Source organism: Pan paniscus, chromosome 11, assembly GCF_029289425.2.
Source record: "Pan paniscus chromosome 11, NHGRI_mPanPan1-v2.0_pri, whole genome shotgun sequence".
Lineage (NCBI taxonomy): Eukaryota > Metazoa > Chordata > Mammalia > Primates > Hominidae > Pan > Pan paniscus.
The window spans coordinates 119,212,567-119,284,655 of NC_073260.2; the positions used below are offsets into that span (position 1 = coordinate 119,212,567).

The following is a 72,089-nucleotide window of genomic DNA, read 5'->3' on the forward strand; positions in this document are numbered from 1 at the left end:
GTATGTAAAAAGAAAGCCTTCATATCTAAAATAACTTTACCTAAGTATACAAAGTTGCTTCAGGGTAACAAAAGAGCGAAAAACAAAACTGTAAAAGGACCAAGGACAGAGGAATGGGCAAATGAAGGAAGGGCGGAGAGGCAGAACAAGAGCTGAAGGAGAAAATTCTGTGGAGGGGTGTGGGAAAGGGGTGGAGCTGGCACTCTTGCCTTAAAAGCTGAGTGATAGCCCAAGGGATACAAAAGACCCCTTGAGCCCGGTAGGGAAAGCAGCCTAAAGCCCGGGACAGGCACACAGGCCCAGGTCTGTAGGCCACAGCAGCTGCAGTCCTGAAAGGCTGCAACACCCAGACCTCCAGGAGAGACCAGGCCCAGGATGCCTCGCCTGTTTTTTTTCCACCTGCTAGGAGTCTGTTTACTACTGAACCAATTTCCCAGAGCAGTCGCGGACTCATGGATGGACGAAGTTATTAAATTATGCGGCCGCGAATTAGTTCGCGCGCAGATTGCCATTTGCGGCATGAGCACCTGGAGCAAAAGGTCTCTGAGCCAGGAAGATGCTCCTCAGACACCTAGACCAGTGGCAGGTGAGAGCTCCCGCCCCCTCCCGGCCTTCCCGCACTTCCCATTGGTTACTCTGGGGCGGCCGCCCAATTGGAACGGCGGCCTGCACGTCCGACTCGAGATCTCATTGGCTGCCACCGCTCAGCTCCTGCTCAGCCGTGGCCGGTCCCTAAAGTTTGGGCTTTTCCTTTGCCAGGTGATTTTATTCAAACAGTCTCACTGGGAATCTCACCGGACGGAGGGAAAGCGCTGAGAACAGGAAGCTGCTTCCCCCGAGAGTTCCTTGGTGCCCTTTCCGTAAGGCAGTCAGAGCGACGGGGTGGAAAGGGAGGGGAAGCCTCAGAGGAGGTGACGCTGCCCGGAGACCCGCAGGAGGCCGGGCGCACTCCTGCACCCCACAGGAAGGCCAGGCGGCCAGACAGCGGGCGTGCTGGTGGGGGCACCTGAACAGGGCTTCTCGGATAGAGAGGAAAGGGGACACTGAGGCGGTGCGCTAGTTATCAAGCCTGTTTGCGCGCCTGTAGGACGGGGCAACGCTCTGAGGTCTCTGTGAGGGTCCCGTGATGGGAAGACAGGAAGGGCCTTACACTTAATGACTCTCCTAGTCCGGAAGTTGGGCTGTGGCCTTTGCCATTGGAAACGTTCTTTAAAATAAACAAACAGAAAATCCCAAAGGAAAGAGTCTGACCTCCCACTTCTTTGATCTGGGTATTGAAGTTCATCTCTGAGACAGGGGATGGAAGAGAAAGGAAAGGCTTGAATGCCTTTAGGAGAAACTCAAGAGGACCAGAGACAAGGAAAGCAGGCCGTTCAGACCATCATAGCTGAAGACCCTACTGATGCTTTCAAGCATTTGGAAGCTGCAGTGGGTTTGCTTTAAAAGCAAGCTCTTAGAGTTGAGTACAGCTCAATCTGAAATGGCTTTTAAAAATATTTTTGTATTTATAAAGTAGCAGTGGAAACTCATGGAGGTATATACTAGTCTAAGAAGTGTAACGGATCATATTAAATTCAGAGAAAGTAACCGCAGTTGCAAATACTGTTTTGTATTAATATAACAAGTAATTTATGATAAACCACAGCTAAATTTTATAGGCTATATGCATATACTATATATAAATGACTCTAACAGAAATACATTTACTTCTCTTTTATGAGATTTAAAATATGCTTCTAAAGTTATTTACTTTTCTACATTGTTAGAGTTTATTTAATGGCAGTTTTTACATGACTTTTGTATAACATTAGTACAAAAATACCACAACGTCTAGGAATTTAGTGATTAAAAGTAGAGAAGACCAGATTGCATTGCATTTGCTTTATTATTCCACATTTTCTGACTATAAAAATAGTAATGCTCATATTAAAGACAAATGTACATTAATGCAGGGTGAAAAATGAGAAGCACTCGTAGATATTAAGGACTTGGAAAAGTATATGTGAATTTTATGAGAAAATGAAATTATATTAAACAAGTAAGTGGAAAGAAATGTTAACATTTGGATAGGTATATGTATATATCTTTTGCATTTTCACTCACCATTATACTTTGAGCAGTTTCTCACATTGTTATTATCCCAAAACACAATTTGAAATTCCTGTGTAGTATTTTTGTCATAAATCTGCCACATAAACTTAAAGATTCTTTGGTGGATATTTAGTTTATTTCTAAATTGTTGCTGAAAATCATTAAGCACATTTGTATATAGATATTTAGCTACACTTTTATTTCTTTAGAAGAGACATGAGATTTCAAAGTATTTTTAAAGAATTTTCTTTATTGCTATGCAGTATAATTTAACTGAAAGTAACCTAAGAAAACATTGCCTGCATGTGGGGATTAAGATAAATGTTTACCGTTACTAGGTAGGAATCGCTTTGGAAGTACATGTCAGTAATTTGTGATTAATATGAGTTTTCAGACTTATACTGTTAGGTAATTGCTACTTGCTTTCACATTATTACATTGTTAGATAACCATTTTATCTTACAATGTGTGCCAAAATCATATTCACTGCATCCCTTTTAAAAATAAGATACGCTTTAAACCAGAGATCTATTTCAGTAAGATTTGCATCCCAAATACAGTGAATTAAGGGTATTTGTATGAATTCAGACAGAATATTTTCTCTGAGCCTAGGTTCCATAGCTAAAAGTGTTATGGATTATGAAATATTTCAAAACAGGTTTAAAAATATAATTTTAATAAAAGTTCAAAACACACAGCCTATGAATAAACTGAATACGATCTATAACTGTTTTGGCTGATTCATTTAACTGGCTTTAAGTATATAGAAAATTACCATCAGCTTTTTTCAGCATTTAATAAGACTGCAACTACAGACAGTTTAGGTTGGAGCACAGAGACGTTTTTATGAGGAAATTGAATTAAACTTAGGATGTCTTAATGAGGGAAAATGCCAAAACCTGTCATTTAACCAAAAATGATATAAATTCTCATCTGTCATTTCCAGTTTAGAATGTGGAAGAGCGAGAGTGTTAGGGGCAAAGACAAAATACTACAGGTTTTTTGTTTTGTTTTGTTTTGTTTTTTATTCCTCTGTCAAACTCCAACTGTTGAAGTTTGTTGTTGGTAAAAGGAGAACAACTGAGTCTCTTGCCACAAAACTCAGGAAATGATCAGCCCCAGAACTACCGCTGTCTAGGTGAAGGGTCGTGGTTTCCTCTGATCAGCAGGCATCAGTGGTTAACCAGGTGTCTGCCTCCCGCACTTAGATTTACTCCTCTCTTCTCTTTCTTTTCATTATTTCAAGAGTAATGCCTTGGTATTGGATAGTTTTCCTGTCCAAGAAGAAGAGCAGCAAGACCTGATCTGAGTTTACACTATAACTTAAACATTGTCAGTGTTTCTTATTTCTCTGTGAAATAAAACTCTTAAATTGTATAATTAGGATAATTAAGGTTAGGAGAGAGTTTAGCTCACTGTAAGTTTTTTGAGAGCAAGAAACATTTTTAAAAATTTATATCTTTTAACTGGCAGTGCCAGAGACACAAAAACAGGTAATGAATGTTCAACTGAGCTGAATGGGTACAAAGATGGAGGAAGATGTCAGCTGGGTGTCCAGCAGGTTCCCAGCCCAAGTCCCAGCCTTCACATTTGGCCAGCCTGGGTTGCTGTGTAAGAACAGGCCCTTCCTAGGAATCACACAGATCTTGCATAGTGCATGATCTGCAGCCTTGGAACAAACATCAGACAGAAAACATTAGTCAGTACACATACTCCACAGCAGATACGAGTCTCTTCTTAAATCAGTGATTTTTGGTTAGTGATCTTTTAACCCACTTCTCTCTTTCATATAAAATACTATTGATTTGGAGTAATTACTCTGGGGAAGACAAATTGTTAAATAGATGGTTAAGGAACATCAGAGATTTCCTTCTCCTGCTGATTAGATTACAGGTGTTGGAAATGCTGCCTCTTTAACTTTATCCTCCAGGAGTAAATTCCCACCATGAAACATTCAGTAGCTTAAAATAATATCTTTTTCAAGCGTTGTTATTACATCTCATAATATCAGAAATCATAGCTTAGCAATGGAAGAAAACGAGTTAAGTAAGAAGAATCCAAGAAAATGACCACTATCTGTGGCCAAACTGTTTTCAGTGACTTACATGACTTCAGAAAGATGACAGAGTAATGTCAGGGAGAGTCAAAAGTACTATGATAAAAGCACTGAGGGGATCATGAAGAGAGACGAGAGAGGACCAATGGGGTAAAGCAGAGCCTTGGTAAAATTATGGTACTTTAAGGTGTCCAACTGTAAGAAAGCTAAGTGTTTAGATATTAGGATGCTTTTGTGTTTCAATGTTTAATTTATATTGAGGCAATGCTTTCTTTTCTTTGTGTATGCAAACATTCACAGTTTTTCTGAATGCTCTTTGACATGAATACGCCTTCATATACACTTTTTTTTTTTAAACTTAACAGAAATTGTACCATCCTTCATCAACAAAGATACAGAAACTATAATTATCATGTTGGAATTCATTGCTAATTTGCCACCGGAGCTGAAGGCAGCCCTATCTGAGAGGCAACCATCGTTACCAGAGCTACAACAGTATGTACCTGCATTAAAGGATTCCAATCTTAGCTTTGAAGAATTTAAGAAACTTATTCGCAATAGGCAAAGTGAAGCCGCAGACAGCAATCCTTCAGAATTAAAATACTTAGGCTTGGATACTCATTCTCAAAAAAAGAGACAACCCTACGTGGCACTGTTTGAGAAATGTTGCCTAATTGGTTGTACCAAAAGATCTCTTGCTAACTATTGCTGAGATGAAGCTAATTGTGCACATCTCGTCTAATTTTCACACATAGTCTTGATGACATTTCACTGATGCTTCTGTCAGGTCCCACTAATTATTAGAATATAAGAAACCTTTATTAATGTTTAGATTTTTCATTTGGTGTGTAAGAAAATATTCTTTGTATGATTGTAGTTTCTGTAAATGACACTTTCTATGCTGAAGTCTTTTTGTCTTTTTATTAACAGTATAATTGTGTTGATTCTTTTTAATGCTGTTAACTTAAAATTACAATAAAACCTTTGCCTCTTTAACCATACATAATAACAATACAGCACCTAACAACAGTTACATGAAATGGACCAAAATGTTTTTATTGATATTAACTCTTAGATTGGATATACATAAAGCCATACAACTTGAACTTTCCTAATAGATTTCAAAAGGTTTTTGTTTCATATTGAACTACTCATTGCAAACCATCAGTTTGGACACTAAACCAATTTAATTTAGTTGAAGTCATATAAACTCAAGTATTTTTTTTCCTTTTTAATTTCTTTTTTTCCTAGCAGAGTCTGAAGGGAACTCAAGTACTTTTCAGTCTCTGGTTCTGATCTCAGTTCTAGTGGCCATAAAACTTAAGTTACTTTTTAAGGAGAAAAACGTATAGACATAATGTAGGAGAGAACAAACATCCATATCATATATTACAGAAGAAATAGTATAATGAGGGAACATACCTTATGTTCACTTCTTTAGAATTTACTATTTCTATAAGCAAAATTACTGAAATAGTATGAACACTTGTTAGAAAAGTAAATTGACATAGCTATCAACTTGCTATTTTACTGGTTCCATCTATGTATATACACATGCATTTTACCCAGCATTTATAGAAGAAATACAGTTGAATGACAAGTTAATCTCCTCCATCAAATGTCTGTAAATTTGATTTTGTATTCTGAGATTTTGCTGAAGTTGCTTATCAACTTAAGAAGCTTTTGGGCCGAGTCAATGGGGTTTTCTAGAAATAGGACCATGTCATCTGCAAACAAACACAATTTGACCTTTCTTCCTATTCAAATACCCTTTATTTCTTTCTCTTGCCTGACTGACCTGGCTAGAACTTCCAACACTATGTTGAACAGGAGTGGTGAGAGAGGGCATCCTTGTCTTGTGCTGGTTTTCAAGGGGAATGCTTCCAGCTTTTGCCCATTCAGTATGCTATTGGCTGTGGGTTTGTCATAAATGGCTCTTATTATTTTGAAGTGTGTTCCTTCAATACTTAGTTTATTGAGAGTTTTTAACATGAAGCGATGTTGAATTTTATCAAAGGTGTTTTGTGCATCTATTAAGATAATCATATGGTTTTTGTCGTTAGTTCTGTTTGTGCGATGAATCACGTTTATTGATTTGTGTATGTTGTACCAACCTTGCATCCTGGGGATAAAGCTGTCTTGATTGGGGTGGATAAGCTTTTTGATGTGCTGCTGGACTTTGCTTGCCAGTGTTTATTGAGGATTTTTGCATCGATGTTCATCAGGGATATTGGCCTGAAGTTTTCTTTTTTTTGTTGTATCTCTGCCAGGTTTTGGTATCAGGATGATGCTGTCCTCATAGAATGAGTTAGGGAGAGGTCCCTCCTTTTCAGTTGTTTCGAATCATTTCAGAAGAAATGGTACCAGCTCTTCTTTGTACTTCTGGTAGAATTCAGCTGTAAATCCATCAGGACCTGGGCTGTTTTTGGTTAGTAGGCTGTTCATTACTGCCTCAATTTCAGAACTCATTGTCTATTCAGGGATTCAGCTTCTTCCTGGTTCAGTCTTGAGAGGGTGTATGTGTCCAGGAATGTACCCATTTCTTCTAGATTTTCCAGTTTATTTGCATAGAGGTGTTTGTAGTATTCTCTGATGGTTGTTTGTATTTCTGTGGGTTCAGTGGTAGTATCCCCCTTATCATTTGGATTGTGTTTATTTGAATCTTCTCCTTTTTCTTCTTTATTAGTGTTGTAGGATGAGGCGGAACCTATGAACAGGCAGAGGCCAGAGAAATGGTATTTCCTTCTCTCATCTTATGTGAAGAAAAGTGCATGAGCGCATTTTCTCATGGGTTGATTTATCTGTAACCATTAATAAGAAGTCCGCCATTTTGTTTTGTAGTCCTCCGCTTCATATGCATCACTAAAATATTTGCTTCCAGGATAGAAGTTTACTCAATAGAGAACATAGAATGAGATTAAATTTTAAGCTTCTGGTTAATACTGTGATCTTGTTTTCTTGTGTTTTAGTAGAAGAATATTATCATTGCCTTTATCCTTACTGTGACGTATGAATCACTTCAAAGTGTACAACATTAAGAATGAGAATCATGGCCGGGCGCGGTGGCTCATGCCTGAAATCTCAGTACTTTGGGAGGCCGAGGCAGGTGGATCACCTGAGGTCAGGAGTTCGAGACCAGCCTGGCTAACATGGTGAAACCCCGTTTCTACTAAAAATACAGAAAATTAGCCAGGAGTGGCGGTGTGCGCCTGTAATCCCAGCTACTCGGGAGGCTGAGGCAGGAGAATCGCTTGAACCTGGGAGTTGCAGTAAGCTGAGATTGCACCATTGCACTGCAGCTTAGGCATCAAGAGTGAAACACTGTATCACATTAAAAAAAAAAAAAAGCACATTCAGTGACCCCTCAACTTGCTCCATAACAAAGCATCAAGTATTGGTGAAATAAATTGTTCCAATCTGCTGTCTGTTTAAAATTATCTAATGCCACCTTCCATGTGTTACATTGAGACCAATAATGATGTAAATTCAACAAAATAAACCTTATTTCTAGCCAGGCTTCCAGCACCAATTATCCAGGGGACAATACTATTTTTTCTGCTAGGGTTTGGTCTGTCCTATAAATTTCTTTATTCAATTTTTAAAAATCTTTTATTGATTAGATTTTTTATTGAAAAAGTAATACATGCACTTCATACAGAAAGCTTCAGAGTACAAAAGCGTATAAAAATGAAAGCCAGTCTACTTCTGCACATACAAACATATGTACATATATGCATCTTTCCTTATAAAAAAGGGAGTACACCTGCACACCACTGTGAGTCTTACTTTTAAAAATTTCAACAAATTAAATTGGGAAATAATTTCATTTCCACACATGTAGATCAGTTTTGTTTTTTTAATTGACTTAATCTTATTTCAATATATGAATATACACTAAATTTTTTATCCTATCTCTTATAATAGACATTTGCCTTCATCCCATTTTTTTCATTAACGCAAATAATACTACAATGGACACCCTTATACTTGTATACATTTGCATACTGTGCAAGTATTTTCATAATACACATTTCTAGAATGGGAATTACTTAGTCAAGGATAAATACATTTTTCATATTAATAGATACTGCAAAATTGTGCCCTCCAAAGAGGTCGCACCAGTTTATTTATTTATTTTTCTTTGTTTATTATACTTTAAGTTCTAGGGTACATGTGCACAACGTGCAGGTTTCTTACACAGGTATATATGTGCCATGTTGGTTTGCTGCACCCATCAACTCATCATTTGTATTAGGTATTTCTCCTAATGCTATCCCTCCCACAGTCCCCCACCCCCCAGAGGCCCCTGTGTGTGATGTTCCCCACCCTGTGTCCATGTGTTCTCATTGTTCAATTCCCACCTATGGGTGAGAACATGCAGTGTTTGGTTTTCTGTTCTTGTGAGAGTTTGCTTAGAATGATGGTTTCCAACTTCATCCATGTCCTTGCAAAGGACATGAACTCGTCCTTTTTTATGGCTGCATAGTATTCCATGGTGTATATGTGTCACGTTTTCTTAATCCAGTCTATCATTGATGGACATTTGGGTTGGTCTTTGCTATTGTGAATAGTGCCACAATAAACATATGTGTGCATGTGTCTTTATAGTAGCATGATTTATTGAGGATTTTCTCATCGATGTTCATCAGGGTATTGGCCTAAAATCTCTTTTTTTATTGTGTCTCTACCAGGCTTTCAGGATGATGCTAGCCCCATAAAATGAGTTAGGGAGGATTCCCTCTTTTTCTATTGATGGAAATAGTTTCAGAAGGAATGGTACCAGCTCCTTTTTGTACCTCTGGTAGAATTTGGCTGTGAATCCATCTGGTCCTGGACATTTTTTGGTTGGTAGGCTATTAATTATTGCCTCAATTTCAGAACCTGTTATTGGTCTATTCAGAGATTCAACTTCTTCCTGGTTTAGTCTTGGGAGGGTATACATGTCCAGGAATTTATCCATTTCTTCTAGATTTTCTAGTTTATTTGCGTAGAGGTGTTCATAGTATTCTCTGATGGTAGTTTGCATTTCTGTGGGATCAGTGGTGATATCCCCTTTATCATTTTTCATTGCATCTCTTTGATTCTTCTCTCTTTTCTTCTTAATTAGTGTTGCTAGTGGTCTATCTATTTTGTTGATCTTTTCAAAAAACCAGCTCCTGGATTCATTGATTTTTTGAAGGTTTTTTTTTTTTTTTTGTCTCTCTATCTCCTTCAGTTCTGCTCTGATCTTAGTTATTTCTTGCCTTCTGCTAGCTAGCTTTTGAATTTGTTTGCTCTTGCCTCTCTAATTCTTCTTCCTTTTTTTTTTTTTTTTTTTGAGATGGAGTCTTGCTCTGTCGCCCAGGCTGGAGTGCAGTGGTGTGATCTTGGCTCACTGCAAGCTCTGCCTCGCCAGTTCATGCCATTCTCCCGCCTCAGCCTCCAGAGTAGCTGGGACTACAGGCCCCCGCCACCATGCCTGGCTAATTTTTTGTATTTTTAGTAGAGATGGGGTTTCACTGTGTCAGGCAGGATGGTCTCGATCTCCTGACTTCGTGATCTGCCCGCCTCGGCCTCCCAAAGGGCTGGGATGACAGGCGTGAGCCACCACACCCGGCCTCTCTAATTCTTTTAATTGTGATGTTAGAGTGTCAATTTTAGATCCCTCCTGCTTTCTTTTATGGGCATTTAGTGCTATAAATTTTCTTCTACACACTGCTTTAAAATGTCCCAGAGATTCTGGTACATTGTGTCTTTGTTCTCATTGGTTTCAAAGAACATCTTTATTTCTGCCCTCATTTCGTTACTTACCCAGTAGTCATTCAGGAGCAGGTTGTTCAGTTTCCATGTAGTTGTGCAGTTTTGAGTGAGTTTCTTAATCCTGAGTTCTAATTTGATTGCACTGTGGTCTGAGAGACAGTTTGTTGTGATATCTGTTCTTTTGCATTTGCTGAGGAGTGTTTTACTACAAATTATGTGGTCAATTTTATAATAAATGCAATGAGGTGCTGAGAAGAATGTATATTCTGTTGATTTGGGGTGTACAATTTTGTAGATGTCTATTAGGTCTGCTTGGTGCAGAGCTGAGTTCAAGTCCTGGATATCCTTGTTAACCTTCTGTCTCATTGATCTGTCTATTATTGACAGTGGGGTGTTAAAGTCTCCCATTATTATTGTGTGGGAGTCTAAGTCTCTTTATATGTCTCTAAGGACTTGTTTTATGAATCTGGGTGCTCCTGTATTGGGTACATATATATTTAGGATAGTGAGCTCTTCTTGGTGAATTGATCCCTTTACCATTATGTAGTGGCCTTCTTTGTCTCTTTTGATCTTTGTTGGTTTAAAGTCTGTTTTATCAGAGACTAGGATTGCAACTCCTGCATTTTTTTTTTTTTTTTTTTTTTTTTTGCTCTCCATTTCCTTGGTAGATCTTCCTCCATCCCTTTGTTTTGAGCCTATGTGTGTCTTTGCACATGAGATGGGTCTCCTGAATACAGCACACCAAGGGGTCTTGACTCTTTATCCAGTTTGCCAGTCTGTCTCTTTTAGTTGGGGTATTTAGCTCATTTACATTTAAGGTTAATATTGTTATGTTTAAATTTGATCCCATCATTATGATGTTAGCTGGTTATTTTGCCTGTTAATTGATGCAGTTTCTTCATAGCGTTGATGGTCTTTACCATTTGGCACGTTTTTGCAGTGGCTGGTACTGGTTGTTCCTTTCCATGTTTAGTGCTTCCTTCAGGAAATCTTGTAAGGCAGCCCTGATGGTGACAAAATCTCTCAGCATTTTCTTGTCTGTAAAGGATTTTATTTCTCCTTCACTTATGAAGCTTAGTTTGGCTGGATATGAGATTCTGATTGTTGAAAATTCTATCTGATGGTTGAAAATTCTTTTCTTTAAGAATGTTGAATATTGGCCCCCACTCTCCTCTGGCTTGTAGGGTTTCTGCCGAGAGATCCGCTGTTAGTCTGATGGGCTTCCCTTTGTTGGTAACCTGACCTTTCTCTCCGGCTGCCCTTAACATTTTTTCCTTCATTTCAACCTTGGTGAATCTGACAATTATGTGTCTTGGGGTTGCTCTTCTCGAGGAGTATCTTTGTGGTGGTCTCTGTATTTCCTGAATTTGAATGTTGGCCTGCCTTGCTAGATTAGGGAAGTTCTCGTGGATAATATCCTGTAGAGTGTTTTCTAACTTGGTTCCATTCTCCCCGTCACTTCCAGTACACCAATCTAACGTATATTTGTTCTTTTCACGTAGTCCCATATTTCTTGGAGGCTTTGTTCATTTCTTTTCACTCTTTTTTCTCTAATCTTGTCTTCTCGCTTTATTTCATTAATTTGATCTTCAATCACTGATATCCTTTCTTCCACTTGATCGAATCAGCAATTGAAGCTTGTGCATGCGTCACAAAGTTCTCATGGCATGGTTTTCAGCTCCATCAGGTCATTTAAGATCTTCTCTACACTGTTTATTCTAGTTAGCCACTCGTCTAACTTTTTTTCAAGGTTTTTAACTTACTTGGGATGGGTTAGAACATGCTCCTTTAGCTCGGAGAAGTTTGTTATTACCAACCTTCTGAAGCCTACTTCTATCAACTTGTCAAACTCATTCTCTGTCCAGTTTTGTTCCCTTGCTGCTGAGAAGGTGTGATCCTTTGGAGAAGTGGCGCTCTGTTTTTTGGAATTTTCAGCTTTTCTGCTCTGGTTTCTCCCTATCTTTGCGGTTTTATATACTTTTGGTCTTTGATGTTGGTGACCTACAAATGGGGTTTCGGTGTGGATGTCCTTTTTGTTGATGTTGATGCTATTCATTTCTGTTTATTAGTTTTCCTTCTAACAGTCAGACCCCTCAGCTGCAGGTGTGTTGGAGTTTGCCGGAAGTCCACTCTAGAACCTATTTGCCTGGGTATCACCAGCGGAGGCTACAGAATAGCACGTATTACTGCCTGATCTTTCCTCTGGAAGCTTCATCCCAGAGGGGCACCTGCCTGTTTGAAGTGTCTGTCAGCCCCTCCTGGGAGGTGTTTCCCAGTCAGGCTACACAGGGGTCAGGGACCTGCTTGAGGAGGCAGTCTGTCCATTCTCAAAGCTCGAATGCCATGCTGAGAGAACCACTGCTCTCTTTAGAGTTGTCAGACAGGGACGTTTAAGTCTGCAGAAGTTGTCTGCTGCCTTTTGTTCTACTATGCCCTGCCACTAGAGGTGGAGTCTACAAAGGCTGGTGTGCCTTGTTGAGCTGCGGTGGACTCCACCCAGTTTGTGCTTCCTAGCCTCTTTGTTTACACTGTGAGCTACTCAAGCCTCAGCAATGGTGGATGCCTCTCCCCCAATCAAGCTGCAGCGTGGCCGGTCGATCTCAGACTGCTGCGCTAGTAGTGAGCAAGGCTCCTTGGGCATGGGACCTGCCTAGCCAGGCAAGGGAGGGTATCTCCTGGTCTCCGGTTGCTAAGACTGTTGGAAAAGGGCAATATTTGGTCATGAGTGTACCCTTTCTCCAGCTACAGTCTGTTATGGCTTCCCTTGGCTAGGAAAGGGAAATCCTCCCCAACCTTGCATTTCCCGGGTGAGGTGACACCTCGCCCTGCTTCAGCTCACCCTCTGTGGGCTGCACCCACTGTTCAACCAGTTCCAGTGAAATGAACCAGGCACCTCAATTGGAAATGCAGAAATCACCTGTCTTCTGCATCAATCTCACTGGGAGTTGCAGACTGGAGCTGTTCCTATTGGGCCATTTGGAAGTGACCAGTTTTTTATTTTATATTTTTAATGCCCCTTCCTCATTTCTGTTTTCAATTTTTTCTTGTCAAGACATTTGCCTTCTATTTCAATACTTGGTATTTACTTTACAACTAATTCTGATTTGTGCTAACCATCATTTCTTCCTAAATTTAAAAAACATTAAGGACTTAATTTTCCTGTCCTCCTTTTACACTTTATAAAAATTTTGAAACTGATTTAAACAAGAACGCTAAAAATAGTCTGTCATGCTGATTCAGATCACTATTTGACATAAATCAGGTGGAGACCTGGGCATTCTCTGTTTAATGCCCTCCCCACTTGTCCCCACCTGGCTCCTCCATACCCTGCTCTTCCTTGTCCATCACTGCCCTATGCTCTGAGTCTGACCCTCCACACTGCATTTCCCAGGCTCCCACACCCTGGCTTCTGATGGAGATCAGCCAGTCTGGGTACCAGCAGGAGTCTTTAGGGTGGGGAGACAGTGAGTTTAGGTTTGTGGTCTGGCTATGGCAGTGGGTTCCTAAGCCACAGATCCTTTTAGGCAGTACCACTTCATTGGCTCCACCTGTCACTGGATCTGGTTAATACTGTTTCCTTCTTCCCCTTCTAGCCTAAAAGAGTTAATGGTTTCCTGCTACTGTCAGCCCCTGGGTGCCTTTTCATCCCTTGAGGTTACCGTTGACACTACTCAAGCAAAATAATGGTATGTCTGTGTTTTTGTTATAAACAATTTTAAAAAATTTAACAGAAACCTGCATTTATAAGGAACACTAAAAAGGTACATTTTAAAATAATTGTTTATTAAACTGTAACAAGGTTTCTAGCAATTTTAGATTGAATGTGATGCTCCTAAACTGCTTTAATACATGCCATAATTACAAATTAAATTTTTGGGTCAGACTTCATTATAACTGTGGTAATTTAAAAAAATCCACACTTGAAATGAGACAAGTGTCTATTGACTAAAGAGAAAATAACTTTCCAGTGTGTTACATGGATTTTACAACAGAGAAGCTGCTTCCACAATAGAATTGATGTTCCCTTGACATTGCCTTTGGGAAGGAAAAATTAAAAAAAAAATTGATGTCACCTTTCAGATATAGATATTGCAACCTTAAAGAAGTTATAGAACTACAACCCTTGTCTTCACCTAGAACATAAATTAAGATGATATTGGCTTGTGAATACCCATTTTCCTCATATAACAGTTAATAAATTTACATCAAACCGAAGTGAATAATGCTGGTTTATTTTATTTATAAGTAGTATATATTGTTTTTAGATGGAAGGCTCTGCTTAAAAAATATTTTTTTGAGACAGAGTCTTCCTGTTCATCTGTGAAGCTTATTTGGTATATTGTAGTCATTTCTAATCTTTCTCTGTGATACAGGCCATAGAACTGTGCTAGAGGTTAACAATCTTAATTACGAATTCTCTCTATTGCTTTATTAAGCTCTCTTGTTTGTTCTGTTGTGTACTTACCTCATTCTGAGTGCCGTACAAAACAAAATAGTGTTAGACAAAGTTTTAATGTGAACAAATTAATGCAGTTTTCTAGAAAAGCATAATCTAGGTTTTTTTTTCCAGCCTTTCCTATTTTTAAAATTCTTGTTGCCTTTCTTATTTCTTTATGTCTTTGATGGACTTCCAATAGTTTCTGTGACTTGAGCTTATAGTCCTGTGTCTTGTGTAGACTGGGTAATGGAACACTAAGCTTGTATACTTGCAAATGACAGCCTTAAATTCCCCTATCGGCCACCTGTCCCCACAAAATAATAGTAATAATTAAGGCCAGCAATAGCAGTTATTTTTCCTTAAAAAATAAAATTTTAAAGTAAAAATGTTATATTATTATTTTTAAGCCAACTGTCTTAAGATCTTATCTAACTTGGTTTCTGGGGTTTTTGAGGGTAAAGTTTCCCAACACCCCACTTCTCCTACACTTATCCTTACACTTAGGCATGAATTTGCAAAGCAACGCCTCAGAATATTTCTGGAAAAATTACGTTGGAATTACATCATATGGCTGAATAGCGGTGCAATTGAATATGTTGAGTTTTTTATTTGTGTCTTCACCTTTGTTTATGCTAAGGATAGAACCCCAAAGAGAATAATACTGGTTTACTTATTCAATGCTTATTACACAATAACAATACGCCAGCCTCAGTACTATTCAATGAGGATATAAAGGTGGAAAGACAAGGCTGCGTACTTTTATAATATTTTTATGTTCTGGTGGTTCAAATTATTTTACTCAGTGCTTTTCTTAGAAGAAGAAATATTTGGATGTTCAGTAAACACAAATTTTGTGTTATCTTTGAATCTGTTTGGTAGGTTTATGATGTTAAATTCCTGGTTAGGTTCAGTTCAAGTATATTTACCAAAGACAAATTAGAAATACAGGGACCATCAGGTTAGGGATTTATTTCATTATGGTAATAGGATTATGTCATTGGAATTGGAATTTATTTTACACTTGGTCTGATTTTTAAATCATTTTACATGACTTAAATGTCAAATTATAATGTAAAATGATTATTTTCAGTTATGCACCCCACAATTTGAAGCCACATTTGTTTTGAGGGAATTTTGAATTTGAAGACCTCTGAGTATTAGAAGTTATATTGAGTGGGGATTATGCGTAATTTTCCTCTCTTGGAAGATCTATCTGTGATTATATATTTTCTTTTTAATGTACATAAACAAGTAAAAAACACAAGGAGAACTTCAGCTGTAGACCCTGCACTTTAACATTAGTAACTGCTAATCTACCCACAAATATTGGTGATTTTTTTTGCACATATAACAATAAAAATGACTACCACCACCTTAAGAGCTGATTGGAATTACATATTTTATTTATTTATTTATTTTGAGACAGAGTCTTACTCTGTTGCCCAGACTGGAGTGAAGTGGTGTGATCTTGGCTCACTGCAACCTCTGCCTTTGGGTTCAAGTGATTCTCCTTCCTCAGCCTCCTGGGTAGCTGGGACTACAGGCACGTATCAACACACCTGGCTAACCTTAGGTATTTTTAGTAGACACGCAGTTTAGCCATGTTGGCCAGGTTGGTCTTGAACTCCTGACCTCAAGTGAATCCATCCACCTCGGCCTCCCAAATTGCTGGGATTACAGGCATGAGCCACCGTGCCTGGCCTGTGTATTTTAATTCCATATTTTGCATATATTTTTAGTATTTAAACATTTGCATATTTAAAGACATTAGTACAAGTAAGGGAAATTCTATTAGGTTAGATATTTTAAAACCTCTGAAAATCAATTCATGTCTAAGTAATAGTTTGTTGCTGTGTACCTTTAATTAGTACAGCAATTAGAGCTTTCATATTCGAGAACAGTCAGTTGCAAGGACTGGACACCCTAAAAATGCACAACTCTAAAGAAAAGGGAAAAAAATCTGCCTATTGAGCCATATAAAAGGGAAGAACAAGTAATCTTCAGACAGAAGTGATATAAGGTGAAATAATAATGGCAAGGATTTTGTTTTCTTCATATATTTTATCAGGAGGGAAACTACTGTAGGAGAGGGAAAATTGCTTCTGTGTACCCTTTGAGGTTTCTTGGCTGGTCTGTGAATTAAATTGACATTAGACAGATTAAAAGGAGAAAAAATATTTAATTACTCACATATGCACAGGAGTCCCACCAAAATATGAGACTCCAGGAAGCAGCCAGATGATTGAGACAGATACTATCTTAAGCTAGAGTAAGGAATAGGAATAAGGATTTGGGGGTACTGGGGAGTGGTAGAGACGAAATGTGGGAAGGCGGGAGGAGGAAATGTGTGGTGAATAAAGGTTACCTTGCTATGCAGATAAAAGTCTCTCCGGTGAGAAAAAGTTATCTATGAGTAACTCTCTTTCTGGCAAAGGTAGATACATTTACTAATAAAAATGTCCTTTACAAATGGGAAATTATACTTTAAGCAGATGGGGAGGCGAAGTGCTTTTTCTGCATTGACTGGTTCTCAGTTTCTTTTAGCTCAAAATAATACATCAAAGTGGCCTATTTTGGGATGACTTGTTCTGACCCCATCACTACTTGGTGGTAAAATGCTACCAATATTATAACATCATGTGGCGCCTTCTTTTAAAAAGTCTTTAAACATGATATAATTTCCTCAAAGCTTTATGATGTAAAATGAGGTATCTCAGATATGGACATCTCCAGTGAGAGGATCCCAAAGGCTTTATACCCCCATATTCTATTGTGGGTTGGGGTGCAGTGGAGAAGAAATGCCAGGACGTTTGTAGCTTTATCAAATTGAAAACTTAGAGCATCTAATTATTACTCACTTAGAAATCAAATTGTTCTCTGTGGACTTCCTTCTCCAAGGAGATTCAAAACACTTGCTACAAAAAGGGAAGATCACAGCTTGCTTCTCTGTTTTCCTTCCTCCAGGCAAAACCTTGTGTCACTTGGTTGGCTTAACAGAAATAACTTCTCTCCTTGGATCGTTTGTCATTGTTTTTATGTAGTTCCGCAACTATTAAATACTTTTCATCTGTGATTAAAAGCATATTGCTTCTGGAGGGTCCCTGGCATGCTGCAGTCCTATGACTGGGCAGCAGGTTTCTCACCTTCCTAAATCTGAGCAGTAAAGCACTGCTGGAGGGTAACCCACCCCTGATTTTTCTCCTTTTGGGGTGGCTGAGTGGTAAGGGTGCAGCTGCTGCCCTATCAGCTTTCCCAGAGTCACAAAGAGAAGCTCCCACTTGTAAGGGACCTTATTCATTGTCTGCTCCCGTTTTGCTGTCCATCCACTGATATCCTAATCTACCTGCTCTAGTCCTCAGTGTGGTTCAGGCTTTGCTGTACCCATCCATTCGGATTTGGGCACCAAGCTACAAAGTTCATATTTGCACAGATCTCAGCTATGTCCTCCTTCAAATTCTATACCTTCCTGTTCTAGTTTTGAAATAAAAAGAAATAAGGAGGAGAAGAAAGTGACCATCGTTCTCAGGGCTGCCTCAAAGCTAGAGATAGACAAGAGGAACAAGCTCACAAACTCGAGTGTACTTAGCACAGCTGACACCAAGGGCAGCCAATGCTCCCTGTATCTTTATGCTCTGTAAATTCAGTGACATGAGGGCAGCACCTGGGACAGCTGCTTGCAGTGTTCTTGCTTTCTCCTTTTTCCTTAGCCACAGTGCATGTGTTTAGGCTGATACCTTAAGCCACTGACCATTGCTTGCTTACTTGCTTCGTTCCTTCTTCCCTCCCTCCCCTCTTCCCTCCTTTTTCTTCCTCTTTTTCTCCATTGCTTCCCCCCACCCTCCATCCCTTCTTTCTCTCCTTCCCTCCATCCCTCCTTCCTTCCTGCCTTATTTCCTTCCTTTTTTCAACAAATATTTGATTGACACTTATCTAAGGTGATCGGGACACAGAATTGTGCTCAGTCACTGCTCATATACAGCCTACATTTAGTAAAAATGACAGACAGTATCTAAAGAAATACAAAGTGTAAATCGAGCTAAGTGCTATGATGAACATTAAGGCTGAATGGAGAGTCAGGGAAGAGCTGTCTTTGGGAAAGAAGTATTTGAATAAAAACGTGAATAAAATGAGGGGAAAGCCATGTGCAAGATGAAGTAATAAGCACACTGACTTCTTTGATCTTACCTGGAAGAAAGTCCATGAGCTCATTTTCTAATGGGTTGGTTCAATCTGTTGCCACTAGTAGGAAGCCTACAATTTTGTTTTGTAGCCTTCACATTCATACTTACCACTAAAATATTTGCTTCCAGCATCAAAATTTACTTATATGAGAAAGTAAGATTGGAATTTAAACTTTTGGTTAAAACTGTGATTTTCAAAAATTCTGCTTTAGTAGAAGAATAGTCTTATGTTTGCCTTTATTGTTACTGTGAAGTATGAATCACATTGAAGTGTATAATTTTAAGATGAGAATCATGTTGATTCTTCAACTCACTGAAAATGAAGTACTGCCTAATTTTGATGAGATAAATTGTTCCAGTCTTTGTTGTAGTTGTAGATTTATCCATAGCTGGCTTCCATCTGTTACATTCAGATGATAATGATAAAATGCATCATTTCTACCCAGTCTTCCAGCACAGACTAGCTAGAAGAGAAAACTATTTTCTGCTAGGTTTTTGCCCTTCTTAAAATGTCTTTATTTAGTATTTTTAAATGCCCTCTGAATATAAAGAGTCTTTAAATGCAATACTAAAAATAACTTTTCATATGTGAAAATGTTTCATTTAAATTATTTTGGTGTGGCTGGGCATGGTGGCTCATGCCTATAATCTCAGCACTTTGGGAGGCTGACGTGGGCGGATCCCCTGAGGTCAGGAGTTCGAGAGCAGCCTGGCCCACATGGTGAAACTCCATCTCTACTAAAAATACAAAATGTAGCTGCGTGTGGTGGTACACACCTGTCGTTCCAGCTACTTGGGAGGCTGAGGCAGGAGAATCACTTGAACCTGAGAGGTGGAGGTTGCAATGAGCTGAGATCATGACACCGCACTCCAGCCTAGGCAACAGAGTGACACCCTGTTTCAAAAAATTAAAAAATAAATCATTTTGTTGTGTCCTTGTTAGTGTCCAAAATTCACTGGAGAGATTCTTTCAGAATTGTAAAGTTTAATTAAAAGTGTTAGGTTTGCCGGGTGTGGTGGCTCACACCTGTAATCCCAGCACATTGGGAGGCCGAGGAGGGTGGATCACCTGAGGTCAGGAGTTTTAGACCAGCCTGGCCCACACGATGAAACCCCATCTCTACTAAAACTACAAAAATTAGCCAGATGTGGTGGCAGGCGCCTGTAATCCTTACTACTTGGGAGGCTGAGGCAGGAGAATGGCTTGAATCCGGGAGGCAGAGGTTGCAGTGAACCGAGATTGTGCCACCTCACTGTGGTCTGGGTGACAGAGTGATACTCCGTCTTAAAAAAAAAAGTGTTAGCTTAGAGGATGAACCTTAATGCATTTCTTAATGGTATCTGATCAAATAAAAAAATTAAGTTTAAGAACATCTTTAAAGGTGCTTTTTTCACCTGCTCTTCTATTATTTTCGACTACATGAATCCATATTTTCTGACTTCATAAAGAATGTTATTCTTATTTCTTAATGAGTCCTGCTCCATAATTCTGCAAAGTTATTTACACAGAGAGATGGTCAGAACTACTGTCCAGGATTTCAGTGGCTTCTGAATTGAAGTCCAGAATTGAAATACCAGTAATTCACTGAGTTGCTTGCTTGCCAATTATTGTAAATAAACTAACATCAGGCCTCTGACTAATGATCCCATAGAGAAGATTCATTTTATAGTTTCATATATTTATAGCATATATCGGTAACTTTTCCCAAACCCTAGTAAAAGTTTGTCAGCTTAATGTATTTGTGCATGAATTTAACTACCACTAGAGGATGGTGAATTTTGTTTATAGCATCTGATATTTGAATTTTTGCTAAACGAAAAGTTACATTAAAAAAAACTTCTCATAAAAAATCCTCATGGAAAGTTCCATTCAGTTCATGTTTTCTCCCTCGTTCTTCATTTCCCTGCACCTGAGCCATTCGTCTTGTTCTTTTCTCAATAGCTGTGTTAGTAACTGGTAAATATGTCTGCCTCCTCTGCCTTCCCTGCTCACCCTCAGTTCATCAGGAAGTCATGTAGGCTTCCTGCTTTTGCTTCCCAGGAATTAAAGAAATCTTAGTCACCACATCAAAAAATCTAGATCATTTTGCCTTTGAAACTTCACTTCCCAAAGGTTACTTGTAGTGAACGTGTTTACAGTTCCTTAGGAAAGGGATGTGTATGAAACTTGGTGTTAATGATAAAAATAGCAACACTAGATAGAATGCTGGGCTAGGGAGATGGTCATTTCTAGAGATTCACCAACTGAAGGAGAATATATCTCACTATAAGGTAAGAGGCTTTTCTTCCCAGATCATCAAACATCTGGGTATAGTTTTCAGTGTTCATTTCCATGAGGGCACAGATTTGTATTTGATTGACCCTTTTCTTATTGCCAATCTTAAAAATCTTTAAAACGGAAATCTATCCTCTTTGGAATCAACCCAGAAAAAATAGTAGCTCAACTTTAAATCAGCAAATGGTTAAACATTGTTAGAAATAAATTACTTAATTCCTTGAGTTAGCTGATCCTGTTCCCAGCTTATTTTAAAAAAATAGAATCCTCAGCAAAAACTACAAACAAGTAACAGAATTTCTGGATCCAAAAGGTTGAAAATGAGCAGCACAGCTCATTTTCTTACCAATAGGTAAGAAAAAAATTAAGATTGTTAATTCTCTTGTTCTGTGATTCTCTTTGAGAAGGTCCATATCTGTTGCCGAGTAAAAACATTAATGTTAAGAGACCTTACTAAATTATAGAATAAACTTCTTTGAAAGGTACAGTAACAGGAAATTACTGTTAGAATTATTTACACTTACCATATTGGGGTTTTACAGCATCATTTAACTGCTAGAGCTATTTTTAAAAATCCACATATTTCACAGTACCCATAGAAAAAAACCACCAAGAGGTATAGGAAATAGAAGGCTTTTAAATGTATTTCATATTATTACGAGATGTTCATTTTTCCAACCAGCTATTTCTTGTTACTTTGTTCATGGTAGGAGGAACAAAAAAGGGATGTTGTCTATCCTGACTTCACTCACTGAGGGAGAAAATAAAAATGGCAAGGTGAAGTCATCTTATTATAATGTTGCAAATAATTTTTTAAATCCAGAAATTTTGGCTGGGTGCAGTGGCTCATGCCTGTAAATCCCAGTACTTTGGGAGGCCAAGGCAGGCGGATCACCTGAGGTCACAAGTTTGAGACCAGCCTGGCCAACGTGGTGAAACCCTGTCTCTACTATTTCTAACTGTGTGTATACACACACACACACACACACACACACACACACACACATAGTTTTGTTAAATACTGTGAAATTCTCCTCCAAAAGGGTCGTACGATTTTGCATTCCCACCACCCCACTGGCATATATGAGTGTCTCTCCCACACTTCGTCAACAGTGTATTAAGTTGAAAATTTTTGCTATTCTAATGAGTAAGAAATGGTATCTTAGTGTGGTTTTAGTTTGCATTTCTCTTATTATAAATACAACTGAGCATTTTTGACATGTTCACAGACCAATTTACATCTTTTGCAAGTTGCCTAATTTGTGTCTTTTACCCATTTTTCTCTAGAATTTTGGTCTTTTCCCTCTCAATTTTAAAAAGGTCTTTGTATGTTAGAACCATTGTTTGTATTTGTAATAGATGTGGCAAATATTTTCTTTCAATTTAATACCATCTTTTGACTGATTACAATGTGTGTGCGGTTTTTTCTCGTACTAATACCAACTGCTTTACCTATATAGGCTTTAAAATAGGGTGTAATATCTAGTAGGGCCAGTTCTCCCTCAGAGCTCTTCGTTCTCAGTGTAGCCCAGCTATTTTTTTTTTTTTTAAGACAGAGTCTCACTCTGTTGCCCAGGCTGGAGTGCAATGATGCAGTCTCAGCTCATTGCAACCTCTGCCTCCTGGGTTCAAGCAATTCTCCTGTTTCAGCCTCCCAGGGTATGTGTGTTCTTAAAGTGTATTTTGTGTAAGCTGCACATAGTTGAATCTTGGTTTTTTATCCATTCAGCTACTTTATGTATTTTGATTGGAGAATTTAATCCATTTACATTCAAAGTAATTATTGATAGGTAAGGAGTTACTATTGCCATTTGGTTACTTGTTTTCTGGTTATTTTATAGATCCTTTGTTTGTTGTTTATCTTTGTGATTTTATGTTTTCCTGTGGTGCTGTTTTGATTCCTTTCTCTTTATCAGTTGTGTATCTGCTATTATCTTTTGTTTTCTGGTTACTGTGAGGCTTACATAAAACATCTTACAGTTATAAGACTCTTTTATGTTGATAGCAACTTAATTTCAATCCCATACAACAACTCTAGACTTTAAACTTCCTCATTTATATTTTTGATTTCACAATTTACGTATTTTTACATTATGTATTTCTAATTTAGTTCAGCCATTGTGGAAGACAGTGTGGTGACTCCTCAAGGATCTAGAACCAGAAATGCCATTTGACCCAGCAATCCTATTACTGGGTATATACCCAAAGGATTATAAATCATTCTGCTATAAAGACACATGCACATGTATGTTTACCGCGGCACTATTCACAATAGTAAAGACTTGGAACCAACCCAAATGCCCATCCATGATAGACTGGATAAAGAAAATGTGGCACATATACACCGTGGAATACTATGCAGCCATAAAAAAGGATAAGCTCATCCTTTGCAGGGATATGGATGAAGTTGGAAACCATCATTCTCAGCAAACTAACACAGGAACAGAAAACCAAACACTGCATGTTCTCACTCATAAGTGGGAATTGAACAATGAGAACACATGGACACAAGGAGGGGAACATCACACAACAGGGCCTTTCAGGGGGTGAGGGGCTAGTGGGAGGATAGCATTTGAAGAAATACCTAATGTAGATATCGGGTTGATGGTGCAGCAAACCACCATGGCATGTGTATACCTATGTAACAAACCTGTACATTCAGAACTTAAAGCGTAATAAAAAAAAGAGAAATCAGTGAAATGAAAACAATAAAAAAGTAATAACAAAAAAGCAGAAGAAAGTCCTAAAGATGTTATTTGCACATATATACATATATATGTCAATGATAAGTATATACTTAATAAATACAGATGTACAAATATATACTCAAAAATTATGTGCTTCTTAACAACTTATTATAGTTATTATTTTTGACTCTTTTGGCTTTTAACCTTCATGCTAAAGATATACATGACTTACAGAGAACCATAATAATATTAGAGTATTTTGGATTTGACTATGTATTTACCTTTACCAGTGAATTTGATACTTTCTTATATCTTCATATTAGTAACTAGTGTCCTTTTATTTCCACTTGAAGACTCCCTTAAGCATTTCTTGTAAGGCAGGTATAGTGGTAATGAATTTCTTCAACTTCTTTTGTTTGTCTGGGGAAGACTTTATTTCTCCTTCATCTCTAAAGGATAGCTTTGTTGAGTATAGTATTCTCACCTGAAAATTTTTTTCTTTCAGCACTTTGAATGTATCATCTCATCTGTCCTGACCTGCAAGTTTTCTGCTGAGAAATTTGCTGATAGTCTAATGGGAATCCTCTCATATATGATTTGATGCTGTTCTCTTGCTGCTTTTGAAATTCTCTTTGTCTTCGGCTTTTGACAGTTTAGTTGTAATGCAACTTGGAGAGGACCTATTTGAGATCAATCTCTTTAGGAACTTTGGAGCTTCTTGAATCTGGATGTTCATATCTCTTTCAAAACTTGGGAAGTTTTCAGCAATTATTTCATTATATAAGCTTTCTGCACATTTGTCTCTTCTCCCTGTAGAGCTCCCATAATGCAAACGTTTGTTTGCTTAATGATGTCCCATATGTCCCCTTGGCTGTCTTCACACTTTTCGTGTTTTTTTTTTTCCTTCTCATTGGGTAATTTCATAAGACCTATCTTCAAATGCAGAGTTTCTTCCTTGTGCTTGATCTAGTCTGCTGTTGAAGCTTTCTATTATATTTTTTATTTTCTTCACTCAGTTCTTGAGCTCTAAGATTTCTGTTTTCTTCTTTATTGAATTTCTCATTAAGATGACGAATTGCTTTCCTGATTTTGCTGAATTGTCTATCTGTATTCTCTCAGATCTATCTGAGTTTCCTTAAGATTATTATTTTTAATTCCTTTTCAGGCAACTCATAAACTTCCTTTTCTTTGGGGTCAGTTACTGGCACCTTGTCTTTTATTGGTGTCATGTTTCTTGCTTTTTAATAGTTCTTATGTCCTTGAATTGATGTCTGTGCATCTGGTGGAACAGCACTTCTTCCAAACTTTAGAGAGTGCTTTTAGTAGGGAAAGACTTTGACTCTGGAAGGCATGGCATAGCATTGACCCAGCTAAAGGTTAGGACCCAGAAAGAAGGTACAGCTGCAATTTGGGAAACGGAGCCAATAGGGCACCATTGCAACTTAGGCCCCAGGACACGAGGGACTGCATGGTGGGTATTCTGGACCTGGGGATAGTGGGACATAGAAGTATCCCAGATTCTGTGAAGCCAGGTGTGACAGCAGCAAGGACCCTGGAATAGCAGAGGGCAGATGTCACTTGGGCCCTGGAAGGAAGGGAGCAGTGCTGCAATGATTCCATTCCTTGGGGATGGGAGTATCTCAGCAGCTCATACTCTAATGGGCTAGTCCATTTCCAGGAAAGCAGGGTACTACAATTATTCAACCTGTAGGGTGAGGTGACCCAGCTCAGTCAGTGCTCTGTTTAGCTAAGATGTAAAATACCATGTCATCTCATCCCTGAGATGTGCAACTGATTTGGTTTGGCCATGACACTGATTTCCTGGAGGCAAGGTGCTGCTTCCATTCAGGAATGGGGGTGCATGACTGCCCTGAGCAGCCAAGGAGCCAATTCTTTAGGAGGCTGAGTGCCATTTCAGCTCAAGCCTTCATGGGGCAGGGCCAAAAGCAACTTGGAGGGGTGGGTGGAGCATCTCCACTGCAGCTTGGCCCCAAGAAATAGGATGTAGCAGCAGCTCAGCTTGTGGACGGTGCGCAACAATTTGGGGGCGGTTCAACAGCAACAAAGCTGGTGGGATGGAAGTGTACTGTGGCTACCTATCCCCAGAAAAGGACACATTCCAACAGTGTTTCTGATTTCAAATGCAGTAGCCACGTGGGTCACAGTGGTGAGTGTTTTCTCCTCCTCTGTGGGGAGTGTAGCTGTGTGGATTCCAGGGAGTTCCCTCAGCTGGGCTTAGTGCCTGTGAGAACTGCAGGGGTCACCAGAGGTGAGGACTGTAGGTGCCTAAGGTGGTGATGGGGGCTGCTGTGGTCCTCTTCCTCACCTTTTCCCTGCAAGGAGAATTTCCCCCTGGTTCCAACTGATCCTGATGTAGGGATAGGGTGGTGGAGGTGAGGTGTTTCCTTCTGTTGTCTATGTGGCCATCTTGGGTTTCTGCACACTACAGAGTCTCTAATACACCTTTAATGTATTCTAACTTCCTCCTTTAGTTATTTTCTTGTAAATGTAGTTGCTTACTTATTGTTTTGGCTATCTTTGGGAGGGTGGTGGTGAGTATTGGGAGCTTCTAGTTAGGTTATCTTACTGATGTCATAAAATAGTGGATTTCAAATGCTCTCACGAAAAATAAATGACAAATATATTAGGTGATGAATATATTAATGAACCTGATTTGATCATTTCACAATGTATGCATGTATCAAATTGTCACAATGTACCCAATAAATATATATGTAATTATTATTTGTCAATTAAATAAAATAAAAAGTTTTTAAGACATAGAGTCGCTGAATGGATTAAAAAACAAGACCCAACTCTATGCTCTCTGCAAGAGACTTGCTTCTCCTTTAAGAATACACATAGATTGAAATAGAAAGGTTGTAAAAAGATATTTCATGCAAAGGGAAACCGAAAGAAATCAGTGGTAGCTATGCTTAAATCAGGTAAAATAGACATGGTCAAAAACTAAAATGAGATAAAGAAGGTCATTATATAATGAGATAAAAAGGTCAATTCATGAAGAAGATATAAAGTAAATACATATGCATTCAACATCAGAGAATCTATATATTCATAACACAAATATTAATAGTTCAGAAGAGATAGAGTGCAATATAATAATAGCAGAAGACTTCAGTATCTCACTTTCAGCAACACAAAAATCATCTAGATAGAAAATAAGGAAACTTGGACTTGAACTACACTTTGGGTCAAATGAACCTAACAGACATATACAGACCATTCTATTCAACAGCAGCAGAATACACATTCTTTTCATGCACACACAAAACATTTTTCATGCTAGATCATGTGTTAGGTCACAAAACAAGTCTTAACAAATTTAAGAAAATTGAAATCATATCAAGTATTTTTTGATACCACAATGTCATGAAACTAGAAATCAAATTGTTAATTTGGAGAAGGAATTGCAGAACATTCAAAAATACGTAGAAATTAGACCCCCTCCTCCTAAACAATGGGTCAAAGAAGAAAATAAAAAGGAAATTAAAAATATTTTTAGACAAATGAAAATAGAAACAGCATACCAAAACTTATGGGATGCAGCACAAGCAATTCTTTTTTTTTTTTCCAAGCAAACTGTATCCAGCTTTATTAAAAAATACTCTCCATAAACAATCATGGTATTTCAGGCAGGACATGGGCAGAAAATCATTAACAGTATACAACAACTTTTATACTCCCTTCTTCAATGGACTACCAAAAATTAGAAAGCCACTATAAAACCCAATGAAGTATTCATCTTATGCTCTGAACAGGGAAAGTTTAGAGTGAGGGTTGACATTTCACATTTAGCATGTTGTTTCACAACTTTTCACAAGCCGACCCTGACTTTCTGGAAGTGAAAAGAAAATGGCAGAATTTATCTGAAGATCCACAATCTAGAAACGGAACCACTTCTCTTTTGACAGGTGCCATCTCAGTGGCATCACTGGAAAGTCCAGATTGCCTGACACACTTGTAACCAATGACTGGGGGTCAGGTCCCAATAGATGTCTAGGCTTAAGGGAGTTAAGTCTACGCTGAAAGATGGAAAGGGAGAAGAAGACATAAAACGAATTTGTTTTTCCATACCACAAGGCTTTGTGCCAAGGTGGCCATGTGTGTCAAAATCAGGGGATCCCTCCTCTTGGGAGCCAAGAGGAAGTCTCAGAACTAGAAGGGAAAGGTGTTTTCCCCACATCAATCCAGCTTCAGAGACATTCTATTAGTGACATATGACCCTTCCCCCAAAAACAATGAAGTGTTCTGTGTGCTAACAACGTAGCTTAAAAAAAAAGTAAAATAAAATTCTGCATTTTTATAAAACTTGATTTAAAAAATCATATTTCAAACTCTACAGTCACCAGAAGTGTACAGTTATCAAAAATGCACACACTTTACTTGGCATCTCCAGCACCTTCAGCTTTCTGTGCCTGGTCTGTTTTGGCGTCTCCATTTTCTGCAGGGTTATTCCCCTCCTTGCCAGCATCAGCTTTTCCCTTTTTCCCTATGGGTATCTTCTCTCCTGTCTTTGCATGGGCGTTTTTAGGCTTGAGCTCTGGCTTTGGAGGAGCAGGTTTAGTAGACAACCTCATGATCTTCTCTGTGGTTTATCCTTCATCGTGACTTTATCTCCTTTAACATCCCCTTCAGCCTTTCTCTTGGGCATGCTGGCAGTGGTGATGTACTTAAAAATTGTATTCTTGTATTAAGAATGTGTCCAATTAGAGCCCCGGCTGTTTTCCCTATCAGCTATATTAGTTCCAGTGAGGTTTATGTCCTTCCTCCCATCACATGTCTGCTCATGCACTCGTATACATGCACACATACACATACCCTGCCCCCCACTCTCATCTCGTACATGTGAAATAAATTCTTCAAAATATGTTGGTTTTGACCTTCAGTTACTCCTGTTGTTGGTCCAATCTTCAGTTTTTCCTAACCTTAGAGATTTCACTTTGTTGCAAGTTATGGTATGTCAAGAAGCAATTATTTGAGTCAGGTGATGGCCTATCATCTTAGAGTGCATTTTTTTCTCCAGCCAGATGAGCTCATGGTGAATTCTTGGACTGAGATCTAGCTCTTGCTAGAACCACATTTGTTTCTGCAAGTAGGGCTTTCCAGAGCAAACACTCAGATCTAAATCAAGAAAGGAAGCCTATCAGAGAAGGAATAAGTGAAGGTAAAATAAAAATTTTTATTTTTCTTATTCTTAATTGATAAAACAGAACACTTTGTTCAAAATGATAGTTGAAACAATGTATTAGATTATGTATGCTTATATATATCTTAGTGTATGTTTCTGTTTAAGTGACATAAATGACAGCAATGATACAAGAAATGGAAGGGAGGAATTAGAATTACTTTTTATTATAAAACACTTGTACTCCAGTGAAGTAAGATAGTGTTATTTGAAAGTGGGCTTGGATTAATTGTAAATGTATATTGCAAATTCTTGGGCAACCTCTAAAAATAGTTCAAAAAGAGTTATAACTGATATGTTCAGAAAGGAGAGAAAAGGTAATAATATTAAAGGTTCGATTGAAGCTATGCACTATTGGGAATGGGAGCCATGCACGATTGGGGGATCTGAAAGATCTGTCACCCTACCGAGGAAGAGACTCTAAATGATAGGAATGGAACTTCATTGGAATGTTAGTTTTTTCCTAGGAAATAAGTATAGATCCTAAGTCCTTTGAAACTTGGCAGTTTGGGCAGGGGTGTAGGGGAGAGGTACAGGGAGGAAGGGTATGAAATTACTGAAAACAAAAAGTCCTACACACAAACACAGCTTCACACACAAGAATCTCATGGTTTTGTTCTCTTTCTAGAGTGGAAAAAGTGCAAGAGCTAAAGCAGCTAACCTGCTCTACCTAAAGACCAGAACTAAATAGGGTGCAAAAAATTGGTGGAGGGAGGAATTAGGCATGATTGCCCTGGGATAACCCCAAGCCCTCTCTAAAACCCTGCTTCCTTAGACCTTAGTCCAATGCAGATATTCCTCCTGCTTCCTGCACCCTGCTCTCCCATCGACAATCCTGTGGATTCCTCTTTTACCCATCACAACTACTCCACTCCCCCTCCTCAAAGATGTGACTCACCTTAAGATTGGTGCTCCTGTGGCAGCCTGGATCTCCTCACTGTGTGTCACAGGGTCTTTAATTACAGGGGCTCTGCCTTTCCCTAGTTCTAGTAATCTGGGGACTCAGTTCATTTTATACTCTGTAGCCAGGGCCTTCTAGGTGCTCCCATGCTTCCACCCACAACCCCCAGGGAAGCTGCGCACACCTCATTATGAGATCTATAAATTTCCTTCAACCAAGATGTGTTGAGCAGCCACTGTGCGCTTGCCACTGCCCCCAAAGAGCTCACAGTCTAGCAGGAAAGACCTACAAGTAAGGAGTTGTGAGTGCTGTGATAAAAAGAACAGACTGTGGAGGAACTGGGATGGGCGGTGCTGAGTGTGGAAGGGATGGTTAGCAAAAGATCCATCATGTAGTTGATGCGTGACCTGCTTTTGAAAAGAAAATAAGCAAAGAAAGAGAGGCGGAGGAGGGACAGGGAAAGGCAAAGGTAGTGGCAAGGCCGATGGTCCAGGGCATGGAATGTAGGGGAACTGTCAGGGAGTGAGTAGGACTGAGGACTGGGTTGTGGAAGAGGGAAAGGAAAATGCTCCTGGAGAGAAGACAGGAAGAGGGGATCTTAAAGAACCTTGTAGAAGCCAGCTGTGAAGTTTAGACTACATGCTAGGGGTAATGGGAAATAGCTGAAGGGGTTACAAAGGGATCATGATTTCTGTATTACAGAGACTAATTTTCTATCAACGCTGAGCAGAGAGTGAGAAGGGATGTGGGAAGAGGTAGCAAAGAGATCCTGAGAACCATAGAACACATTATATACAGTCTGAACTGGCTCCTCTGTCCCTCTAGGAACAAAGAAGAGGAGGAGATATGTTGTAGTAGTTGGTTGTTTTAATCACCTCCTATTCACCCTGTTGGAGCGGGAGGGATTCCTGCCTTAGGATTATGCACATGGCCAAACATATGACAAGTGATACTGGCCTAATGAAACTGACAGAAATTTATTAATTACATAGAGTTACAGGATGGAAGATAAGGACACTAAATGCCATGCAGGGCCACGTGGGGGTTGCAGTTGGGAACAGACTGAATAAGAGGGGCCATGTGAGGCAGGCTTTGCAGTATCAAAAGGGTAGGGTGACCCCTGGTTACCACGAAAGGATGTGACTGCCTTCTTTGAATAATTCCAGGGCTGGCAGAGAGCTGAAACTTGCTATTCAGGAATAAGCAGGAACTGTGTCTGGCTCTCTTGACGTGGAGGGTTTTTTGCAGGAGCAGAATGAGGGAGGAAACTTGTGGTCAGGCCATGTGAGGCCATCCCAGTTTTACCAGATGTCAGGGCAGCACATAATGTTGGGATTAATTTTAGGCCTTATAGAACAGATCAACCCTTGATGCTTTGACATTAATTTTAACCTAAATTTAGATGGAAGAGCCGGGCTCTGGGGTCCCTTGTGATATTCCATGTGTGATTGTGGCAATGGCTGGATTGTATGGTCAGAGACTGGAGATCACACGTGAGAGCCAATGCCCAGCATAACAGTAAAACCACAAACCACAATAAAAGCAAACAGTGACATCTTATGTTTTGTTTTTGTTTTTCAATTTCTCTGAGGCCTGGGTGATTACTGGGACCACCAGACCTGGCCAGGGGTGATTCTTTCTGAACTTTCTTTCCGTACATACGCTATTACTTGAGTAGAAGTAAGAAGTGAGGAAAAAAACGAATGAAGTTATTTATCTTTCCTAATCTCTTAACCAAGGTATTTCCAGCAGTTTGCTGAGAAGAAGACTTTTTGAAGATCACGATGGCCCTTCATTTCTTGTTTGATTCTTCTGGATAAAGCAGCATGATAACCTGAAAGGAAAGCATAAACATCTGGAGCAGTTCCAAAGGCATCTGGGGAGAGTCAGAACTGGAGGCTTGAATAAAAGTGTTTACTTCTTCTTATTCTCCAAATCTCAATGAAATAATAATTTTAAAAAAACTAGAAAAAAAACAGATCCAATGTAGCACCGACTGTCATTGGGATCAGGTATGAGTTGCCTGTTGTTGACAGATCATGGGAAACAATAAGAATTTTGTAGAAAATACAAAGCTAGGAAAAGAGATTAGTGGTAAAATATAAAAGAGCAGGGTTTTATATATTTTAAAAATAAGTTTCTCTTACAACTGTTGGCAAAGCCCTATAGACAAAGTTGGCACTGGAAGATGGTGCAGGTAGAAGGCCACAAGCAAAGGAATTCAATATGGGGCTGTAGAAGCTCAGAGGCCACCTGTCATCTGGGACAAAGCTGAAAGGAGTGCTCTATGAAATGGAGATTCCAACACAGAAGGACGAGGGCAATGCCCAGGAAACTTACAACTTGGACAAGACAAAGATGCACCCCCAGATGCAGAAAGCAGCTCGGCAGAGCCCATCCTGACCCACATCCCTCATCCTGTCCTCCACAAAATCCGTGGAGGCAGGGCTTCTGTACCCAGAATCTGTATTCACTGCTTTTCAATATATGACTCCTCTTTCAGTGGTACAAAGATTTCCTGTGGTAAACCATCTAGTATAAACACTCAAATAATCACTTCAATCCTTAGACTATCTAATTCAAGTGCCACTAAAGTATGCCTAAAACTCTCATAGGAAACTGATGACTGTAAGTTTATTTCTTAATAAAAATGTATTTTGCACATATATATATATACACACACTATCTATCTATCTATCTATCATCTATCTATCATCTATCTATCTCAGGATAGAGTAAATAACAGAAAAACCTTAAAAAGTTACTTATAAGAGCCTGTGAGAAAAAGCATCCAACCCCATTTAGCTCCTCGATGTTGCCAGCAGGCTACTCCCACCCTCCCAGGCAGCTGTGTCTAAGCATATAGACCTTCCTCTTTATGCTCCACACCTCATGGACCCAAGAGGGCTACTTCACCTCCCTTTCTATGTCTGCTTCAGGAAGGAAGGAAAGGAGAAATAAGGCTTAGGGCTAGAATCAGGAAGTAAAGGCTTTCCCAGAAGCCTCCACACTTGTGCTTAGGTTGTATTAGACAGAACTGTGTCACATAGACACTGCTACTTGTAAGAGACACTGGGAAACCATGTCTAGCACTTACAGCCTCGAATGTTCCTGCTGTCCTACATTCAAAGACATTACTCTGTACATATTAACCTTCACTATTCAGATGAACTACAACTGGAACTGGATCTAGGATACAGGGAAATGAAGGAAAGGGGGCTTTGGAATCCAGTAGACATGGGTTGGAACCCAAACTCCAGCAATTGACAGCTGTATGCATGGACATATTTATTGTTTCTCCTTAAAAAGATTTCCTTTTTATTTAAAGGACTTGAAATGCCTTTTAGTTGTACCTGTAAAGACTGTGAATCTTGCATTTGCCTGTGATCCTTAGCAGTACGGTAAGCCCACATCTGGCATATGTGCTGGCCAAAATTACCCTGAATAAGTGCATGACAACTCTCAATCTGTTTCTTCTTTCTGTAAAATGGGAAAGCGGGCATTGTACTGGACAGTTTTAAGGACTCTATAAAACCATGTAGGCAACATAAAAAATCAAAATATCCCTGGACACTTTGGGAGGCCAAGGTGGGTGCATCACCTGAGGTCAGGAGTTTGAGACCAGCCTGTCCAACATGGTGAAACCCAGTCTTTACTAAAAATACAAAAATTAGCCAGGTGTGGTGGTGGACACCTGTAATCCCAGCTACTTCAGAGGCTGAGGCAGGAGAATTGCTTGAACCTGGGAGGTGGAGGTTGCAGTGAGCTGAGATCACACCATTGCACTCCAGCCTGGCGAGAAGAGCCAAATTCTGTAAAAAAACAAAAAAAACAAAAAACCCAAAACAAAGAAATCCCTGGAAATTTACATTTTTAACAACCAATTACTTTGGAGTACAGCCTTGCTCATGGATTATTTTTACAAGGACTGTCAACCCACAAAAATGTTTTCAAACCTCAGTTTTGAGAGGCCTCAAACTGCGTGTTTTAATGAAAACTCATTTAAAAGCATTGATTGCATCTGACCATCTCATAGTCTTGGTCAGGTATTTTTTGAAGAATTACACATTGCTTGGCATTTGACCAATGCTAAGTGGGCCTACTGACATCACCAGCAATCTAGAAATTAGAATTATTTGATTCCATAGTTATGTTTGTAACTAAGAGATTGTTATTCTTTTATTTCAAAGCTACCCTAACGTCCTGCATGTCTCCAGTTTATCTGATGGAGCTGAACTAATCTGAGTATATTATGAACACAAGCAAGTAAGTTATTTTAAAAAATGAACCTACTTGTACTAAAAATTTACAGGTGGAAGGGTTGTCTACTAACCATATTACCTAGAACGGTGTGGATCTTTAGAAAGTTAAATTAGATGGTGGTAAAAAAATCACCTCTTACCAGGTGCAGCAAACACAAAATACAGTAAACAAACAAACATATCTTTGTGCTGTGATTTGTTACCAAAATATTCTTCATGGGATTGTGGGATTTCCACTGCTTTTTTTTCTTCTCTCTCTCTCTCTCTCTGTCTCTGTGTGTGTGTGTGTGGGGGGGGGGGGGGGGGCGTATGTTCTCCAGTCTCCAGAGATGTAGATTAGAATTTTAAATTAAAATGTTCAGATAACTAGTTACAATCAAATTTATCCCCAAGAGTGGAAGGAAAGTCCAATGGAGAAATTGTTTTGTAAATTAAAGACATTACTGCAGAAGCCTAACATGATGTTACTGGGGATTTTAATGTTTTTACCTGCATTCAGATTAAAAGTCATTAGTTTTCCCTCTCATCAACAATTTATTCATCCATTCTATTTTTATATTTTTATGGATTGATATACCCAACACTATACTAATTAACCCAATTTACAAGATAATCTATAATCTTATTTAGGTTAGAAGGGTTTTTTGGCAAATGTTCACTCTAGAAAACTGAGTTGTAAGAATATGGGTGATCTCAAATTTATTTGTGTGTGTGTAAAAGGAAAGGCTTCATATCTAAAATAACTTTACATGAGTATACTAAATTGTTTGAGGGTAATGAAAGAGAAGAACACAACTGTAAAAGGGCCAAGGACAGAGGGATGGGCAAATGAAGGAAAGGCAGAGAGGGAGACCAAGAGCTGAGGGGGAAAATTCTGTGGAGGGGTGTGGGAAAGGGGTGGAGCTGGCACTCTTGCCTTAAAAGCTGAGTGATAGCCCAAGGGATACAAAAGACCCCTTGAGCCCGGTAGGGAAAGCAGCCTAAAGCCCGGGACAGGCACACAGGCCCAGGTCTGTAGGCCACAGCAGCTGCAGTCCTGAAAGGCTGCAACACCCAGACCTCCAGGAGAGACCAGGCCCAGGATGCCTCGCCTGTTTTTTTTCCACCTGCTAGGAGTCTGTTTACTACTGAACCAATTTCCCAGAGCAGTCGCGGACTCATGGATGGACGAAGTTATTAAATTATGCGGCCGCGAATTAGTTCGCGCGCAGATTGCCATTTGCGGCATGAGCACCTGGAGCAAAAGGTCTCTGAGCCAGGAAGATGCTCCTCAGACACCTAGACCAGTGGCAGGTGAGAGCTCCCGCCCCCTCCCGGCCTTCCCGCACTTCCCATTGGTTACTCTGGGGCGGCCGCCCAATTGGAACGGCGGCCTGCACGTCCGACTCGAGATCTCATTGGCTGCCACCGCTCAGCTCCTACTCAGCCGTGGCCGGTCCCTAAAGTTTGGGCTTTTCCTTTGCCAGGTGATTTTATTCAAACAGTCTCACTGGGAATCTCACCGGACGGAGGGAAAGCGCTGAGAACAGGAAGCTGCTTCCCCCGAGAGTTCCTTGGTGCCCTTTCCGTAAGGCAGTCAGAGCGACGGGGTGGAAAGGGAGGGGAAGCCTCAGAGGAGGTGACGCTGCCCGGAGACCCGCAGGAGGCCGGGCGCACTCCTGCACCCCACAGGAAGGCCAGGCGGCCAGACAGCGGGCGTGCTGGTGGGGGCACCTGAACAGGGCTTCTCGGATAGAGAGGAAAGGGGACACTGAGGCGGTGCGCTAGTTATCAAGCCTGTTTGCGCGCCTGTAGGACGGGGCAACGCTCTGAGGTCTCTGTGAGGGTCCCGTGATGGGAAGACAGGAAGGGCCTTACACTTAATGACTCTCCTAGTCCGGAAGTTGGGCTGTGGCCTTTGCCATTGGAAACGTTCTTTAAAATAAACAAACAGAAAATCCCAAAGGAAAGAGTCTGACCTCCCACTTCTTTGATCTGGGTATTGAAGTTCATCTCTGAGACAGGGGATGGAAGAGAAAGGAAAGGCTTGAATGCCTTTAGGAGAAACTCAAGAGGACCAGAGACAAGGAAAGCAGGCCGTTCAGACCATCATAGCTGAAGACCCTACTGATGCTTTCAAGCATTTGGAAGCTGCAGTGGGTTTGCTTTAAAAGCAAGCTCTTAGAGTTGAGTACAGCTCAATCTGAAATGGCTTTTAAAAATATTTTTGTATTTATAAAGTAGCAGTGGAAACTCATGGAGGTATATACTAGTCTAAGAAGTGTAACGGATCATATTAAATTCAGAGAAAGTAACCGCAGTTGCAAATACTGTTTTGTATTAATATAACAAGTAATTTATGATAAACCACAGCTAAATTTTATAGGCTATATGCATATACTATATATAAATGACTCTAACAGAAATACATTTACTTCTCTTTTATGAGATTTAAAATATGCTTCTAAAGTTATTTACTTTTCTACATTGTTAGAGTTTATTTAATGGCAGTTTTTACATGACTTTTGTATAACATTAGTACAAAAATACCACAACGTCTAGGAATTTAGTGATTAAAAGTAGAGAAGACCAGATTGCATTGCATTTGCTTTATTATTCCACATTTTCTGACTATAAAAGTAGTAATGCTCATATTAAAGACAAATGTACATTAATGTAGGGTGAAAAATGAGAAGCACTCGTAGATATTAAGGACTTGGAAAAGTATATGTGAATTTTATGAGAAAATGAAATTATATTAAACAAGTAAGTGGAAAGAAATGTTAACATTTGGATAGGTATATGTATATGTTTTGCATTTTCACTCACCATTATACTTTGAGCAGTTTCTCACATTGTTATTATCCCAAAACACAATTTAAAATTCCTGTGTAGTATTTTTTGTCATAAATCTGCCACATACACTTAAGGATTGTTTGGTGGATATTTAGTTTATTTCTAAATTGTTGCTGAAAATACTTCATTAAGCACATTTGTTTATAGATATGTCTACATTTTTATTTCCTTTGAAGAGACATGAGATTACAAAGTATTTTTAAAGAATTTTCTTTATTGATGTGCAGTATCATTTAACTGAAAGTAACCTCAGAAAATATTGCCTGCAGGTGGAGATTAAGACAAATTTTTACCATTACTAGGTAGGAATCATTTTGGAAGTACATGTCAGTAATTTGTGATTAATTTGAGTTTTCAGACTTCTACTGTTAGGTTGTTGCTATTTGCTTCCACATTATTACATTGTTAGCCATCCATTTCATCCTACAATATGTGCTAAAATCATATTCACTGCATCCCTTTTAAAAATAAGATACCCTTTAAACCAGAAGAGGCCTATTTTAGTGAGATTTACATCCAAAATAATAAGTGAATAAGGGTATTTGTATGAATTCAGACGGAATATTTTCTTTGAGCCTAGGTTCCATAGCTAAAGGTGTTATGGATTATGAAATATTTCAAAACAGGTTTAAAAATATAATTTTAATAACAGAGTACAAAATACACAGCCTATGAATAAACCTAATACAAACTATAACTGTTTTGGCTGACTCATTTAACTGGCTTTAAGTATATAGAAAATTACCATCAGCTTCTTTCAGTATTTAATAAGGCCCCAACTATAGAAAGTTTAGGTTGGATCAAAGAGAGGTTTTTATGATGAAATTGAATTAAACTTAGGATGTCTTACTGAGGGGAAATGCCAAAACCTCTCATTTAACCAAAAACGATATAAATTCTCATCTGTCATTTCCAGTTTAGAACATGAATGAGGGAGAGTGTTGGGAGGAAAGATGAAATACTACAGTTTGTTTTTTTTTATTCCTCTGTCAAACTCCAACTGTTGAATTTTTTTTGTTGGCTAGAAGGGGAACAACTGAGTCTCTTGCCACAAAACTCAGGAAATGATCAGCCCCAGAACTACCGCTGTCTAGGTGAAGGGTCGTGGTTTCCTCTGATCAGCAGGCATCAGTGGTTAACCAGGTGTCTGCCTCCTGCACTTAGATTTACTCCCCTCTTCTCTTTATTTTCATCATTTCAAGAGTAATGCCTTGTTAATGGAGAGTTTTCCTGTCCAGGAAGAAGAGCAGCAAGACCTGATATGGGTTTTCACTATAATTTAAACATCATCAGTGTTTCTAATTTCTTTGTGAAATAAAACTATTAAGTTGTATAATTAGGACAGTTAAGGTTAGGAGAGGGTTTAACTCACTGTAAGCTTTTTGAGAGCAAGAAACATTTAAATAAATTTATATCTTTTAACTGGCAGTGCCAGAGACATGGAAACAGGTAATGAATGTTCAACTGAGCTGAATGGGTACAAAGATGGAGGAAGATGTCAGCTGGGTGTCCAGCAGGTTCCCAGCCCAAGTCCCAGCCTTCACATTTGGCCAGCCTGGGTTGCTGTGTAAGAACAGGCCCTTCCTAGGAGACACACAGATCTTGCATAGTGCATGATCTGCAGCTTTGGAACAAATATCAAACAGAAAACATTAGTCAGTACACTTACACCACAGCACATATGAATCTCTTCTTAAATCAGTGATTTTTGGTTAGTGATCTTTTAACCCACTTCTCTCTTTCATATAAAATACTATTGATTTGGAGTAATTACTCTGGGGAAGACAAATTGTTAAATAGATGGTTAAGGAACATCAGAGATTTCCTTCTCCTGCTGATTAGATCAGAGGTGTCGGAAATGCTGCCTCTTTAACTTTATCCTCCAGGAGTAACTTCCCACCATGAAATATTCAATAGCTTAAAGTAATATCTTTTTCAAGGGTTACTATTACAACTCATAATATCATCAATCATAGCAATGGAAGAAAATGACTTAACTAAGAAGAATCCAAGAAAATGACCACTATCTGTGGTCAGACTGTTTTCAGTGACTTACATGACTTCAGAAAGATGACAGAGTAATGTCAGGGAGAGTCAAAAGTACTATGATAAAAGCACTGAGGGGATCATGAAGAGAGACGAGAGAGGACCAATGGGGTAAAGCAGAGCCTTGGTAAAATTATGGTACTTTAAGGTGTCCAACTGTAAGAAAGCTAAGTGTTTAGATATTAGGATGCTTGCTTATTTTGTTTCAATGTTAATTTATATTGAGGCAATGCTTTTTTGTCTATGCAAACGTTCATAGTTTTTCTGAGTGCTCTTTGACATGAATATACCCTCACATACACCTTTTTTTTTAAAATTTAACAGAAATTGTGCCATCCTTCATCAACAAAGATACAGAAACCATAAATATGATGTCAGAATTTGTTGCTAATTTGCCACAGGAGCTGAAGTTAACCCTGTCTGAGATGCAGCCAGCATTACCACAGCTACAACAACATGTACCTGTATTAAAAGATTCCAGTCTTCTCTTTGAAGAATTTAAGAAACTTATTCGCAATAGACAAAGTGAAGCCGCAGACAGCAGTCCTTCAGAATTAAAATACTTAGGCTTGGATACTCATTCTCGAAAAAAGAGACAACTCTACAGTGCATTGGCTAATAAATGTTGCCATGTTGGTTGTACCAAAAGATCTCTTGCTAGATTTTGCTGAGATGAAGCTAATTGTGCACATCTCGTATAATATTCACACATATTCTTGATGACATTTCACTGATGCTTCTATCAGGTCCCATCAATTCTTAGAATATCTAAGAATCTTTGTTAGATGTTAGGTCCCATCAATTCTTAGAATATCTAAACATCTTTGTTGATGTTTAGATTTTTTTATTTGATGTGTAAGAAAATGTTCTTTGTGTGATTAAATGACACTTTTTTTTGCTGAAAAGCCTTTTTGTCTTTTTATTAACAGCATGATTATGTTGTGTTATTCTTTTTAATGCTGTTAACTTAAAATTACAATAAAACCTCTACCGCTTTAACCATACGTAGTAACAATACAGTTGTTACAATACCTAACACCATATAGTAGTAACAATACCTAACACCAGTTACATGAAATGGACCAAAATGTTTTATTGATATTAACTCTTAGATTGGATATAGATAAAGCCATAAAACTTGAACTTTCCTAATAGATTACAAAAGGTTTTTGTGTCATATTGAAATACTCATTGCAAACAATCGGATTGGACACTAAACCAATGTAATTTAGTTAAGACCATATAAGCTCAAACGCTTTTTTTTTCCTTTTTAATTTCCTTTTTTTCTAGTATAGTCTGAAGGGAACTCAAGTACTTTTCAAGCTAGGGTTCTGTTCTCAGTTCCAGTGTCTAAGAAACTTAAAAGTAAATTATTTTTTAAGGAGAAAAAGGAATAGACGTAATATAGAACAGAACAAACAAGTCCATATCATATATTACAGAAGAAATAGTATAATGAAGGAACATAATTTATGTTCATTTCTTTAGAATTTACAAACTATTTCTGTAAGCAAAATTACTGAAATAGTATGAACACTTGTTAGAAAAGTAAACTGACATAGTTATCAACTTAGTATTTTACTGGTTCTGTCTATTTTTTTTCTTTTTTAAAAATTATACTTTAAGTTCTTGGTTACATGTGCAGAATGTGCAGGTTTGTTACATAGATATACATGTTCCATGGTGGTTTGCTTCACCCATCAACCCATCACCTACAGTAGGTATTTCTCCAATGCTATCCCTCCCCTAGCCCCCCACCCCCAAACAGGCCACGGTGTGTGATATTCCCCTCCCTGTGTCCATGTGTTCTCATTGTTCAACTCCCATTTATGAGTGAGAACATGTGGTGTTTGGTTTTCTGATCTTGTGATAGTTTGCTGAGAATGATGGTTTCCAGCTTCATCCATGACCCTGCAAAGGACATAAACTCATCCTTTTTTATGGCTGCATAGTATTCCATGGTGTATATGTGCCACATTTTCTTAATCCAGTCTACCGTTGATGGACATTTGGGTTGGTTCCAAGTCTTTGCTATTGTGAATAGTGACGCAATAAACACATGTGCAAATGTCTTTATTGTAGAATGATTTATAATCCTTTGGGCATATGCCCAGTAATGGGATTGCTGGGTCAAATGGTATTTCTAGTTCTAGATCCTGGAGCAATCGCCACACTGTCTTCCACAGTGGTTGAACTAATTTACACTCCCACCAACAGTGTAAAAGCATTCCTATTATTCCACAACCTCTCCAGCATCAGTTGTTTCCTGACATTTTAATGATCGCCATTCTAACTGGCATGAGATGGTATCTCATTGTGGTTTTGATTTGCATTTCTCTAATGACCTGTGATGATGAGCATTTTTTCATGTCTGTTGGCTGCATAAATGTCTTCTTTTGAGAAGTATCTGTTCATATCCTTTGCCCACTTTTTGATGGGGTTTTTTTTTTTTTTGTAAAGTTGTTTAAGTTCTTTGTAGATTCTGGATATTAGGCCTTTGTCAGATGGACAGATTGCAAAAATTTTCTCCCATTCTGTATGTTGCCTGTTCACTCTGATGATAGTTTCATTTGCTGTCCAGAAGCTCTTTAGTTTAATGTGATCCCTTTTGTCAATTTTAGCTTTTGTTGCCATTGCTTTTGGTGTTTCAGTCATGAAGTCTTTGCCCATGCATATGTCCTGAATGGAACTGCCCAGGTTTTCTTCTAGGATTTTTATGGCCCTAGGTCTTATGTTTAAGTCTTTAATCCGTCTTGAGTTGATTTTTGTATAAGGTAAGGAAGGGGTCCAGTTTCAGTTTTCTCCATATGGCTAGCCAGTTTTCCAAACACCATTTATTAAATAGGGAATTCTTTCCCCATTGCTTGTTTTTGTCAGGGTTGTTGAAGATCAGATGGCTCTAGATGTGTGGTTTATTTCTGAGGCCTCCATCCTGTTCCATTCATCTATATATCTGTTTTGGTACCAGTACCATGTTGTTTTGGTTATTGTAGCCTTGTAGTATAGTTTGAAGTCAGATAGTGCGATGCCTCCAGTTTTGTCCTTGTTGCCCAGGATTGTCTTGGCTATGCGGGCTCTTTTTTGGTTCCATATGAAGTTTAAAGTAGTTTTTTCCAATTCTGTGAAGAAAGTCAATGGTAGCTTGATGGGGATAGCATTGAATGTATAAATTTCTTTGGGCAATATGGCCATTGTCATGATATTGATTCTTTGTATCCACGAGCATGGAATGCTTTTCCATTTGTTTGTATCCTCTCTTATATCCTTGAGCAGTGGTTTGTAGTTCTCTTTGAACAGGTACTTCACCTCCCTTGTAAGTTGTATTCCTAGGTATTTTATTTTCTTAGTAGCAATTGTGAATGGGAGTTTACTCATGATTTGGCTCTCTGTTTGTCTGTTATTGGTGTATACGAATGCTTGTGATATTTGCACATTGATTTTGTATCCTGAGACGTTGCTGAAGTTGCTTATCAGCTTAAGGGGTTTTTGGGCTGAAACAATGGGGTTTTCTAAATATACAATCACGTCATCTGCCAACAGAGACAATTTGACTTCCTCTCTTCCTATTCGAATACCCTGTACTGCTTTCTCTTGCCTGATTGCCCTGGCCAGAACTTCCAGTACTGTGTTAAATAGGAGTGATGAGTGAAGGCATCCTTGTCTTGTGCCAGTTTTCAAAGGGAATGCTTCCAGCTCTTGCCAATTCAGTATGATATTGGCTGTGGGTTTGTCAGAAATAGCTCCTGTTATTTTGAGATATGTTCTATCAATACCTGTTTATTGAGAGTTTTTAGCATGAAGTGGTGTTGAATTCTATTGAAGGCCTTTTCTGCATCTATTGAGATAATCGTGTGGTTTTTGTCATTGGTTCTGTTTCTGTGATGGATTATGTTTATTGATTTGTGTATGTTGAACCAGCCTTGCATCCCAGGTATGAAGCCAACTTGGTCATGGTGGATAAGCTTTTTGATGTGCTGCTGGATTCAGTTTGCCAGTATTTTATTGAGGATTTTCTCATTGATGTTCATTAGGGATATTGGCCTGCAATTTCCTTTTTTTGTTGTATCTCTGCCAGGTTTTGGTATCAGGATGATGCTGTCTTCATAAAATGAGTTAGGGAGGATTCTTTCTTTTTCTATTGTTTGGAATAGTTTCAGAAGGAATGGTACCAGCTCCTCTTTGTACCTCTGCTAGAATTTGGCTGTGAATCCATCTGGTCCTGGACTTCTTTTGGTTGGTAAGCTATTAATTACTGCCTCAATTTCTGACCTTGTTATTGGTTTATTCAGGGGTTCAACTTCTTTCTGGCTTAGACTTAGGAGGGTGTATGTGTCCAGTTATTTATCCATTTCTTCTAGATTTTCTAGTTTATTTGTGTGGAAGTGTTTATAGTATTCTCTGATGGTAGTTTGTATTTCTGTGAGATCAGTGGTGATATCCCCTATGTCATTTTTTATTGTGTCTATTTGATTCTTCTCTATTTCTTCTTTATTAGTCTGGCTAGCGGTCTATCTGTTTTGTTGAGTTTTTTCAAAAAACCAGCTCCTGGATTCATTGATTTTTTGAAGGGTTTTTCGTGTCTCTATCTCCTTCAGTTCTGCTCTGATCTTAGTTATTTCATGTCTTCTGCTAGCTTTTGAATTTGTTTGCTGTTGCTTCTCTAGTTCTTTTATTTTTGATATTAGGATATCAATTTTAGATCTTTCCTGCTTTCTCTTGTGGGCATTTAGTGCTATAAATTTCCCTCTACACACTGCTTTAAATGTGTCCCAGAGAGTCTGTTACTTTGTGTCTTCATTCTCATTGGTTTCAAAGAACATTTTTATTTCTGCCTTCATTTCATTATTTACCCAGTAGTCATTCAGGAGCAGATTGTTCAGTTTTTTTGTAATTGTGTGGTTTTGAGTGAGTTTCTTAATCCTGAGTTCTAATTTGATTGCACTGTGGTCTGAGAGACTGTTTGTTATGATTTCCATTCTTTTCTATTGGCTGAGGAGTGTTTTACTTCCAATTATGTGGTCAATTTTAGAATAACTGCGATGAGGTGCTGAGAAGAATGTGTATTCTTTTGATTTGGGGTGCAGAGTTCTGTAGATGTCTATTAGGTCCGCTTGGTCCAGAGCTGAGTTCAAGTCCTGAATATCCTTGTTAATTTTCTGTCTTGTTGGTCTGTCTAATATTGACAGTGGGATGTTAAAGTCTCCCACTATTATTGTGTGGGAGTCTAAGTCTCTTTGCAGGTCTCTAAAAACTTGCTTTATGAATCTGGGTTCTTCTGTATTGGATGCATATATATTTAGGATAGTTAGCTCTTCTTGGTGAATTGATCCCTTTACCATTATGCAATGCCCTTCTTTGTCTCTTTTGATCTTTGTTGGTTTAAAGTCTGTTTTATCAGAGATTAGGATTGCAACTCCTGCTTTTTTTTTTTTTTTTTTTTTTTTGCTTTCCATTTGCTTGGTAAATATTCCTCCATCCCTTTATTTTGAGCCTATGTGTGTCTTTGCACGTCAGATGGGTCTCCTGAAGACAGCACACTGATGGGTCTTGACTCTATCCAATTTGCCAGTCTGTGTCTTTTAATTGGGGCATTTAGCCCATTTACATTTAAGATTAATATTGTTATGTGTGAATTTGATCCTGTCATTATGATGCTAGCTGGTTGTTTTGCCTGTTAGTTGATGCAGTTTCTTCATAGCATCGATGTTCTTTATAATTTGTCATGTTTTTGCAGTGGCTGGTACCGGTTGTTCCTTTCCATGTTTAGTGCTGCCTTCAGGAATTCTTGTAAGGCAGGTCTGGTGGTGACAAAATCCCTCAGCATCTGCTTGTCTGTAAAGGATTTTATTTCTCCCTCCTTTATGAAGCTTAGTTTGGCTGGATATGAAATTATGGTTTGAAAATTCTTTTCTTTGAGAACGTCGAATATTGGTCCCTACTCTTTACTGGCTTGTAGGGTTTCTGCAGAGAGATCCACTGTTAGTCTGATGGGTCTCCCTTTGTGGGTAACCTGACCTTTCTCTCTGGCTGCCCCAATATTTCTCTCTGGCTGCCCTTAACATTTTTTCCTTCATTTCAACCTAGGTGAATCTGATAGTTATTTGTCTTGGGGTTGCTCTTCTGAAGGAGTATTTTGTGGTGTTCTCTGTATTTCCTGAATTTGAATGTTGGCCTGTCTTGCTAGGTTGGGGAAGTTCTGGATAATATCCTGAGATGTGTTTTCCAACTTGGTTCCATTCTCCCCTTCACTTTTAGGTACACCAATCAGACGTAGATTTTGTCTTTTCACATAGTCCCATATTTCTTGAAGACTTTGTTCATTCCTTTTTATTCTTTTTTCTCTAATCTTGTCTTCTCTCTTTATTTCAATGAGTTAATCTTCAATTACTGATATCCTTTCTTCTGTTTGATCAATTCAGCTATTGATACTTGTGTATTCTTCACAAAGTTCTCGTGCTGTGTTTTTCAGCTTCATCAGGTCATTTATGTTCTTCTCTACATTGATTATTCCAGTTAGCAATTCAACTAACCTTTATTCAAGGCTCTTAGCTTCCTTGTATTGGGTTAGAACATGCTCCTTTAGCTTGGAGGAGTTTGTTATTACCCACCTTCTGAAGCCTACTTCTATCGGTTTGTCAAACTCATTCTCCATCCAGTTTTGTTCCTTGCTGGCAAGGAGTTGTGATCCTTTGGATGAGGAGAGGCATTCTGGTTTTTGGAATTTTCAGCCTTTTTGCACTGGTTTTTCCCCATCTTTGTGGATTTATCTACCTTTGGTCTTTGATGTTAGCGACCTTCAGATGGGGTCTTTGAGTGGGTGTGCTAATCCTTTCTGTTTATTTCTTTTCCTTCTAACAGTCAGGCCCCTCTGCTGCCAGTCTGCTGGAGTTTGCTGGAGGTCCACTCCCAGTCCTGTTTGCCTGGGTATCACCAGCAGAGACTGCAGAGCAGCAAAGATTACTGCCTGTTCTTTCCTCTGGAAGTTTTGACCCAGAGGGGCACCTCCCAGATGCCAGCCAGAGGTCTCCTGTATGAGGTGTCTGTTGGCCCCTATTGGGAGGTGTGTGCCAGTCAGTATACACAGGGGTCAGGGACCCACTTGAGGAGGCAGTCTGACCCTTAGCAGAGCTTGAACGCTGTGCTGGGAAGTCCGCTGCTCTCTTCAGAGCCATCAGGCAGGGATGTTTAAGTATGCTATAAGCCCCTGACTGGGGCTGCTGCCTGTTTTACAGAGATGCCCTGTCCAGAGAGGAGGAATCTGGCAGTCTGGCCATAGCAGCCTTGCTGAGTTGCAGTGGGGTCTGCCCAATTTGAACTTCCCAGTGGCTTTGTTTACACTGTGACCATAAAGCCGCCTACTCAAGCCTCAACAATGGTGGATCCCCCTCCCCCAACCAAGCTCGAATGTCCCAGGTGGATCTCAGATTGCTGCTGTGTTGGCAGCAAGAATTTCAAGCCAGTGGATTTTAGTTTCCTGGGCTCTGTGTAGGTGGGACCCGCCAAGCCAGATCACTTGGCTCCCGGCTTCAGCACCCCTTTCCAGGGGAGTGAACAGTTCTGTCTCGCTGGCATTCCAGGCACCACTGGGGTATGGGAAAAAAAAAAAGATCTCCTGCAGTTAGTTTGATGTCTGCCCAATTGGCCGCCCAGTTTTGTGCTTGAAACCCAGGGCCCTGGTCGGGTAGGCACCAGAGGGGATCTCGTGGCTTGCAGGTTGCGAAGACCGTGGGACAAGCACAGTGTCTGTGCCGGAGTCCCTCAGGCTCAGACCCTCATGGCTTCCCTTGGGTAGGGGAGAAAATTCCCCCACCCCTTGTGCTTCCCAGTTGAGGTGATGCCCTGCCCTGCTTCGGCTTGTCTTCCGTGGGCTGCACCCACTGTCCAACCAGTCCCAGTGAGATGAACCAGGTACCTCAGTTAGAAATGCAGAAATCACCCATCTTCTGTGACAATGTCACTGGGAGCTGCAGACCAATGCTGTTCCTATTTGGCCATCTTGAATCCTCCTCCTTGGTTCTGTCTATTTATATACACATGCATTTTAGCCAGCATTTATAGAAGAAATGCAGTTCAATGACAACTGCATTTATCTCCTCCATCAAATGTCTGTAAACAATTTTAAGAAATGAAGATAGTAATTCCTGCTTTTCAAATTCCCATACATAACTAATAATAACCAAGTCTGTAGGATTTATTAATTCCTCACCAAGGGTACCTTGCAAAGCTTCATAAATGACTGCAAAACCTCACAGATCATAATCCACCTCAGATGAAGCAAGGAAGAGTGCTGTTTGATATGGAGATTCCAACCTAGAAGAATGAGGACAATGCCCAGGAAACTTACAGCTCTTACAGGACAGAGAGGCACCTCCAGACACAGAAGGCTGTTACCCAGACCCTGTCTGAGCCCATGTTTCACATCTGCTCCTTCGCAAATTCCATGGAGGCAGAGTCACTGAATTAGAAGCCATATTTACTGCTTCTGATGGTATGTCCGCTTTTTGAGTGGTTCAAAGACAATTTGTGGTTAACTGTCTACTACAAAAATGTAAATAATTACTTCAACCTTTAAAATGTATATTTCAAGTCCTACTAAAGTCCACCTAAAACTGTCATGAAAAACTTGTAAGTTTAACTTATGTCTCAAATAAAACATTTACTCTATTGATACTATGTATCAGTTAAGACCGTGTTCTCTGTAAATAACAGAATACCCTACAAAAGTAGCTTCTAAGAGGCCCGTGGAGTAAGTAAGTATCTGCCCCTGTTTAGCCTCTGAATGCTACCAGCAGGCTCCTCCCAACTTTCCAGTCACCTGTGCCTAGCATAGAGGCCTTCCTCCTTATGCTCCCTACCGCATGGTGGGTCCCAAAATGGCTGCTTCCTCTTCCTTTCTCAGTCTGCATTTCAGGCAGGAAAGAAAGGGGGAAACGAGAGGGCTTAATGCCTAGAAGAGAAAAGCAAAGGCTTTTCCAGAAACCTCACTTGTGCTCATGGTATGTTGGCAAGAGCTGTGTCATATGGACACTGCTACCTGCAAGAAACATTGAGAAATTGTATCTAGCACTTATAGCCTCAAGAGTTTAGATAGTCTAGGGAGAAGTTTCTAGAAAAAGAGGTTGGCATAGTTAACTTATAGATGCACTCACGCTCTCTGTTCTTGTATCCGTAATTACTGTCTGAAAGACTTTCATGTTTGTCTATTACCCTTCACCATTAGATTGACTTCAACTGCAGGTAAATCCATGGGATATTGTGGAAAAAAGAAAGACCTTTTTGGAATCCGGTGGACATGGGTAGAATTGCAGCCTCAGCACTTACCAGGTGTATGTGTAGACATATTTTTTTTCTCTTTAAAAAGGTGTTTGTTTCTTTTGACAGAAAATACTTATATTTGTTTTTAAATTAATAAAGTCATTTTTAAAAGTAATTTTAGGTTTACAGAAAAATATAGTAGAAAGTAGAGGCACTTCCCATATGGCTCCTCACCTCACCATGAAAACAGTTTTAACTATAAATAACACCTTGCATTAGTGTGGTACTTGTGCAGCAATTGAACCAATATTGATATATTATTATTATTAATTAAAGCCCATTGTTTACATTAGAGTTCACTCTTTGGATTTTACTGTTTAGAGTACACTCTATGGATTTTTAAAAATTAATTGACTTTTAAAAGTAGTTTTAAGTTCACAGGAAATTTAAGTAGAAAATACAGAATGTTACTGCATACTCCCCCAACCATATCCCCTTACCGCAGTCCACATCATCTGTAAGTTTGTTACATGTGGTACCTTTGTTACAGCTGATGAAGGAACCTTGACATTATTATTAATCAAAGCCCATAATTTACATTACGGTTTACTCTTTGTATTTTACATTCTATGGGTTTTGACAAATGTATAATGATGTGTATCCTCCTTATAGAATTATTCAAAATAGATTTTACTGCCCTAAAAATTCCTTATGCTCCCCCTGTTCATGCCTCTCTCTCCCCAAATCCCTGGCAATCACTGATCTTTTTCCTGTCTCCATGGTTTTGCCTTTGCAGAACCTCATATAGGTGTAATTATACGTGATACAGCCTTTTCAGATTGGCTTCTTTCACTTAGTAATATGCTTTTAAAGTTCCTCAGTGTATTTTCATGGCTTGTTCACTCTTTCCTTTTAGCACTGAATAGTATTCCTTGTCTAAATGCACCACAGTCTATTTATTCATTCACCTACTTAAAGTCATTTTGGTTGCTTCCAGGTCTGGGAAATTATGAATAAAGCTGCCATACTCACTCATGTGCAGGTTTTTATGCTGAAATAAATTTCCAGCTCACTTGGGTAGATACCAAGAAATGTGATTGCTAAACCACATGGTAAGAATATGTTTAGTTGAAAAAATCCTGCTAAACTGTCTTCTAAAATAGCTGTATCATTTTGCATTTCTACCAACAATGAATGAGAATTCCTGTTGCTCCATGTCCTCATCAGCATTTGGTGTTGTCAGCATTTTGGATTTTAGCCATTGTAATAGTTCTGTAAAGATATCTCATTGTTGTTTTAACTTACAATTTGCAAATGATATAAGATGTTGAAATTTTTTTTCACTTGCTTATTAGCCATCAGCATATCTTCTTTGGTAAAGTATTTCTTCAATTTTTTGCCCATTTTAAAATTGGGATTTTTCACATCAAAAAGCTAAAAAGATCTCAAGTCAACAATCGAACATCACAACTAAGAAAACTAGAGAACCAAGAGCAAACAAACCCCAAAGGTAGCAGAACACAAGAAATAACCAAGATCAGAGCTTAACTGAGGGGGATTTGTCTCTATAAGAAAAACCCTTCAAAACAACAAATCCAGAAGCTGGTTTCTTGAAAAAATTAATAAAATAGATAGACCACTAGCAAGACAAATAAAGAAGAAAAGGGAGAGAATTCAAATAAACACAATCAGAAATGATAAGGGGGATATCACCACTGACCCCACCGAAATACAAACAACCATCAGAGATTACTACAAACACCTCTGTGGACATAAACTAGAAAGTCTAGAAGAAATGGATAAATTTCTTGACACCATACACCCTTCCAAGACTGAACCAGGAAGAAATTGAATCCATAAATAGACAAACAGTTCTGAAATTGAGGCAGTAATAAATAGCCTACCAACCAAAAAAAGCCCAGGACCAGATGGATTCACAGTTGAAGTGTACCAGAGGTACAAAGAAAAGCTGGTACCATTTCTACTGAAACTATTCCAAAAAATTGAAGAGAAGGGACTCCTCCCTAACTCATTCTATGAGGTTCGAATCATCCTGATACCAAAACCTGGCAGAGATACAATAAAAAAAGCAAACTTCAGGACACTATCCTTGATGAGCATCATTGCAAAAATCCTCAGTAAAATACTGGTAAACGGAATCCAGCAACACATTAAAAAGCTTATCTACCATGATCAAGTAGGCTTCAACCCAAGGATTCAAAGTTGGTTCAACATACACAAATCAATAAACGTAGTTCGTCGCATAAACAGAACTAAAGACAAAAACCAACTGATTACCTCAATACATGCAGAAAATACCTTCAGTAAAATTCAACATCCCTTCATGTTAAAAACTCTCAATAAACTAGGTATCGAAGGAACATACTTCAGAATAATAACAGCCATTTATGACAAAGCCACAGCCAATATCATACTGAATAGGCAAAAGCTGGAAGGATTCCCCTTGAAAACCTTACAAGACAAGGATGCCCTCACTCACCACTCCTATTCAACGTAGTGTTGGAGGTCCTAACCAGGGCAATCAGGCAAGAGAAAGAAATAAAGGATATTCAAATAGGAATAGAGGAAGTCAAACTATCTTTGTTTGTAGATGTTATGATCCTATATCTAGAAAACCTCAGTGTCTCAGCCCAAAAGCTTTTTAAACTGATAAGCAACTTCAGCAAAGTTTCATAATACAAAATCAATGTGCAAACATTGCTAGCATTCCTGTACACCAACAGGCAAGCTTAGAGCCAAATCATGAAAGAAATCTCATGAATGAGTGAAGTCTTATTCATTCAATGAATGGATTGCTACAGAAGGAATAAAATACCTAGGAATATAGCTAAGAAGCAAAGTGAAAGACCTTTTCAAGGAGAACTATAAACCACTGCTCAAAGAAATCACAGATGACATAAACATGGAAAAATATTCCATGCTCATGGATAGGAAGAATTAATATTGTGAAAATGGCCATACTGCCCAAAGCAATTTACAGATTCAATGCAATTCCCATTAAACTACCACTGACATTCTTCACAGAATTAGAAAAAGGTATTTTAAAGTTCATATGGAACCAAAAAAGAGCCCAAATAGCCAAGAAAATCCTAAAAAACAAACAAACAAACAAAAAACAAAGTTGCAGGTATCATGCTACCTGACTTCAAACTGCACTACAGGACTACAGTAACCAAAACAGCATGGTACTGCTACAAAAACAGACACATAGGCCAATGGAAAAGAATAGAGAACCCAGAAGTAAGACCACACACCTACAACCATCTGATCTTTGACAAAACTGACAAATACAAGCAATGGGGAAAGGACTCCCTATTCAATAAATGGTGCTATAAGAACTGGCTAGCCATATGCAGAAAATTGAAAGTGCAACCTTTCTTTACACCATGTACAAAAATCAACTCAAGATGGATGAAAGACTTAAATGTAAAATCCAAAACTATAAAAATCCTAGAAGAAAATCTAGGCAATACCATTTAGGACATAGGCACGGGCAAAGATTTAATGATTGCCAAAAGCAAAAGCAACCAATGGGATCTAATTAAACTGAAGAACTTCTGTACACCAAAAGAAGCTTTCATCAGCATGAACAGAAAACCTACAGAATGGAAGAAAATGTTTGCAATCTATCCATCTGACAGAGAACTAATATTCAGCATTTGTGAGGAATTTAAACAAATTTACAAGAAACAAACAAACAACCCCAGTAAAAAGTGGGCAAAGGAAATGGACAGAGACTTCTCAAAAGAAGATGTACATGCGGCCAACAAACATGAAAAAAAGAAACACTCAACATTGCTAATCATTAGAGAAAATGCAAATCAAAACCACAATGAGATACCATCTCACACCAGCCAGAATGGCTATTATTAAAAAGTCAAAAAACAACAGATGCTGGTGAGGTTGCAGAGAAAAAGGAACACTTTTACACTGTGGTGGGAGTGTAAATTAGTTCAACCATTGTGGAAGACAGTGTGGCAGTTCTTCAAAGACCTAGAGGCAGAAATACCATTTGACCCAGCAATCCATTACTGGATGAATACCCAAAGGAATATAAATCATTCTAGTATAAAGATACATGCGCGCGTACATTCATTGCAGCACTATTCACAATAACAAAGACATGGAGTCAACTTAAATGCCCATCAATGATAGACTAGATAAAGAAAATGTGGTACATATACACCATAGAATACTATACAGCCATAAAAACGAATGAGATTATGTCCTTTGCAGGGACAGGGATGGAGTTGGAAGCCATTATCCTCAGCAAACTAATAAAGGAACAGAAAACCAAATACCACATGTTCTCACTTATAAGCAGGAGCTAAATGATGAGAACACATGGACACATGGGGGTTGCGGGGAGCAACACACACTGGGGCCTGTCAGAAAATCGGGGACGGGAGGAGGGAGAGCATCGGAAAGAATAGGTAATGGATGCTGGACTTAATACCTAGGTGATGGGATGATCTGTGTAGCAAATCACCATGGCACATGTTTACGTATGTAACAGATCTGCACATTCTGCACATGTACCCCTGAACTTAAAATAAAAGTTGGAAAAAAACTGGGATTTTTTTCCTATTGTTACGTTTTAAGAGTTCTCTGTGTATTTTGAGTAATTGTCCTTTATCAGATATATTTTGCAAATATTTTGCCCCAGTCTATGGCTTGTCATTTTATTCTCTTGAAGCATATCTTTTGAAGAGTAGAAAGTTATAATTTTAATGTAGTCCAATTTATCAATTTTTGTATTCTCAGACTGTGTTTAGTATTGTATCTAAAGAGTCATTGGCAAGCCCAATGTCACTTAAGAGTTTTTTCCTATGTCATCTTCTAAGAGTTTTATAATTTTGCATTTTTTTATTATGATGAAATACCCATACCAAAAATGTGCCATTTTAATTATATTTTAGTGTAAGTTTAGTGGCATTAAGTATGTTCACATTGTTGTACACCATCACCACTATCTATCTCCAGAACTTTTTCATCATCTCAAACTGAAACTCTGTATTCATTAAACATGACATCCCCATTCTGTCACTTCAAGCCCCTGGTAACCACTATTCTACTTTCTGTGTTTGTGAAATTGACTACTCTAGCTACTTCATGTAGATAGAATCATAGAATATTTGTCTTTTTGTGTTTGGCTTATTTCACTTACCATTTTTCAGATTCAGCCATGTTCCAGCATGTATCAGAAGATCATTCCTTTTCGTGGAGGAATAATGTTTCATTATATATATAAATACATGTATTATATAGATATATACACACACACACACACACACACACTACATTTTGTTTATTCATTTGTCCATTGATGGACATTTAGTTTATTTTTATCTTTTTAGTTTTTGTGAATAATGCTGCTGTGAACATTAGTATATAACTATCTGTGCAACTGCCTATTTTTAATTATTTGGAGTACATACCTAGGAATGGAATTGCTGGATCATGTGGTCTTTCTACTTTTAACTTTTTGAGGAACCACCCTACTGTCTTCTGTACCCTACTGTCTTCCACAGAAGCTACACCACTTTACATTTCCACGAATAGTGCATGAATGTTTCAATTTTTCTACATCTCTGACATTTGTTATTTTCCTTTTTGCATTAGAGCCATCCTAATGGACGTGATGTAGTATATCATTGGGCTTTTTTCTTTTTCTTTTATTGTATTATTTTCAATTGACAGATCATAATTATATACATTCATGGGGTATAATGTGATGTTTTGATATATGTATACAATGTGGAATTATTAAATCAAGCTAATTAAGACATTCATCAACTTGCTGACCTATCATTTTTTATGAGACACTTGAAATGTACTCTCTTAGCTATTTTGAAATATATTATACATTATTATTGACTATAGACCCCCTGCTGTGCAACAGCTCTCGAAATCTATTCCTCTTGCCATCTGAACCTTTGCACCCTTTGATCAATAACTCCCTATTAGAGAGGAGATGTCATCAAGATGGCTGGCTAGAGGTGCCCAGCATTCACCTTCTTCACAAAGAAGGGCAAAAATAACAAGTATATAACCATACATCAAATAGAGGTTCTAGGGGAGAATAACGGAATTCAGCAAGACTCTTTAAGGCATGGAAACTTGGGATGGCAGCATAGGGAGGTAGGCAAAGCATCTGGTTGGGATCTACTCAGAGCCAAGAAGGACTCTTTATTGCAGGGAAAAGATAAGTGGAAGATCCCGGGAAGTTCATATTCCTACCACAGACACCTGTAATCCTAACTGCAGGAGAGCCCTATAATCCTCACAGGCCTTGAGTTCAGGGTAGAGAGCTGCCTGGAATCCACGTGACTGCATTACTCCAGGGAGGAGATCACACTGATGCTCCCAGAATTTCCAGGACTCAGACTGCTGCAGCATGTGCCATTTTGAGAATGAAACCACTGTCAGAGCACATTCTGCCCAGGGGCCAATGACCCCATACATCTGTACATCCCTAGTGCTTTGCCATTATCCCATCACATCCACGCAAAAGGCTGCAGTACCATGACTCCAGCTGGGCCCAGCAGTGCAGCCATGAACCCATGCACCCGAGCCCACACATCATCACCCGGCATCCCAGGTAACAAGTTATCCAGCACAAGGGACAGGCTAACCCCAATACAGAAGGAGCTGATGCACATGCTCCCCAGAGCCTGACAGCTGACCCTCTCGAGCAGGAGAGCCACCGTGCACTTATTTGGACCCACTGGGAGTCCAAGGATCAGACCACTTGGGGTCTGCACCAACTGGTGACACCCCACCCCACAGCAGCGGAGCCTCTTCACACTTTCCCAGGACTTTAGTTTTTCCTCTTGTCTGATTGCCCTAGCTGGGACTTCCAGTGCTGTGTTAAATAACAGTGGTGAAAGTGGGCATCCTTGTCATGTTCCAGATCTTAGAGGAAAGGCCTTCAGTTTTTCCACAGTCAATATTATATTAGCTGTGGGTGTGTTGTACATGTTTTTTTTTTCTTCTTCTTTTGGTTTCTTTCAAAATTTTCTGTCTTTGATTTTCTACAGTTTGAATATGTTGTATCTAGCTGTAGATTAGTATTTATCCTCTTTGACATTCTCTGCACTTCCTGGATTTGTGGTTTGGTGTCTGACATTTATTTGGGCAAATTATTAGTCATTATTTCTTAAATGTTTCTCAGTTCTTTTCTCCTTTCCTTCTCTTTGTGGCATTCCTACAATTCATATGTTATACCTTTTGTGCTCGTTCTACAGTTCTTGTATATTGTATTCCATTCTTTAAAGTTTCTTTTTTATTTTTGCCTTATCATTTGAGAGGTTTCTATGACATATCCTTAAGGCCCTGGTACTTTCCTTGACTGCATTCAATCTATGATAAGTGTATCAAAATCATTTTTAAATTTCTGTTAGTGTTTTAAATTTCTGTCACTTAAAAAATCTTTCTTAGAGCATCTATCAGTTTATTTACATTACGCTTCTGTGCATGCATGTAGTCGACTCCATTAGAGACGTTAGTACAGTAATCATAGTTACTTTAAATTCCCAGTCTGATATTTCCAAAATTTCTGCCATATCTGGGTCTGGTCTGATGCTTTTTGTATTTTCAAATTGTATTTTTGCCTTTTAGTATACTTTGTAATGTTTGTTAAAAGCCAAACATGATGGGTAAAGGACCTGATGTAAATAGGTCTTTGGTATATTTAACTTATGTTGTAGCTGTAAGTCTCAGAGGCTAAAATTCTCTGATGTCTTTGCTTTTGTCTCCCCTGTTATCTTTGAATATTCCCAAAGACTTCTTAAATAAGGTCTGAGGCTTACAGTTCTTTTGCTTGTAAGCCACTGTTATTATTTAGGGCGCAATTGATGTGATTGCAAGGTAGGTGTGTGGGGGGAGGAGATATGGGTTTTATAGTCCTAGAATTAGATCTCTTATTTTTAGTGAGCCCATTCTGCTTTCTACGTCTATGAGATCCACTCTTCAAGATGCCACTTATGAGTGAGGTCATGCAATATTTGTTTTTCTGTGTCTGACTTATTTCTCTTAATATACAGTCATCGAGGTTTACCTATATTGTCACAATGACAGGAATTTCTCCTTTTTTATGGCTGATAGTATTCCATTGTGCATATAGAGTGCATTATCTTTAGTTGATGGACACTTAAGTTGATCTCATATATTGGTTATTATGAATACTGCTAGAGAAAACACGGGAATGCAGATACTTCTTTGATAGTCTGATTGAATTTCTTTTGGATATATGCCCAGTGGTGGACTTGCTAGATTGTATAGTGTTATATTTTAAAATTTTTGAGGAACCTCTATACTGTTTTCCATAATGGCTGTACTAATTTACATTCCCACGAACAGTGTGTAATGAAGGATGAAAGGAAACGTTTTTTCTTCTTCTTCACCTTAGCAGGAAATTTTCTAGTATCCAACCATTTAGTACAATATGAACTATGGGTTTTCTGTAGATATTCTTTATCAAGTGAGGATGTTCTTCCCTATTCCTAGTTGGCTGAAAGCTTTTATTATGCACGAGTGTTGGATTTATCAAATGTTTCCTCAGAATTTGTTGATATAATCATGCGATGTTTTCTCTTTAGCCTGTTAGTATGATGTATTGCATAAGTTGATTTTCTTTTTTTTCACCATTTATTTTTATGTATTTATTGATTTATTTATTCTTTTAGTATACTTTAAGTTCTGGGTCACATGTGCAGAACATGCAGATTTGTTACATAGGTATACATGTGCCATGGTGGTTTGCTGCACCCATCAACCCGTCATCTAGGTTTCAAGCCCTGCATGCATTAGATATTTCTCCTAATGCTATCCCTCCCCTTGCCCCCAACCCCCAACAGGCTCCAATATGTGATGTTCCCCTCCCTGTGTCCTCGTATTCTCATTGTTCAACCCCCATTTATGAGTGAGAACATGTGGTGTTTGGTTTTCTTTTCCTGTGTGAGTTTGCTGAGGATGATGGTTCCCAGCTTCATCCATGTCCCTGCGAAGGACACGAACTCATCCTTTTTTATGGCTGCATAGTATTCCATGGTGTATATGTGCCACGTTTTCTTTATCCAGTCTATCATTGATGGACATTTGGGTTGGTTCCAAGTCCTTGCTATTGTAAATACTGCTACAATAGACATATGTGTGCATGTGTCTTTATAGTAGAATGATTTATAATCCTTTGGGTATATGCCCAGTAATGGGATTGCTGGGTCAAATGGTATTTCTAGTTCTAGATCCTTGAGGAATCTCCACTCTGCTTCCACAATGGTTGAACTAATTTACACTCCCACCAACAGTGTAAAAACATTCCTATTTCTCCACATCCTCTCTAGCACCTGTTGTTTCCTGACTTTTTAATGATCGCCATTCTAACTGGCATGAGATGGTATCTCATTGTGGTTTTGATTTGCATTTCTCTAATGACCAGTGACGATGAGCTTTTTTTCATATGTTTATTGGCCACAGAAATGTCTTCTTTTAAGAATTGCCTGTACATATCCTTTGCCCACTTTTTGATGGGGTTGTTTTTTTTTTCTGGTAAATTTAAGTACTTTGTAGATTCTGGATATTAGCCCTTTGTCAGATGGATAGATTGCAAAAATTTTCTCCCATTCTGTAGGTTGCCTGTTCACTCTGATGATAGTTTCATTTGCTGTGCAGAAGCTCTTTAGTTTAATGAGATCCGATTTGTCAATTTTGGCTTTTGTTGCCATTGCTTTTGGTGTTTTAGTCATGAAGTCTTTGCCCATGCCTACGTTCTGAATGGTATTGCCTAGGTTTCCTTCTAGGGTTTTTATGGCTTTAGGTCTTACGTTTAAGCCTTTAATCCATCTTGAGTTAGTTTTTGTGTAAGATGTAAGGAAGGGGTCCAGTTTCAGTTTTCTGCATATGCCTAGCCAGTTTTCCCAACACTGTTTATTAAATAGGGAATTCTTTCCCCATTGCTTGTTTTTGTCAGGTTTGTTGAAAATCAGATGGTTCTAGATGTGTGGTTTATTTCTGAGGCCTCTAATCTGTTCCATTGGTCTATATATCTGTTTTGGTACCAGTACCATGCTGTTTTGGTTACTGTAGCCTTGTAGTATAGCTTGAAGACAGGCAGTGTGATGCCTCCAGTTTTGTTCTTTTTGCTTAGGATTGCCTTGGATATACGGGCTCTTTTTTTGATTCCATATGAAATTTAAAGTAGTTTTTTCTAATTCTGTGAAGAAAGTCAATGGTAGCTTGATAGGAATAGCATTGAATGTATAAATTTCTTTGGGCAGTATGGCCATTTTCATGATATGGATTCTTCATATCCATGAGCATGGAATGTTTTTCCATTTGTTTGTGTCCTCTCTTATTTCCTTGAGCAGTAGTTTGTAGTTCTCCTTGAAGAGGTCCTTCACATCCCTTGTAAGTTTTATTCCTAGGTATTTTATTGTCTTTGTAGCAATTGTGAATGGGAGTTCACTCATGACTTGGCTCTCTGTTTGTCTATAATTGGTTTGTAGGAATGCTTGTGATTTTTGCACATTGATTTTGTATCCTGAGACTTTGCTGAAATTGCTTGTCAGCTTAAGGAGTTTTTGGGCTGAGACGATGGGGTTTTCTAAATATACAAACATGTCATCTGCCAACAGAGAAAATTTGTCTTCCTCTCTTTCTATTTGAATACTATTTCTTTCTTTCTCTTGCCTGATTGCCCTGGCCAGAACTTCCAATACTATTTTGAATAAGAGTGGTGAGAGAGGGCATCCTTGTCTTGTGCCAGTTTTCAAAGGGAATGCTTCCAGCTTTTGCCCATTCGGTATGATATTGGCTGTGGGTTTGTCATAAATAGTTACATGTTCCATCTATACCTAGTTTATTGAGTGTTTTTAGCATAAAGCGGTGTTGGATTTTGTCGAAGGCCTTTTCTGCATCTACTGAGATAATCATGTGGTTTTTGTCATTGGTTCTGTTTATGTGCTGGATTACGTTTATTGATTTGTGTATGTTGAACCAGCCTTACATCTCTGGGATGAAGCCGACTTGATAATTGGGGATAAGCTTTTTGATGTGCTGCCAGTATTTGTATTGAGTATTTCCACACCGATGTTCATCAGGGATATTGGCCTGAAATTGTCTTTTTTTGTTGTGTCTCTACCAGGATTTGGTATCAGGATGATGCTGGCCTTATAAAATGAGTTATTGAGGAATCCCTCTTTTTATATTGTTTGGAATAGTTTCAGAAGAAACGGTACCAGCTCCTCCTTGTACCTCTGGTAGAATTCAGCTGTGAATCCTTCTGGTCCTGGGCTTTTTTTGGTTGGTAGGCTATTAATTACTCCCTCAATTTCAGAACTTGTCATTGGTCTATTCAGGGATTCGACTTCTTTCTAGTTCAGTCATGTTGGCATGAGTTGATTTTCTTTTGGTGAATCGGACCTGTGTACCTTGGACATGGTGTGTAATTCCTTTTTTTTTCTTTTTTTTGAGATGGAGTCTCTGTCACCAGGCTGGAGTGCAGTGGTATGATCTCGGCTCACTGCAACCTCTGCCTCCCACGTTCAAGTGATTTTCCTACCTCAGCCTCCCAAGTAGCTGGGACTACAGGTGCGTACAATCATGCCCAGCTAATTTTTATATTTTTAGTAGAGACGTGGTTTCATCATGTTGGCCAGGATGTTCTCGATCTCTTGACCTTGTGATTTACTCACCTCAGCCTCCCACAGTGCTAGGATTACAGGCGTGAGCCACTGCACCTGGCTGTATAATTCTTTTTAAACATTATTGTATTCGATGCGCTAATATTTTGTTGATAATTATCTCATATTTATCTCATAAATATGTTTACGAGATATATTGGTTTTCAGTGTTCTTTTCTTGTAGCGTCTTTGTCTGGTTTTGGTATAGGATAATGCTGGCATCATAGAATGAGTTAAAAAGCATTCTTTACCTCTAGTTTTTGCAAGAGATTATAGAAAATGGATATAATTTCTTCCAAATAGTTTGGCATACATTATCCTTATACCCTTCTAGCCCTGGTACTTTCTGCTTTGGAAGATTATTAAGTATTGAATTGATTTTTTTTTTTCAGATGGACTCTTGCTGTGTCGCCCAGGCTGGAGTGCAGGGGCACGATCTCAGCTCACTGCAACCTCCTCCCCCCAGGTTCAAGCAACTCTTGTGCCTCAGCCTCCTGAGTAGCTGGGATTACAAGCACGCACCACCATGCCCAGTTAATTTTTGTATTTTTAGTACATACAGGGTTTTGCCATGATGGCCAGGCTGATCTCAAAGTCCTGACCTCAAGTGATCCACCCGCCTCAGCCTCTCAAAGTCCTGAGATTACAGGCATGAGCCACTGTGCACGGCCCTCTTTAATTTCTGATATTACTAAATGGCAATTTGTGTCTTCTTTTTTTTTTCTTCATTAGCCTGGTTAGAGGCTTATCAAGTTTACTGATCTTACCAAAGAACCAGTTTCTGATTTAATAGATTTTCTTTATTTATTACTGTTTTTAATATTATTAATAATTGGTCTAATTTTTATTATTTCTTATCCTCTGCTTACCTTGGATTTAATTTGCTCTTTTTTTTTTTTTTTTTTGGTTTCCTAAAGTGAATGCTTCGATGATTGGTTTTAGATCTTTCTTCTGTTAAAAGAAAAAACTTTATACAAATTAAGTTTAACAGAGTTTATTTGGGAAAAGAACAATTATCAAACAAGGCAGAACCCAGAACCAGAATACATTCAGAGTGACTCTAGGGCTGCCACATGGTCAGACAACATTCATAGACATAAAAAAAGGAAGTGATGTACAGAAAACAGAAGTGAAGTACAGAAACAGGTGGATTGGTTGCAAGTAGGTGTTTGCCTTATCTGAACACAATTGTACAAGTTGGCTGCCTGTGAATGACCAAAACTCAGCTGCTATGATTTGCTGAGACTTGGCTACTTGTTACAAGAGTAGATCACAGTCTGTTTACACATCAAGTTAGGTTACACTTTACTATGTACAGAGAGACGTTTAGGTGAAACTTAAACTATGTATGGAGGCAGGTTTAGGCCAAACTGAATTCAATTTAACACTTTTTTCCTAATGCATGGATTCAATACCATAAATTTCCCTCTAAGAATATGTTTGCTGCCTCCCACTAATTTTTATAAATTGTATTTTCATTTTCAATTAGCTTTCATTTAGTTTCATTTTAATGTATTCATTAAATATAAACAAAAATTTTTTTTGTTTCTCTCGAAAGTTCTTCTTTGACCCATGTATTATTTAGAAGTATATTGTTTAATCTCCAAGTATTATAGGATTTTCCAGGTATCTTAATTCCAATGTGTTCTGAGAGCACACATTCTCTGATCTCCCTTCTTCTAAATTGAAGATATACTCTATGACCCAGAATGTGCTCTGTCGTGATGAATGTTCTGTGTGAGCTTGAGAAGAATGTGTACTCTGCTTAGATGAAATAGTCTTAAAAGTCTATTATATCCAGGTGATTTATCATGTTTTTGAGTTATTAATGATTTTCTGCCTATTGGATATGTGTATTTCTGATATAGGGATGTTGAAGTCTCCAACAGTGGGTTAATCTATTTCTCTTTCCAGTTCTATCAGCATTGCCTCTCATATATGATGCTCTGTTGTTAGCCACATATGTGTTCAGAATTGTTAAGACTTCTTGGAGAATTGAACTCTTAATCATGATGTAGTGTCCCTGAGTGGCCACTGGTTACAATTCTTGCTCTGAAGTCTACTCTGTCTGAAATTATTATAGCTATTGCTGTTTTCTTTTGATTCGTATTAGCATGGTATATCTATCTCAATCCATTTACTTTTTTATATATGTGTCATATTTATTTATTTTCTTTCCAAGTTTTAGGTTCAGGGGGTGCATGTGCAGGTTTGTTACATGGGTAAAATGTATGTCATGGGGGTTTGCTGTAGATTATTTTGTTACCTAGGTAATAAGCATAGTACCTGATATGTAGTTTTTCAATCCTCATCCTTTACCCACTATTCATCCTAAATTAGACCATGGTGTCTCTTGTTTCCTTCTTTGTGTCCATCCATGTGTGTTCAATAATTCGCACACACTTATAAGTAAGAATATGCAGTGCTTGGTTTTCTGTTCCCGTGTTAATTCACTTAGGATAATGGCCTTCAGGTCCATCTGTATTGCTAAAAGTACATGATCTCATTTTTTTTAATGGTTACCTAGTACTTCATGGTGTATACATACCACATTTTCTTTATCCAACTCATCATTGATGGGCATTTAGGTTGATTCCATGTCTTTGTTATTGTGAGAGTGCTGCAATAAACATACGTGTGCATGTGTCTTTATGGTAGAACCATTTATACTCCTCTGGGTACATACCCAGTAATGAGATTGCTGGGTCAAATGGCTGTTCTGTTTTAAGTTCTTTGAAAAATCTCCAAACTGCTTTTCACAGTGACTGAACTAACTTGCATTCCCAACAGCAGTGTATAAGAGTTCCCTTTTCTCTGCAACCTTGTCAGCATCTGTTATATTTTGACTTTTCACTAATTGCAATTCTGATTGGTATGAGATGGTAACTCACTGTGGTTTTGATTTGCATTTCTCTAATGATTAGTGAAGTTCAGCATTTTTTCATTTGTTTATGGGCCACATGTAGGTCTTCTTTTGAAAAGTGTCTGTTCATGTCCTTTGTCCATTTTTGAATGGCTTTTTTTGTCTTTCATTTGTTAATTTGTTTAAGTTTCTTATAGATTCTGGATATTAGACCTTTGTTGGATGCACAGTTTGCAAGTATTTTCTCCCATTCCATAGGTAGTCTGTTTACTCTGTGGATAGTTTCTTTTGCTGTGCAGAAGCTCTTTAGTTTAATTAGGTCCCATTTATCAATTTTTGTTTTTGTTGCAATTGCTTTAAGAGTCTTCATCAAGAAATCTTTGCCAGGGTTCATGTCTAGAGTGACATTTCCTAGCTTTTCTTTTATGGTTTTTATAGTTTTTGGTTTTCCATTTAAGTACATTAAGTACTTAATCCACCTTGAGTTGATTTTTGTATATGGTGAAAGGAAGGGGTCCAGTTTCAACCTTCTGCATATGGCTAGCCAGTTACCTCAGCACCATTTATTGAATAGGGAGTCCTTTCTCCATTGCTTGTAATTTATAAGGAAAAGAGGTTTATTTGGCTCATGGTTCTGCAGGCTATACAAGAAGCATGGTGCTGGCATCTGCTTGGCTTCTGGTGAGGGCCTCAGGCTGCTTCCACTCATGGCAGAAGGTAAAAGAGAGCTGGTCTGTGCAGAGATCAAATGACAACAGGAAGCAAGAGAGAGAGGGGAAGTGTCAGGCTCTTTCTAACAACCAGCTCTCATGGGACCTAACAGAGCAAGAACTCACTCACTGCCCCTCCTCAGGGAGGGCATTTATCTACTTATGAGGGATCTGTCCCCATGACCCAAACACCTCTCATTAGGCTCTACCTCCAACATATGGGATCACATTTCAACATGAGGTTTAGAAGGACAAACATCCAAACTATAGCAAGCTGGAAAAAATCTTTAAAGTATCTGGATCAGGGCTACTCTCAGTGGTGTGCCGTTAAAATGCATATTTAGCCTGATGAGGTTCCATTTGTAGGTGACCAGTCCCTCCTCTTTAGCTGCCTTTAATATATTTTTTTTGCATTGACTTTGGAGAATGTGATGACTCTTTCTTAGGGATAGTTGTTTTGTATAGTATTTTATAAGCATTTTCTGAATTTCTTGAATTTGAATGTCTATCTCTCTAGTGAGGTTGGGGAAATTTTCATGGACAATATCCTCAGATGTGTTTTCCATCTTGGTTGCTCTCTTTCCCTCTCTTTCAGAGAAACCAAAGAGTTGTAGATTTGGTCTTTCTATGTAATCTCATATTTCTCAGAGCTTCTGTTTATTCTTTTTAATTTTTAATTTTTTTTTTTTTCTGACTAAGTCTATTTGAAGAACCAGTCTTTGAGCTCTGAGATTTATTTCCTCAGCTTGGTCAATTCTTCTGTTAATACTTCCAATTATATTATGAAGTTCTTCTTATAGTGAGTTTTTCAGCTCTATTAGATTAGTTTGGTTGTTTCTTAAAATGGCTATTTTATTTTTCAGCTTTTGTTTCATTTTATTGGATTCTTGGTATTTCTTGGATTTGGGTTTCACTTTGTCCTGAATCTTGATTATCTTCATTGCTATCCAGACTTTTAATTCTATGTCTATAATTTCAATTATTTTATCCTGGTTAAGAACGACTGCTGGGTAGCTAGTGTGGTCATTTGGAGGTAAGAAGACACTGTGGCTTTTTGAGTTGCCAAGGTTCTTTTGCTGACCCTTTATCATCTGTGTGGGCTGATGTTACTTTAGTCTTTGTGATAATCAAACAAAATGTAATGGATAAAAGGAATTGTGATAAATAGTAAGAATCGTAATGGCGTAGGTGTAGGGGAAGGGGAAGCATTCATAGTCTTATTATTAGCTCTCAGTTGTTAGTAAGTTTGTCCCTCTAGACTGAGAACTTCGCAACTTCTCCTCAGGTGACCACCTTTTCTGTTTAGGTGTGACAGGATTGCTAGAGTGCATTTGAATTGGATATATCTTTTCCTCTTCATTGGTTCGGCTCTAGAAAAAAATAGCAACCCAATAGTTTAGGTTGTGGTAAAGTAGTTTCTCTTGAGGTCAGGTCTTATTAAGAAGACCAGAATACTCTGGCATATTTCAAAAAGGTTATGTTTCCTCTCCTCTGTCAGAAGCATTAGAATATTCTTCAAAATATTCACTGTGGAACCTGGCAGAACTCCTAAAGTTAAAAAATTGTCCAGGCCTCCTATAACTCAGACCCCATGGAAGCGTTAATTCTCAGAATTATCCACAGGCCCCCCCCCCCACAGCAATTCATTCATTACAGTTGTGGTTTCCTACCCCAGTGCTGGTTCCCATAGAGGTTTCTGCCCATGGGTTTCTTCTCTAGTAACTTGTGATTCTCTGTATTTGCCTGTCACTCTCTCCAATTTTGGAGGCAAAATGTGCCTTAAATTTCCACTTCTGTCATGAGTCTAAGAGTTGTTAATTTTTCAGTTTGTCAAGCTTTTTCCTTATTGTCAGAAGGAAATAGTGACTTCTTACATGCCAGCCTGGATGCTGAGTCTCCCAAAATAATTTTTTAAAAAGAAAATTCAACATTAAATGGAGAGTGGGAAATTTATTTTTAAGTAAGCAATGACTTGTTCTCCTTAGATACTCACACTGTATAAGTGCCTCCCAAACCTCAGTTCCGAGAAGCCTCTTCCAAACTGCTTGCCATAGGGAAAACACATCTAAAAGCCATGACTCCAACTATCCCTTAGCTTTAAACAGTTATTATTTGACCAGTTACCTGATGCTCACCATTTGAGGAATGATGACAAAACCTTCCTCCAATTTGCAGAAAATTAGATCATACTTTTTAGTGGGAACTAATATATTTACTAGTTTGCTTCAGAAATATCCTAACTTATATCAAATTATTAGACTCTTCTGTGGGAACAGAGCTAAACTAAGTAGATTTTGAACTCAAACACATCAGGCGTAAAAACATTGAACCTCTTTGCATTTAAAAGACCAATGTATAATTTGATAGTCTTCTACAGCATCCATTGCCTAGAAAACTATGTTGATTTGTTTAACATTTAAAAATGATAAAAATTTACTCTTTCTCATACAAAACACACAGAGAATACAGGAAGTGATCATGTGTATTAACTATTTTGCAAGAATATGTGTTGCCAACGTGTTCTCTCTGGATTGTGGAATTCTACTGTTTTTTTGGTTTGGATCATAATCCTAAAAGACATAATCCTGTATGCCATAATTCTGAATCCCTAAAAATACAAATCTCTAAAGTTGAAATCCCTAAAGTCTAAAATCCCTAACATCTGAAATGCCCACAATCACTCTCACAGGACAGTTGCATTATATTAAATGAAACTATTACCTTGTTATTCTTTTTATTTGGAATTTAAGAATGGTTTAAGGAGATGTGTGTGGCTGCCAAGTTGACAATTAAGTCTTGTGGACTTAATTTTAGGTGTCAACTTGACCAGATTAAGGAATATCCAGAAATCTGGCAAAGTATTATTTTGGGTGTGTCTGTGAGGGTTTTTCCAGAAGAGATTAGTGTGTGAATCTCAATGGACTATGTACAGAAGATCTGGCCTCAGTGTTGGTGGGCAACAATCTATCAGCCCAGGGCTAGGAGACAACAAACACAGAAGGCAAATTGGTCTCTGAGAGCTGGGACAGACATTTCTTCTGCTCTTTGGATATCAGAAATTTGATTCCACTAAAGTCCATTATCACACCACTGACTTTGTGTGTTAACATTCTGTATGTATGTGAAAACATTGAAACTTCCTCAATAAATGAAAAGATGTCCTTTTTGTAAATCTGCATTTGTGAAAGATGAAATTTCTCAAGATTTCAGCTCTTTGAGTGATTGAATATGTGATGGCCCTTCATGGTTTTTGCTTGTTCTCCTCCAAACACTTAGGTGTACATCATGTCATTTCAGAGGATTGCAGTTATAAAGCTGGGTGCATACAATCACCAATCACAGTGAAATACATTGTACAATTCACTTTATGGCCTTTAAAAAAAAATGAATACCGTTCATCTGCCCATACTCATGCAACTACCATAGGTATATCTGAGTGTTTATGCTTGCAAAAGTATGTATGCTATTATTGTCTATTTTATTGTGCAGTGTGGCCTATAAAATGTTCTTGTATTTTTATGTTTTCAGATATATCCCTCTTTAAAATGTAAATAAGTGTCTTTTAAATAATTGTATATTATTTTTCCTAGAATTATATTTTTGGGATTTTGATCTTACAGGATTAGAATTTTTGAGATTTTTGGCTTTATAGATTTTGATCTCTCAGGATTTCAACAACTGGGATGATGGTGTTTGGGATTGTCTTTCAGAATTATGATCATCCTCCCCTGTAATTTTATGGTGTGTGTGTGTTTGCTAGGGGTGTGTGTTTTCCAATCTCTAAGGGTAAATACAATTTCCAGTTTAAATAATCACAACTGTTATCAATCAACCAATTGCCCAGAGGAGTCAAAGGAAAGTATGAAATTACTAGAAACTGATAGAATCTGATTTCCCACCACTGTAAAAAGTAAAAAGACCCCAAGTCAATACTTCACTAAGACTTAAGACCAACTCTAGAGGCCCCTGTATTTTCTCAACCTTGTCAGGATCTTTGGAGGGCAGATGCCCCATCCACCAGTCATAACCACAGTCCAAACACTCTGTTGGAGATCCCATTGGCTGCTCACACTCAGTCCCCACTCTACTGTGGTGGTAAAGATCGGATTTTTATTTTGTAATGTGTTTCTATTGAAAGGGTCTCACTGAGAATCTCACCAAGGGAAGGAAAGTTGTGGAAACAGCAAGCTGCCTGACTGAGAGGCTCTTGGTGCTCTTCTCACCAAGGAGGGTGAAGCTTTGGGGAGGAAGTGCTGCCTAGAGACCTGAAGGAGGTAGGGTGCATTACAGTACTGTCTTCATGTTACATCAATGTGTTAGTTTATTTTCACACTGCTATAAAGAAATACCTGAGACTGGGTAATTTACAAAGAAAAGAGGTTTAATTGATTCACAATTCTACATGGCTGGGGAGGCCCCAGAAAACTTACAATTATGGCAGAGGGTGAAAGGAAAGCAAAGCATGTCTTACATGGCAGCAGGAGAGAGCAAGGAGGAAAGTGCCACACTTTTAAACCATCAGATCTTATGAGAACTCACTCACTATCACAAGAACAGCATGGGGAAATCCACCCCTATGATCCAATCACCTCCCATGACATCTCTCCCCTTATGTGTGGGGATTACAATTTGACGTGAAATTCAGCGGGGGACACAGAGCCAAACCACATCATTCTGCCCCGGCCCCTCCCAAATCTCATGTCCTTCTCACATTGCAAAATACAATTATCCCATCTTAACAGTTCCCCAAAGTCTTAACTCATTCCAGCATTAACTCGAAAGTCCAAGTCCAAAGTCTCATCTGAGACAAGGCAAGTCCCTTCTGCCTATGAACATGTAAACTTAAAAAAACAAGTTAATTGCTTTCAAGATATAATGCAGGTACAGGCATTGGGTAAATGCTCCCATTCCAAATAAGAGAAATGGGCCGAAACAAAGGGGCTACAGGCCCCAAGCAAGTATGAACCCCAGTAGGGCAGTCATTAAATCTTAAAGCTCCAACATAATCTCCTTTGACTCCATATCTCACATCCAGGTCACGCTAATGCAAGAGGTGGGCTCCCAAGGCTCTGGGCGGCTCTGCCCCCGTGGCTCTGCAGAATACAGCCCCTGAGGCTGCTTTCATGGGCTGGTGTTGGGTGCATGCAGCTTTTCCAGGCCTATGGTGCAAACTGTTGATGGATCTACCATTCTGGCATCTGGAGAAAGGTGATCCTCTTCTCACAGCTGCACTAGGCAGTGTCCTAATGGGGATTCTGTGTGGAGGCTTCAACCCTACATTTCCCCTCTGCAGTTCCTAGTAGAGGTTCTCCATGAGGGCTCTGTCCCTACAACCTACTTCTGCCTGAACATCCACGTGTTTTCATACATTCTCTGAAATCTAGGTGGAGGTTCCCAAACCTCATCTATCACACTCTGCACACCTGCAGGCCCAACACCTGTGGAAGCTCTCAAGGCTTGGGGCTTGCACCCTCGGAAGAAGTGACCTGAGCTATACCTTGGCTCCTTTTAGCCACAGCTGGAGCTGGAGCAGCTGGGATGCAGGGCATCATGTCCCAAGGCTGCACAGAGCAGTGGGGCCCTGGGCTTGGCCCACGAAACCATTTTTCCATCCTAGGCCTCTAGACCTGTGATGGAGGTGTGGGGGTGCTGCCCTGAATATCTCTGAAGTTCCCTGGAGACATTTTCCCCATAGTTAAGAGATGTGTGACTATATAGATAGATAGAAAGATATCCAGAATTGCGACAGAAAATTATTAGCTAGGAAACATGTAATCTTTATTCATAGATAGAAAACTGGATCTCAAGAAAAGCCAGTTATTTCTGATAAAAGTGAAGACAGAGTATGTTCAAAATAGGTAAACTCAAATGAGTTATCAACTAGCTACTGTATCTCTTAGTACGAGTAAGTACTTTAAAATAAATCCTCCCTGGCTGCCACTTTCATGAGGCAGATGTATATAATGTCATTCTACTTCATGGTGACCTCTTAAAGAGACCTATACTCATCTATACAGAGATACCATTCAGACAACTATGGATTACTGGAGGGTCCATGGAAAGAAAGGAGCAAGCTATTTTATAAAATGATGACATCTTAAGGAATATGTGAGCTGGAAAGGAGTTCCATAGATAAATTTGATTAGGAAGGCGTATAAAATTTTTGAAGAGTGGCAATTGTGAAATCAGACTGCTTGGTTTATATTCCTACTCAACCACTTAGCTGTGTTACCCTAAGAAATTAGCTTCACCTCACTGTGCCTCAGTCCTCTCATTGGTAAAATGGGGACAATAATATGTACTCTGTGGAATTGTTGTAAGAATTGTTAGATAAATCATGTTAAGCATTTAGCATGATGCTTGACATTTAGCAAAAAAGTATCAAATGTTAGCTTTTATTATTATTATCAATCTTACTGAATTTCTTTCATTAGAGCACATTTGCAAACCATTATTTTAGCTACTGTTGGTGAATCAAAATGTGGATTGCTGAAGGAGATTTGGCAGATTTTCTTACAGTGAGAGGGAGATTGCATATTAGATGGAGTAGGAATGCCTCTTAAGGGCCTGCCAGGTCCCTATCGCCTCTTCAAAGCATGGGAATACAGAAAGATTTGGGTCCCTTCAAGGGAAATTCCATTCATCTAGCTACCTTTGCAACCAGCAACTGGTGACGTGAATAAATAACCTGCTCAGCAAGAAGGTAATAATAACTTAGACAATCAACCTTGTGTAAATTAGAGTCACAAGATGTTTGGTTTCCTGTATAATCTAGTGGTAACATCTTGACATATATCCTCGAATTTTTTTCAGAATCAAGGACTACCACTGCACGAAAAATGCTGATTGCTGTCACATAGACCTCAAACAGAATGGAACCTCAGACAGACCGGAACCCGAAAGTAGATGAGGAAATTCCAGAAATTCCTCAGCCCTAACTCACTTTAGAGAGCCCCTTACCTCAGCCTTTAACAATCTTTTGCTTGTAAGCTATCAGGGAGTTTTGGTCTTAAATGTTACCTGCCAGTTCTCCTCGTTTTCTGCTCTGCAATAAATGTCTTTTTTTTTTTTTTTAATCTCTCTATAAGCCTAGGAGTGTGTGTTTGCCTTTGCTGTGGCAGTCAAGCTGACCCAAGTTTGGTTTGGTAATGCAAATATTAAAAATTGCTTCAAAATAGTTTAAAAACAGATAGAACAAGTGAAGCAATATTTAAATGCAATATGTCCAAAGCTGTGTTACATATGCTAGTTTGGTGAACCAATATAATAATAATAATAGAAAATGGCGATATTATCCTCTTAGATGTTAACAATGGCTGTTTACATATTAAAGACTTTAAAGACTTGTGTACTTTAAATTTAATCTGGCTTTTCACAACTTCTTAGACTACTGAAACTACTCATGATCAATGACCTATTAATAGCTACTAAAAGTAGTTACTGTGAAATCCTTTCAATACAGGTGAAATCCTTTCAATAACAGCAAGTTACAAAGGAAAAGTTTAAACATTTGGGCACCAGCAATGGCAGAGTGAGGACTGAGTGTGGGCAGTCAATGAGATTTCAAGTAGGGCCTTGGGAGCAGTGATTGGTGAGCAGCTTGAGGGCAACCAATGGAAAGTACAGAACTAGTCAGGAGTAGGAACTCTCACCTGACAGTCCTCCAGGTCCCAGTACCAGCTTCTCCTGGATATTGAAGATCCTCCATTAAGTTTTCCTGCAGAAGACCTCAAGGCCACTCACAATTGTGTTGTTACATGACCATTTAGGCAGACATTTAATTGAGCTGGCTTTGCTCTAAATGGTTAACTGGCTCAGTAGCACCCAGACTCTTAGCAGGTTGGACAAGAACAGACTGAGCTTCCTGGGCCTAGACTCTTTTGCTCTGAACCTTCAGTCTTTTTCTGGGAACTGCTGTTGTCACCTACCAACCTGTGTGTGTGTGCCTATCCTGGGCCTAATGCTGCTCTCTCTTCCTGGCTCAACTGGGCTTTTATAACCTTCAGTCTGTCACTCAACTTGAGTCAGTGGTTCCAGCTCCAGTTCTTTCCCCACTTGCCTTCTTAGAATTTTTTACTCAGCTCTTGTTCACCTTCCCAACTCCAGTCTCAAATCCCCCCACATCTTGCTACAACAATTCTTAATAATTACCATAGTTCTTTTTACCAAGTTTATTATGCCTATCAAGAGAAAATTATAAGACATACTAAAAGGCAAATACTTAGTTGAAGAGACATAGCACCCATTAGAATTCAACCTGGTGTGACAAGAAATTGGAATTAACAATGGGGAATTTTTAAAAATTTCGCCTCCATTTTCTCAGAATGTGAAGAAATGGGAATTTGAAGTAACTCTGATTAATATTCTACAGGTGCTAATAAATAAAGTAGACAGCATGCATAACAGATAGGTAATGAAAGCAGAGAGATAGCAGTTCTAAGAAAAAAAACCAGAGTGAAATGCCAGGCATTAAAAACACTATAAAAGAAATGAAGATTGTTTTTGGTGGGCTCACAGTAGACTGAAGATGGCTGAAGAAAGTGAGCTTGAGTATGTCTTTACAGAAACTTTAAAGACTGAAGAACAAGAAGAAAAAAGTTGAAAAAATGGAACAGAATATCCAGGAACTATGTGACAACTGTAAAAGGTATAACTTTTGCTTAATAAGAATATTAGAAGACAAATTTAAAGAAAAGGAGCAGAAGAAATATTTGAAGCAAGAATGACTAAAAATTCCCCGAAATTAATGTTAGACACCAAACCATTGATCCAAGGAACTCAGAGAGCAACATGCAAAATAAATGAAAAAAATGCTACACCTGGGTGCATTATATTTAAATTA

The 72,089-nt window shown here is 38.7% G+C and overlaps 2 protein-coding genes, 1 long non-coding RNA gene and 1 pseudogene across 12 annotated transcripts; 3 read left to right on the top strand and 1 right to left on the bottom strand.

Moving 5' to 3' along the window:
• Nucleotides 1-202: 202 nt before the first annotated feature.
• On the top strand, nt 203-5,722 carry LOC100982570 (prorelaxin H1). 3 transcript variants are annotated; one of them, XM_003823374.5, is made up of 2 exons: nt 203-586; nt 4,513-5,722. In XM_003823374.5, exons 1-2 carry the CDS (start codon nt 376-378, stop codon nt 4,857-4,859), a joined length of 558 nt encoding a protein of 185 aa, XP_003823422.2. In that variant the 5' UTR covers nt 203-375; the 3' UTR covers nt 4,860-5,722. The 3 variants fall into 3 exon arrangements, with proteins under 3 accessions (XP_003823422.2, XP_034823006.1, XP_034823005.1); XM_034967115.3 differs by lacking the exon at nt 203-586 and adding an exon at nt 718-759; XM_034967114.2 differs by lacking the exon at nt 203-586 and adding an exon at nt 848-860.
• A 2,897-nt stretch (nt 5,723-8,619) lies between these two features.
• On the top strand, nt 8,620-41,612 carry RLN2 (relaxin 2). Of its 8 annotated transcripts, none has more exons than XM_055092180.1 (5): nt 28,517-28,652; nt 31,314-32,975; nt 33,765-33,840; nt 34,950-35,129; nt 39,042-41,612. In XM_055092180.1, exons 4-5 carry the CDS (start codon nt 35,000-35,002, stop codon nt 39,386-39,388), a joined length of 477 nt encoding a protein of 158 aa, XP_054948155.1. In that variant the 5' UTR covers nt 28,517-28,652; nt 31,314-32,975; nt 33,765-33,840; nt 34,950-34,999; the 3' UTR covers nt 39,389-41,612. The 8 variants fall into 8 exon arrangements, with proteins under 8 accessions (XP_063450566.1, XP_034823000.1, XP_054948155.1 ...); XM_008977013.3 differs by having other exon boundaries at nt 31,314-31,586; XM_063594496.1 differs by lacking the exons at nt 28,517-28,652; nt 31,314-32,975 and adding an exon at nt 8,620-13,572.
• Nucleotides 25,374-28,139, bottom strand: LOC106635090 (non-histone chromosomal protein HMG-17-like; annotated as a pseudogene).
• A 25,399-nt stretch (nt 41,613-67,011) lies between the features above and the next one.
• On the top strand, nt 67,012-70,594 carry LOC117981626 (uncharacterized). Its single transcript, XR_004673197.1, has 2 exons — nt 67,012-67,521; nt 70,061-70,594. It is a non-coding gene; the product is annotated as an uncharacterized LOC117981626 (long non-coding RNA).
• The last annotated feature ends 1,495 nt before the right edge of the window (nt 70,595-72,089 follow it).

Bases quoted from the DNA above. Each gene is read 5' to 3' on its own strand.
- RLN2 (XM_003823372.4), top strand. From the start codon at position 34,919: ATGCCTCGCCTGTTTTTTTTCCACCTGCTAGGAGTCTGTTTACTACTG. The intron at 35,130-39,041 runs GTGAGAGCTCCC...AAAATTTAACAG, and splicing joins GACACCTAGACCAGTGGCAG to AAATTGTGCCATCCTTCATC.
- LOC100982570 (XM_003823374.5), top strand. From the start codon at position 376: ATGCCTCGCCTGTTTTTTTTCCACCTGCTAGGAGTCTGTTTACTACTG. The intron at 587-4,512 runs GTGAGAGCTCCC...TAAACTTAACAG, and splicing joins GACACCTAGACCAGTGGCAG to AAATTGTACCATCCTTCATC.